At 55.9% G+C, this 69402-nt stretch overlaps 1 protein-coding gene across 1 annotated transcript; it reads left to right on the top strand.

Annotated features, from left to right (window-relative positions):
- Positions 1 to 32946: 32946 nt before the first annotated feature.
- Positions 32947 to 58872, top strand: chp2 (calcineurin-like EF-hand protein 2). The gene is made up of 7 exons (XM_072490309.1): positions 32947 to 33315; positions 39003 to 39075; positions 48648 to 48728; positions 49600 to 49724; positions 50488 to 50549; positions 54562 to 54684; positions 58238 to 58872. The coding sequence occupies exons 1-7, from the start codon at positions 33249 to 33251 to the stop codon at positions 58289 to 58291; spliced, it is 585 nt and encodes a 194-aa protein (XP_072346410.1). The 5' UTR covers positions 32947 to 33248; the 3' UTR covers positions 58292 to 58872.
- The last annotated feature ends 10530 nt before the right edge of the window (positions 58873 to 69402 follow it).

The following is a 69402-nucleotide window of genomic DNA, read 5'->3' as shown; positions in this document are numbered from 1 at the left end:
CTTGTCCTCCCCTCTCCTCGTCCTCTCCTCTCCGCGTCCTCCCCTCTTCGCGTCCTTCCCGCTCCCCGTCCTCCCCTCTCCGCGTCCTCCCCGCTCCGCGTCCTCCCCTCTTCGCGTCCTCCCCTCTTTGCGTCCTCCCCTCCCCGTGTCCTCCCCTCTCCGCTTCCTCCCCTCTCCGTGTCCTCCCCTCTTCGCGTCCTCCCCGCTCCGCGTCCTTCCCTCTTCGCGTCCTCCCCTCTCCGCGTCCTCCCCTCTTCGCGTCCTCCCCGCTCCACGTCCTCCCCTCTCCGCGTCCTCCCCTCTTCGCGTCCTCCCCGCTCCGCGTCCTCCCCTCTTCGCGTCCTCCCCTCTCCGCGTCCTCCCCTCTTTGCGTCCTCCCCTCCCCGTGTCCTCCCCTCTTCGCATCCTCCCCGCTCCGCGTCCTCCCCTCTTCGCGTCCTCCCCTCTCCGCGTCCTCCCCGCTCCGTGTCCTCCCCTCTCCGCCTTCTCCCCTCCCCGTGTCCTCCCCTCCCCGTGTCCTCCCCTCCACGCGTCCTCCCCTCTCTGTGTCCTCCCCTCTCCACGTCCTCCCCTCTCCGTGTCCTCCCCTCCCCGTGTCCTCCCCTCTCCGTGTCCTCACCTCCCCGTGTCCTCCCCTCTCCGTGTCCTCCCCTCTCCGCGTCCTCCCCGCTCCGCGTCCTCCCCACTCCGCGTCCTCCCCTCTTCGCGTCCTCCCCTCTCCGTGTCGTCCCCTCCCCATGTCCTCCCCTCTCCGTGTCCTCCCCTCCCCGTGTCCTCCCCTCTCCGTGTCCTCCCCTCCCCATGTCCTCCCCTCTCCGTGTCCTCCCCTCTCCGTGTCCTCCCCTCCCCTTGTCCTCCCCTCTCCGCGTCCTCACCTCTCCGCGTCCTCCCCTCTTCGCGTCCTTCCCTCTCCGCGTCCTCCCCTCTCCGCGTCCTCCCCGCTCCGCGTCCTCCCATCTCCGCGACCTCCCCCCTCCGCGTCCTCCCCTCTCCGCGTCCTCCCCTCTTCGCGTCCTCCCCTCTCCGTGTCCTCCCCTCCCCATGTCCTCCCCTCTCCGTGTCCTCCCCTCCCCGTGTCCTCCCCTCTCCGTGTCCTCCCCTCCCCGTGTCCTCCCCTCTCCGTGTCCTCCCCTCTCCGTGTCCTCCCCTCCCCTTGTCCTCCCCTCTCCTCGTCCTCTCCTCTCCGCGTCCTCCCCTCTTCGCGTCCTTCCCGCTCCCCGTCCTCCCCTCTCCGCGTCCTCCCCGCTCCGCGTCCTCCCCTCTTCGCGTCCTCCCCTCTTTGCGTCCTCCCCTCCCCGTGTCCTCCCCTCTCCGCTTCCTCCCCTCTCCGTGTCCTCCCCTCTTCGCGTCCTCCCCGCTCCGCGTCCTTCCCTCTTCGCGTCCTCCCCTCTCCGCGTCCTCCCCTCTTCGCGTCCTCCCCGCTCCACGTCCTCCCCTCTCCGCGTCCTCCCCTCTTCGCGTCCTCCCCGCTCCGCGTCCTCCCCTCTTCGCGTCCTCCCCTCTCCGCGTCCTCCCCTCTTTGCGTCCTCCCCTCCCCGTGTCCTCCCCTCTTCGCATCCTCCCCGCTCCGCGTCCTCCCCTCTTCGCGTCCTCCCCTCTCCGCGTCCTCCCCGCTCCGCGTCCTCCCCTCTTCGCGTCCTCCCCTCTTTGCGTCCTCCCCTCCCCGTGTCCTCCCCTCTCCGCTTCCTCCCCTCTCCGTGTCCTCCCCTCTCCGCGTCCTCCCCTCTTCGCGTCCTCCCCTCTTCGCGTCCTCCCCGCTCCGCGTCCTCCCCTCTTCGCGTCCTCCCTGCTCCACGTCCTCCCCTCTCCGCGTCCTCCCCGCTCCGCGTCCTCCCCTCTTCGCGTCCTCCCCTCTCCGTGTCCTCCCCTCTTCGCGTCCTCCCCTCTCCGCGTCCTCCCCTCTTCGCGTCCTCCCCTCCCCGTGTCCTCCCCTCGCCGCGTCCTCCCCTCCCCGTGTCCTCCCCTCTCCGTGTCCTCCCCTCTCCGCGTCCTCCCCGCTTTGCGTCCTCCTCTCTTCGCGTCCTCCTCTCTTCGCGTCCTCCTCTCTTCGCGTCCTCCCCTCTCCGCGTCCTCCCCGCTCTGCGTCCTCCCCTCCCCGTGTCCTCCCCTCTCCGTGTCCTCCCCTCCCCGTGTCCTCCCCTCGCCGCGTCCTCCCCTCCCCGTGTCCTCCCCTCTCCGTGTCCTCCCCTCTCTGCGTCCTCCCCGCTCTGCGTCCTCCTCTCTTCGCGTCCTCCTCTCTTCGCGTCCTCCTCTCTTCGCGTCCTCCCCGCTCCACGTCCTCCCCTCTCCGCGTCCTCCCCGCTCCGCGTCCTCCCCTCTTCGCGTCCTCCCCTCTCCGTGTCCTCCCCTCTTCGCGTCCTCCCCTCTCCGCGTCCTCCCCTCTTCGCGTCCTCCCCTCCCCGTGTCCTCCCCTCGCCGCGTCCTCCCCTCCCCGTGTCCTCCCCTCTCCGTGTCCTCCCCTCTCCGCGTCCTCCCCTCTTCGCGTCCTCCACTCTCCGTGTCCTCCCCTCTCCGCGTCCTCCCCTCTCCGTGTCCTCCCCGCTCTGCGTCCTCCTCTCTTCGCGTCCTCCTCTCTTCGCGTCCTCCTCTCTTCGCGTCCTCCCCTACCCGTGTCCTCCCCTCTCCGCGTCGTGGAGGCGGAGAATCGCCGTCGGGAATTCCCCCCGGTGGAGGCGGAGAATGGCGGGGGCCCGGAGAATACCGGGTTGGACCTCCTGGTGATATACAAACGGCGTTTACCGTACGTGCGGAGTGGGACGCATTGACGCCGCTGTCGAGACGCCGGAGACTTGCGATTTGGCGCGAAACGGCTACTGCCACGATTTCAGCTTCAAGACTGATTCTCCGCCCAATCATCATTCCCAATTTCACCGTCGGTCGACGGAGAATCCCACCCACAATGTTTTGGCCTCAACTACTTCCTGTGGTGGTTAATTCCACGGGCCGACCACTCTCTGGGTGAAGACATTTCTCCTCATCTCTGTCCTAAATGGTCCACCCCGAATCCTCAGACTGTGACCCGCAGTTCTGGACACCCCCCACCATCGGGAACATCCTTCCTGCATCTACCCTGTCCAGTCCCCCCCACCATCGGGAACATCCTTCCTGCACCTACCCTGTCCAGTCCCCCCCACCATCGGGAACATCCTTCCTGCACCTACCCTGTCCAGTCCCCCCCACCATCGGGAACATCCTTCCTGCACCTACCCTGTCCAGTCCCCCCCACCATCGGGAACATCCTTCCTGCACCTACCCTGTCCAGTCCCCCCCACCATCGGGAACATCCTTCCTGCACCTACCGTGTCCAGTCCCCCCCACCATCGGGAACATCCTTCCTGCACCTACCCTGTCCAGTCCTGTTAGAATTTTCTATGAGATCCCACCCTCATTCCTCTGAACTCCAGCAAATACAATCCAAACCGACTCAATCTCTCCTCGTGCGTCAGTCCCTCTATCCCAGGAATCAGTCTGGTAAACCTTCGCTGCTCTCCCTCGAGGGCAGCGCGGTAGCATTGTGGATAGCACAATTGCTTCACAGCTGCAGGGTCCCAGGTTCGATTCCGGCTTGGGTCACTGTCTGTGCGGAGTCTGCACATCCTCCCCGTGTGTGCGTGGGTTTCCTCCGGGTGCTCCGGTTTCCTCCCACAGTCCAAAGATGTGTAGGTTAGGTGGATTGGCTATGATCAATTGCCCTTAGTTTCCAAAATAGGGGCTGTTTAGCACAGGGCTAAATCGCTGGCTTTGAAAGCAGACCAAGGCAGGCCTGCAGCACTGTTCAATTCCCGTAACAGCCTACCCGAACAGGCGCCGGAATGTGGCGACTAGGGACTTTTCACAGTAACTTCACTTGAAGCCTACTTGTGACAATAAGCGATTTTCATTTCAATTGCCCTTAGTGTTGGGTGGGGTTATGGGGTTATGGGGATAGGGTGGAGGTGTTGACCTTGGGTAGGGTGCTCTTTCCAAGAGCTGGTGCAGACTCGATGGGCCGAATGGCCTCCTTCTGCACTGTAAATTCTATGAATCTATGAACATCCTTCCTCAGGAAAGGAGACCAAAACTGCCCACAATACTCCAAGTGTGGCCTCACCAAGGCCCTGTACAATTACAGCAACACATCCCTGCTCCTGTACTCGAATCCTCTGGCAATGAAGGCCAACATACCATTTGCCTTCTTTACCACCTGGTGTACCTACAGGCTAACCTTCAGCGACTGGTGTACGAGGACACACAGATCTTGTTGCAAATTCCCTTCCCCTAATTTAAGGCCATTCAGATAATATTCCGCCTCCTCGTTTTTCCGACCGAAGTGGATAAGCATTTATCCAAATTATACTGCGTTTTCCCACTCACTCAACTTGTCCAAATCGCACTGAGGGATCTCTGCATCCTCCTCACAGCTCACCCTCCCACCCAACTTGGTGCCATCTTCAAATTTGGGGATCTTTCATTTTGTTTCCCTCATCTAAATCATTAATATGTATTGTGACTGGCTGGGGTCCCGGCACCGATCCCTGCCGTTCCCCGCTCGTCACTGCCTGCCATTTGGAACAAGGCCCGTTAGATTTACTAACTCATCTGCAAAGGGAACCTGAATATAGAAAATTCTAATTTTTTTTAGCCCAGTTTGGTTTCTTGTTTCTGGGCTCCCTTCGCGTGAAGGTCTGTTAGCCCGGTTACCGCTCACTCTGTGCGGGCTTATACTCGGGGGGCCGTTCGGCACTGTCCCATTGTTTTTGAGGAGGTTGCCGAGGTTTTCCTGGCATTGTAGGTTGGCATGGAAACAGTTCCGAAGCTTTGTGCAAATTCGCAGCGACGCTGACCGCCCCCCCCCCGCACTCCTTGGCAGAGGAACGTGGCATGTTGCTGTTTCTCGAATAGCCACCAGATGGCACCAGCTGCTCACGGTTTCTGAAGGCGAGTGGCAAAACCATTCCATGTCAGAGTAGCAGGGTCGGAGTTTCAGCTGCCAAGGGCAGTGAGTTGAATGCAACTTATCACGGCCAATCTACCCTAACCTGCACGTCTTTTGGACTGCGGGAGAAAACCGGAGCACCCGGAGGAAACCCACGCAGACACGGGGGAGAGCGTAAACACTCCGCACAGACAGTGACCCAGAGCCGGGATCGAACCCGGGACCCTGGCGCTGTGAGGCAGCAGCGCTAATCACCGTGCCGACATGAGTAGCTCTTTCCTGAGTGGCTGCACAGATGGTGCCCTTGCCTCGAGGACCCTTGCCCCCTGTACCATTCAGTCAGGTGAGGGTTCACCCACCCTGGCAGAGCGGGTAAGGGCATTAATCCGTTTTCACCCCATTTGCTGTGAATGGGCGGGCACGCTCGCGCAGTGGTTAGCACTGTGGCTTCACAGCTCCAGGGTCCCAGGTTCGATTCCCCGCTGGGTCACTGTCTGTGTGGAGTCTGCACGTCCTCCCCGTGTCTGCGTGGGTTTCCTCTGGGTGCTCCGGTTTCCTCCCACAGTCCAAAAACGTGCCGGTTAGGTGGATTGGCCGTGATAAATTGCACCTGAGTGACCAAAAAGGTTAGGAGGGGTTATTGGGTTACGGGGATAGGGTGGAAGTGAGGGCTTAAATGGGTCGGTGCAGACTCGATGGGCCAAATGGCCTCCTTCTGCACTGTATGTTCTCTGTTCTATGAATTCCCACCCTCGCCACGGGATTTGGGGCGGAGAATGGAATATTCCCTCTGATGTGTTGGGTACTCTGGATCTGTGGAGACTGCGTTTACCTTAGCAGTAACATAGACAGGCTACCAACACTTGTAATAGTACAACTCTGTTTTATTTAACTAAGAGCTGTGAAACATACTTGCACTGTGGGTCGACACTATGTTAGATTGACTGAAGCCCTATGCCTAACCTGACCAGCCTATACTGCTAGCACATGGTGGATGTTTGTGCTACTGACTGCGGGCTCTGTCTGTCTAAGAGGCTGCATCCCGAATGAGCGGGAAAACTAGTGCCCTCTGTCTTTATAGTGACCGTGCCCTAACTGGTGATTGGCTGCAGCTGCTGTGCCCTAACTGGTGATTGGCTGCTGTGTTGTGTGTGTTGATTGGTCTTGCAGTGTGTCAGTCAGTGTGTCTCTGCACCATCATGTATTTTATGACACCCTCCACAGAGTTACTGCGGCTCAGAATTCAGCCCATTCGGCCCATCGAATCCTTGCTAGCTCTCTGTAGAGCAAACAGCCAGTCCTGCTCCCCACCCCAACTCTCTCCGCTCAGCCTCACAGGTTTCCTCACGTGCAGCAGTAGGTCATTCGGCCCATCGAGTCTGCACCAGCCCTCTGAAAGAGCACCCTATCTAGGCCCACTCCCCCGTCCTATCCCCTAAAGCCTGTACATATTTGAGGGGTTTGTTTTCCTCAAGGTTGTTTTCCTTATGTAGATAGTCCAACTAGGGAAGGGGCTGTCGTGGGCCTGGCATTGGGGAATGAGCCTGGCCAGGTGGTAGAAGTTTCAGTAGGGGAGCATTTCGGGAACAGTGACCACAATTCAGTAAGTTTTAAAGTGCTGGTGGACAAGGATAAGAGTGGTCCGAGGATGAATGTGCTAAATTGGGGGAAGGCTAATTATAACAATATTAGGTGGGAACTGAAGAACCTAGATTGGGGGCGGATGTTTGAGGGCAAATCAACATCTGACATGTGGGAGGCTTTCAAGTGTCAGTTGAAAGGAATTCAGGACCGGCATGTTCCTGTGAGGCAGAAGGATAAGTACGGCAATTTTCGGGAACCTTGGATAACGAGACTTATTGTAGTCCTCGTCAAAAAGAAAATGGAGGCATTTGTCAGGGCTAGAAGGCTGGGAACAGACAAAACCTGTGTGGAATATAAGGAAAGTAGGAAGGAACTTAAGCAAGGAGTCAGGAGGGCTAGAAGGGGTCACGAAAAGTCATTGGCAAATAGGGTTAAGGAAAATCCCAAGGCTTTTTACACATACATAAAAAGCAAGAAGGTAGCCAGAGAAAGGGTTGGCCCACTGAAGGACAGGCAAGGGAATCTATGTGTGGATCCAGAGGAAATGGGCGAGGTACTAAATGAATACTTTGCATCAGTATTCACCAAAGAGAAGAAATTGGTAGATGTTGAGTCGGGAGAAGGGTGTGTAGGTAGCCTGTGTTGTACCCTCAATAACGACGCTCAGAGAGTAAAACAGTAAAGAAGGCTTGAATAAGCTAAGAACTAGCCTAGTGCCGAGACGGGTGCTTACTGGGTGCCGCCCACAAGGCGCCCCCTTATATACGGCTCCCAGGTGGGCGGTGCCGGAGGCGGAGTCCCCCAGGGTTCCAAGCCCGGTCTTAAAGGGGACATCACCTTACATGATGATAAGGGTACAGTAATACAGTAACCGTTCATCACAGCCTGGGTCACATTGAGATCCAAAAAGACAAGGCGTTGGGCGTCTTGAAAAATATTAAGGTAGATAAGTCCCCAGGGCCTGATGGGATCTACCCCAGAATTCTGAAGGAGGCAAGAGAGGAAATTGCTGAGGCCTTGTCAGAAATCTTTGGATCCTCGCTGTCTTCAGGGGATGTCCCGGAGGACTGGAGAATAGCCAATGTTGTTCCTCTGTTTAAGAAGGGTAGCAAGGATAATCCAGGGAACTACAGGCCGGTGAGCCTTACGTCAGTGGTCGGGGAATTACTGGAGAGAATTCTTTGAGACAGGATCTACTCCCATTTGGAAGCGAGAGGCAGCACGGTTTTGTAAAGGGGAGGTCGTGTCTCACTAACTTGATAGAGTTTTTCGAGGCGGTCACAAAGATGATTGATGCAGGTAGGGCAGTGGATGTTGTCTATATGGACTTCAGTAAGGCCTTTGACAAGGTCCCTCATGGCAGACTGGTACAAAAGGTGAAGTCACACGGGATCAGAGGTGAGCTGGCAAGATGGATACAGAACTGGTTAGGTCATAGAAGGCAGAGAGTAGCAATGGAAGGGTGCTTTTCTAATTGGAGGGCTGTGACTAGTGGTGTTCCGCAGGGATCAGTGCTGGGACCTTTGCTGTTCGTAGTTTATATAAATGATTTGGAGGAAAATGTAACTGGTCTGATTAGTAAGTTTGCAGACGACACAAAGGTTGGTGGAATTGCGGATAGCGATGAGGACTGTCAGAGGATACAGCAGGATTTAGATTGTTTGGAGACTTGGGTGGAGAGATTGGGCAGCACGGTAGCACAGTGGTTAGCACAATTGCTTCACAGCTCCAGGATCCCCGGTTCGATTCCGGCTTGGGTCACTGTCTGTGCGGAGTCTCCACATCCTCCCCGTGTGTGCGTGGGTTTCCTCCGGGTGCTCCAGTTTCCTCCCACAGTCCAAAGATGTGAAGGTTAGGTGGATTGGCCATGCTAAATTGCCCTTAGTGTCCAAAATTGCCCTTATTGTTGGGTGAGGTTACTGGGTTATGGGGATAGGGTGGAGGTGTTGACCTTGGGTAGGGTGCTCTTTCCAAGAGCCAGTGCAGACTCGATGGGCCGAATGGCCTCCTTCTGCACTGTAAATTCTATAAAATCTATGAGATGGCAGAAGGAGTTTAATCCGGACAAATGTGAGGTAATGCATTTTGGAAGGTCTAATGCAGGTAGGGAATATACAGTGAATGGTAGAACCCTCAGGAGTATTGAAAGTCAAAGAGATCTAGGAGTACAGGTCCACAGGTCATTGAAAGGGGCAACACAGGTGGAGAAGGTAGTCAAGAAGGCATACGGCATGCTTGCCTTCGTTGGCCGGGGCATTGAGTATAAAAATTGGCAAGTCATGTTGCAGCTGTATAGAACCTGAGTTAGGCCACACTTGGAGTATAGTGTTCAATTCTGGTCGCCACACTACCAGAAGGATGTGGAGGCTTTAGAGAGGGTGCAGAAGAGATTTACCAGAATGTTGCCTGGTATGGAGGGCATTAGCGATGAGGAGCGGTTGAATAAACTTGGAACGAAATAGGTTGAGGGGCGACCTGATAGAGGTCACAAAATTATGAGGGGCATAGACAGAGTGGATAGTCAGAGGCTTTTCCCCAGGGTAGAGGGGTCAATTACCAGGGTGATGCACAATCAATTACTCTCGAGACAAGGTGAGTCATAACTAATAGGCTTTAATCTGCTAGAACTCTTCCCCAGCAGCTTCGATACAGAAAGTGAAGGCTGCTGGGACGGCATTGGTTCTTATACCCCGCCTCTCAGGGTGGAGCTATGTACGTTAGCCAATGGTAGACTCCTAGATCTAGCCAATGGGCATCCACCTCTCAGGTACTGCAATACCTGGTATTACCACATTCACCCCCTGTTAAAAAGAACCCAGCGGGGCGATGGCCAGCGTTACTGTCGCCTTTTGCATGGTAGGACCAGGTATTGCAGGTACCGTGATGTCGAGGCTAACAGAGAAAGTTTTTTTTTCATGGTGCAGCAATCAGACGATCGGGTGGCCTGGTCGTCCTTCTGGAGCGTCTGGGCTTCGGCGATGATCCTGGTGGGGGCCCCGGCGGTTGTGGCTCTGGGAACGTGGTGTCCTCAACCCAAGGCAGCGATGTTGGGGCGAAAAGTGGGCAGGGGGAGGGGCACCTGTAGGGGGCGTCGGTGCCTGTTCGGCGCTGGGTAGGGGTTCCGGCGGCAATACTGATCCTCTGGTCGGGGGGGGGGGGGTGCTCCGGCGGGCGCCAGGTCCTGAAGGGAGACCGTGTCTTGGCGGCCGTCGGGGAACGCTACGTAGGCGTACTGGGGGTTGGCGTGCAGCAGGTGGACCCTCTCGACCAACGGGTCCGACTTGTGCGCCCTCACATGTTTCCGCATCAGGACGGGTCCGGGTGTCGCTAGCCAGGTTGGGAGCGAGATCCCGGAGGAGGACTTCCTGGGGAAAACAAGGAGACGTTCATGAGGTGTCTGATTTGTGGTTGTACAGAGCAGTGACCGGATGGAGTGGAGGGCCACCGGGAGGACTTCTTGCCAGCGGGAGACTGGGAGATTCCTGGACCGAAGGGCCAGCAGGACGGTTATCCAGACCGTTCCGTTCTCCCTTTCTAGCTGCCCGTTTCCCCGGGGGTTGTAACTGGTCGTCCTGCTCGAGGCGATGCCTTTGCTGAGCTGGAATTGACGCAGTTCGTCGCTCATAAAGGAGGACCCCCTATCGCTATGGATGTAGGCGGGGAAACCGAACAGTGTAAAAATAGCCTGGAGGGCCTTGATGACGGTGGTCGTGATCATGTCTGGGCAGGGGATGGCGAAGGGGAACCGGGAGTACTCGTCAATCACGTTAAGGAAGTACGTGTTGCGGTCGTGTTGCTGAGGCGTTCAAAGGGACGGGAAGCCTTTATCAGATGCGCTTTCTCTGGCCGGTAGAAGTGCGGTTTGCACTCCGCGCAGATTTGGCAGTCCCTGGTGACAGTCCTGACCTCCTCGATGGAGTAGGGCAGGTTGCGGGTCTTAATAAAATGAAAAAAACGTGTGACCCCCGGGTGGCAGAGGTCCTCGTGGAGGGCTCGGAGGCGGTCCACTTGCGCGGTGGCACAAGTGCCGTGGGACAGGGCATCAGGAGGCTCGTTCAGCTTCCCGGGACGGTACAAGATCTCGTAATTGTAGGTGGAGAGTTCGATCCTCCACTGCAAAATCTTGTCGTTCTTAATCTTGCCCCGCAGTGCATTATCGAACATTAAGGCAACCGACCGTTGGTCCGTGAGGAGAGTGAATCTCCTGCCAGCCAGGTAATGCCTCCAATGTCGCACAGCTTCTACTCTGGCCTGGGCCTCCTTTTCGACCGAGGAGTGGCGAATTTCGGAAGCATGGAGGGTACGGGAGAAGAAGGCTACGGGCCTGCCCGCTTGGTTGAGGGTGGCCGCCAGAGCTACGTCGGACGCGTCGCTCTCGACCTGGAAGGGGAGGGACTCGTTGATGGCGCGCATCGTAGCTTTTGCGATGTCCGCTTTGATGTGGCAGAAGGCCTGGCGGGCCTCCGTCGACAGGGGGAAAGTTGTGGACTGGATCAGGGGTCGAGCCTTGTCGGCGTAATTGGGGACCCACTGTGCATAATAGCTAAAGAAGCCGAGGCAGCGCTTTAGGGCCTTGGGGCAGTGAGGGAGGGGGAACTCCATGAGGGGGCGCATGCGCTCGGGGTCGGGGCCTATGACTCCACTTTGCACTACGTAGCCTAGGTCAGATTAAGGATATTCGCGGTCTGGAGAAATTTTCGGAGGTTGGTGTCGTGGTCCTGCTGGTCGTGGCCGCAGATGGTGACGTTATCAAGATACAGGAATGTTGTGCGTAAGCCGTACCTGTCAACCATTCGGTCCATCTCACGCTGGAAGACCGAGACCCCGTTCGTGACACTGAAGGGAACCCTTAAAAAGTGGTAGAGCCACCCACCTGCTTTGAAGGCAGTGTATTGGCGGTCGCTATTACGGAGGGGTAGCTGGTGGTAGGCGGACTTGAGATACACCGTGGAGAAGACCTTGTATTGCGCAAACCTGTTCACCAGGTCGGCTATACAGGGGAGAGGGTACGCGTCCAGTTGCGTAAACCGGTTGATGGTCTGGCTATAGTCGATGGCCATCCTATGTTTCTCCCCGGTCTTTACCACCACTACTTGAGCCCTCCAGGGGCTGTTGCTCACTTCGATGACCGCTTCCCGCAGCAGCCTTTGGACCTCTGACCTGATAAATGTCCGGTCCTGGGCACTGTACCGTCTGCTCCTGGTGGCGACGGGTTTGCAAACCGGGGTGAGGTTCGCAAACAGTGAAAGCGGGTCGACCTTAAGGGTCGCGAGGCCGCAGACAGTAAGGGGGAGGTATAGGGCCGCCAAATTTAAAAGTAAGGCTTTGTAGGTGGCACTAGAAATCCAACCCCAGGAGGGTAGCCGCGCAGAGGTGCGGCAGGACATATAGGGGGAAATTGTTGAATTCCCTGCCTTGGACAGTGAGGTTCGCTAGGCAGAACCCCTTTATCTCCACCGTGTGTGACCCGGAGGCCAGGGAGATCCTTTGATTTACGGGATGGGTGACAAGAGAACAGCGCCTTACCGTGTCGGGGTGAACAAAGCTCTCCGTGCTCCCAGAGTCAATCAAGCAAGACGTCTCGTGGCCGTTGATGGCGATCGCTGTGGTGGCCTTCGCTAGCGTCCGGGGCCGACTCTGGTCCAGGGTAACGGAGGCCAGCTGCAGCAAGGGGGAGTTCTGGTCAGGCAGAGTGGAGTCAGCTGTGCTGGGGGCTTGAGGCCCCATCCAAGATGGCGTCAGCCATGGGTCGCACATGGAGTCCGGGGATGCAGAAGATGGCGTCGGCGAGGGACAAGATGGCGGCGCCCACCCGTCCAGCGTGGTGGCCGGGAGGGCAAAATGGCCACGCCCGTGGGTTGCACGTTGCTTGGGGATAGAAGGGCGGCGGTGGGCCTTGGACGGCCGGGACCTGAAACAAAGGCTGCTGATAGTCGCTGGCGAACGCGGCCACGGCGTGGGCCTGGCAGATCGCGGCATAGTGGCCTTTCTTGCCGCACCCTTTGCAGGTGACGGTGCGGGCCGTGCAGCACGCGCGGGGGTGATTCGCTTGGCCGCAGAAGAAGCAGCGTTGGCCGGCGGTGAAAACGGGCCGTCTAGCGGCGCAGGCCTGCGGGGTTAGCGGGAAAGTCTGGGGGGCCGCCGCGACAGGATGCCACGCAGCCCAGGGGGGGCGCCGTGCGTCGTCTGGGAGCAAAAGCCAGTGCGTTTTTGTACGCAACGTCCATGGACCCTGCCAGGGCCCGTGTCTCAGTGAGGCCCAGCGTGTCCATTTCAAGGAGCCTTCTGCGGATGTCAGGGGAAGTCATACCTGCCACGAAAGCGTCCCGAATTAAAGGTTCCGTGTGCTCGTTCCCCGTGACTGCTGGGCAGCCACAGTTCCGGCCCAGCACTAGTAGAGCCCGATAGAAGTCTTCCAGTGTTTCTTCAGGGCTCTGCCTTCTGGTTGCCAGCAGGTGACCGGCCTAGACCTGGTTCAAGGGACGGATGTAATGTCCTTCTAGCAGCTCGATAGCTGCAGCATAATTCTCCGCCTCCTCAATCAGAGGGTAGATTGCAGGGCTGACTCGGGAGCGTAGAAGGGGTATTTTCTGCGTTTCCATGGGGGTGTCGGCGGCAGGGTCGACGAAGCTCTTAAAACACGCCAGCCAGTGCTTGAAGATAGCAGCGCAGTTGTCTGCGTGGGGGCTGAGCTGAAGGCACGCCAGCTTGATGTGGAGGTCCATCTTTTCAGAAGTAATAGCTGATTAAATTGATGCACAATCAATTACTCTCGAGACAAGGAGAGTCATAACTAATCGGCTTTAATCAGCTAGAACTGTACCCAGCAGCTTTGATACAGGAAGTGAAGGCTGCTGGGACGGCATTGGTTCTTATACCCCGCCTCTCAGGGTGGAGCTATGTCCGTTAGCCAATGGTAGACTCCTAGGTCTAGCCAATGGGCATCCACCTCTCAGGTACTGCAATACCTGGTATTACCACAGGGGCATAGGTTTAAGGTGCGAGGGGCAAGGTTTAGAGTAGATGTACGAGGGAAGTTTTTTACACAGAGGGTAGTGGGTGCCTGGAACTCGCTGCCGGAGGAGGTGGTGGAAGCAGGGACGATAGTGACGTCTAAGAGGCATCTTGACAAATACATGAATAGGATGGGAATAGAGGGATACGGACCCAGGAAGTGTGGAAGATTTTAGTTTAGTCGGGCAGCATGGTCGGCGCGGGCTTGGAGGGCCAAAGGGCCTGTTCCTGTGCTGTACTTTTCTTTGTTCTTTGTAGGTGCCCATCCCAATCTCCCTTTTGTTGCCTCCATTTGAAGCACCCTCCCTACTCTCGCTACATACAAAGGATCTTCCACATGCTGTCCTATGTCTCTGGCCCCAAACCCAAATCGATGCCCCCTTGTCCTCTGTGGTGAACCACTGTAATAGGAGATGTAAGGTAGGACCTGCGCTACAGGTTCGCCGGTAGCTCCTGCCGGCTGGCTCCGCCCACGGAGAACTGTATAAATATGCATGACCTCCAGTGCCCTGCCATTTCGCCAGCTGCAGCAGGAGGCCACTCATCTGACTGTAATAAAGCCACAGTTGTACCCAATCTGCGTCTTTGTGCAATTGATCGTGCATCATCCTCATTCCATCAACTCCTGGGATTTGCTTTTCCTTGCCTAATTCCCCGTTCACCTCGTTCACCTCGATCAAACCTCCCCTCAATCCCCTTCACCCCAGCTTCTCTCCAACCCTAACCCTATAACCAACATCCCTCCTCCCTGTAGAACGTTCAAAAATCCCGCCCCCCCCCCCCCCCCCCCCCCCCCCCGAGTTATGGTTTATGAGTTTGCACTTTGGAACAGTTACAGAGTGGGGAAGGAAAAGCTGTTTTGGTAAATGGTCACGGAACAGCAGCCTGTGTGTGAATGACACCCCCCAGGAGACATTAACGTTTAAACAATAGCCAGAGAGTGACTTCAAGCATGTCCTTTCCCAGAAGCCCCCACAGTGGAGCCAACCGCAGATTGGGTGCAAGGACAGTGCACAAACCCCATTAACGCCTCCATCCATCCCAACAAAGGCCCAGGAATTGACAGTCCCATCAAACCATCTACATAGGTCACCCACGACATCAGGACAATGAACCAAACAATCAACACCCAATCAGATCACCCAGAAACAGTGACCACATAATGCAACATAGACACCGGCATCGGGTGAAGCATACAGGGGTGCAGTGTTAATGAGGTCAGTCCATAAGTGGGTCATTTAGGAGTCTGGTGACAGTGGGGAAGAAGCTGTTTTTGAGTCTGTCCGTGCGTGTTCTCAGACTTCTGTATCTCCTGCCCGATGGAAGAAGTTGGAAGAGTGAGTAAGCCGGGTGGGAGGGATCTTTGATTATGCTGCCCGCTTTCCCCAGGCAGCGGGAGGTGTAGATGGAGTCAATGGATGGGAGGCATGTTCGTGTGATGGACTGGGCGGTGTTCACGACTCTCTGAAGTTTCTTGCGGTCCTGGGCCGAGCAGTTGCCGTACCAGGCTGTGATGCAGCCCGATAGGATGCTTTCTATGGTGCATCTGTAAAAGTTGGTAAGAGTCAATGTGGAGGTGCCGAATTTCCTTAGTTTCCTGAGGAAGTGTCGGCGCTGTTGTGCTTTCTTGGTGGTAGCGTCGACGTGGGTGGACCAGGACAGATTGGTGATGTGCACACCTGGGATTTGAAACTGCTAACCATCTCCACCCAGGTGCGACACTATAGCCAGACAAAGCAATCCAGGTTGTATTTGCAGCCTGGATTAACTCCAGGTCAGGGAGGTGGTTCTAACACGTTATTACCACATCGCTGTTTGTGGCAACTTCTGTGCACAGATTGGCTGCTTGAGTTTCCTGCAATTTTGTCCCACCCCCGCCCCTACCCCCCGCCCGAGACCAGAACTTCCTGTCCGAGGTCAACCAAATGTTCAATGGTCCATCACCCGTCCCGCCTGCGATGGTTCCTGGGGCGGGTGGGCGGGACTGGGGGATTTACCCCCTGGAAGTTGCGATTTCTTCTATCGTTCTCTACCGGTTGAGTGTTTCCAATTTGGCTGGGGCGTTGTGGGAGGGGCTAGTCTGAGAGGAACGGAATGGCCAACCAGTTAATTATTCTGGGTTGCCCTTTTTAAAATTTAAACTAAAGGGTGTGTGACGCAGCAGTTCCCTGGCTCATTCTCCTTGGCAACCTCTCGACCAATCAGACTCAACTTGCCAGCCAACCAAGGGAGCAAAACCTGTTTTTAGGTCAGGCAAGCCCTCAGAACTTGGGCTGGATTCTCCCTTCCTGAGACTAAGTGTTGACGCTGCTGTAGCCATCTGGGATGGCCACTTCCAACTAGGTACAGAGAAACTCGCAAAGCCTAGTGGGTAAAATGGACAAGCCAAGACTCAGGCCGGCTCAGAGCCTGAAATGCAGATTTGTCAACACCATCGATCCGGCCGATGAATGGAGTGCCACCCTAACGGTCAACCGATCGCCGATCACTTTCCGCCTGGACACTGGCGCCTCCGCCAACCTCATAGCATGGTCAGCATTCTATGCCATGAAGGTCAGACCACCAATCCAGCCATCCCGGTGCAAGATGGTCGACTACAATGGGAACGTTATCCCGGCCATGGGATCCTGCCAGCTCCAGGTGACACACATGGCCACACTCTCGTTCGAGATAGTCGGCTCATCGAAGGACCCCCTGCTGGGCGCACAGGCATGCAAGGCTCTCCACCTCGTGCAACGAGTCCTCTCTCTCTCTCCAGGCCGCACATCTGACTTCCCGGATGCAGAGTTCTACGCACAGCTCCAATCGCTCCTCGTCCACAACCAGGAGGCATTCGAAGGCCTGGGAACACTGCCATACACCTACCGAATTTGCCTCAAACTGGACGCCATCCCGGTCGTTCACGCACCTCGCAGGGTTCCTGCGCCACTTAAAGACCGCCTCAAGCTGCAGCTGCAGGATCTCCAGGACCAAGGGGTCCTATCCAGGGTCACGGAGCCCACGCCATGGGTCAGCTCCATGGTGTGTGTCAAGAAGCCCTCTGGCGAGCTCCGCATCTGTATAGACCCCAAAGACCTCAATAATATCATTATGCGGGAACATTATCCCATACCCAAACGGGAGGAGAGCACCAGTGAAATGGCCCAAGCGAAGATATTCACGAAACTGGATGCTTCTAAAGGATTTTGGCAGATCCAACTGGACCCGTCCAGCCGAAAGCTGTGCACCTTCAACACCCCTTTCGGCAGATTCTGCTACAGCCGGATGCTATTTGGCATCATCTCGGCATCTGAGGTCTTCCACAGAATTATGGAGCAGATGATGGAAGGCATCAAAGTGGTGCGTGTCTTTGTGGACGATGTCATCATCTGGTCCACCACACCGCAGGAGCACATACATCGTCTCCAACGCGTTTTTGCCCGCATACGGGAAAACGGCCTGCACCTCAACCGAGCCAAGTGCGCCTTTGGCCAGACCAAATTGAAGTTCCTGGGGGACCATATCTCCCGGTCAGGAGTCCGTCCGGATGCAGACAAGGTGAGCGCCATCACAGCCATGCCGCAGCCGGCCGACAAGAAGGCTGTCCTACGCTTCCTTGGCATGGTCAACTTCCTGCGGAAATTCATTCCCAACCTTGCCTCCCACACAACGACTCCGCGCCACCTCGTCAAAAAATCTACAGAGTTCCAGTGGCAACACACACACCAGCTGGAATGGGAGGAGCTCAAACGCAAACTCACCACGGCACCAGTGTTGGCGTTCTTTGACACGTCTCGTCCCACCAAAATCTCAACTGATGCCAGCCAATCCGGCATTGGAGCAGTGCTCCTGCAGAGGGATGACACGTCGTCATGGGCCCCGGTTGCCTATGCATCACGGGCCATGACCCCCACAGAACAGCGCTACGCGCAAATTGAAAAAGAATGCCTGGGCTTGCTAACTGGTTTTGACAAGTTCCACGATTACGTCTATGGTCTTCCACGGTTCACGGTCGAAACTGACCACCGCCCTCTGGTCAGCATAATAAACAAGGACCTGAATGAGATGACCCCTCGCCTCCAGCGCATCCTACTTAAACTCAGGAGGTACGACTTCCAACTGGTCTACACTCCAGGGAAGGACCTCATCGTGACGGATGCCCTATCCAGAGCAGTGAGCACGCCGCCAGATGCGGAGGGGTTCGTATGTCAGGTCGAGGCACAGGTGGCCTTGACAGCGGCAAATCTGCCAGCTGACGACTCCAGTCTGGCCCGCATCCGCCGAGAGACTGCTGCTGACCCCCTTCTACAGCAAGTGATGCGCCACATGACGGGAGGGTGGCTCAAAGGGCAGTGCCCGTAGTTCTATAATGTACGAGACGACCTAGCCATCATTGATGGGATCCTTCTGAAGCTGGACCGGATTGTGATTCCGCACAGCATGCGCAAGCTGGTTCTCAATCAAATACACGAAGGCCACTTGGGGGTCGAGAAGTGCAGGCGGAGGGCCCGAGAGGCGGTATACTGGCCGGGCATCAGTGACGATATTGCCAACATGGTGATCAACTGTACAACCTGCCAAAGTTTTCAGCCGGCGCAACCTCCTGAGACGCTTCTGCCCCATGAGCTGATGACGTCCCCCTGGGCGAAGGTGGGTGTCGACCTCTTTCACGCACTTGGCATGGACTATGTCATCATAGTGGACTACTTCTCCAATTACCCAGAAGTCATACGCCTGCACGATCTGACGTTGTCTGCTGTCATCAGGGCCTGCAAAGACACCTTTGCTCGCCACGGCATTCCGAAGACTGTCATGTCGGACAATGGGCCCTGTGTTGCCAGCCAGGAATGGTCGTCCTTTGCTGCTTCGTATGGCATCACACACGTGATGTCCAGCCCTCTGCATCCCCAGTCCAATGGAAAGGCGGAGAAGGGCGTTCACATCGTCAAGCGGATCCTCTGCAAGGCTGCTGCTGCCGGGTCGGACTTCTACCTCACCCTGCTGGCCTATTGCTCGGCCCCACTAGCCACTGGTCTCTCACCAGCACAGCTGCTGATGGGTCGCGCCCTCAGAACCACTGTGCCTTCCATCCTGGCACCAACAATAGACCATGCTCCGGTACTGCATAGGATGCAACTGCAGCGCGATCGCCAGGAGAGATCGTACGACACAAGGGCAACTGATCTTCCCTCCCTGGCCCCTGGAGACAACGTCCGCATCCACCTACCAGACGGTGGCTGGTCAGCACCTGCCGAAGTTCTCCGACGCGTGGCTCCCGCTCGTTCCTGGTACGCATGCCGGATGGATCCGTGCGTAGGCGCAATCGCCGAGCCCTTCGCCTACTTCCACGCTCGCAACGGAACCATACACAGACGCCGTGTCCTCCACTGGTTCCTGATAGCGACTTCGAGGAGCTGCCATATACCATGCCCCTTCTGTCGCCGCCCGTGGCCAGGCTCGCACCTCAGCCGGTGCTTCTCGACCCACCCTTGAGGCGGTCAACCCGAATTCGTCGCCAACCTACTAGACTGGACTTATGAGACTGTTCACACGTCACATTTTAGCAACTACTGTATTGTAACATGTCTCTGTTTTATTCCAGGCCTCGTTTGATCGGTCCAAATTTCAACGTTCTTCTTCTTTTGTTATGGTACAACCTCGTTAGCATGTCACACCTGACATCGCCCCTTGTATATAGTTACGCCACATGTACCTGCTGTAAATATCACGCACACACACACCTTTAGCTGCACTCAGGACACATTATTTATAACCACGTAGTCACATAATCTTGTAAAAAAAGGGGGGATGTCATGATATTCAAACACACATCACAACACACACATCATGATAGACAGACCAACAGACCAATTAGCACACACAACACGACAGCCAATCACAGACAAGAGCAAACACAGTATAAGACAAGAAACACAACACCTGCTGGCCAGTCCATCTGGAGACAGGACAAGGCCAGGACCTCATTAATAAGACACTCACACAGTCACCACGTGCTGAGTACCAAGTCAGATGTGTAAATAACTAGTTGGAATAAAACTGCGTTGTACCAATCGCAACCGTGTTGGTTCGTCTGTACCTCAGAGCACCCAACACCACAGATTTGACCAGCCCTGAAGTGACGGCCCTCACACACGAGAACGCAGTCAATTAGTGGAAAATGTAAAAACGGCTCAGCTAGCAGCCACAGTGAAATTGGGCACAAGAAAGAAACAGAGCAAGGCCTGTTTCGACAAGACAGTGCATGCGACTGAGTTCAGTGTAGGACAGCAAGTCATGCTCTCCATATACAACCCCAGCACATTTCTGTCACCTAAATATTCGGGTCCGTACTCCACTGCGGACAAAGTCAGCCCTTCCGTCTACAATGGAAAGACTGCGTGGTTCCACATCAGCCAGCTTAAGGCATATGGAACAGTCAAACCACGCCCACCACATCATGCTCGACGCAGCAGACCACGCCCCGCCCACAGCCAACGTAACCCTACCCTCTCCCAACACGTCCAGCCCAGCCACGGACTCAACCCCGACTCCACCCCCGAACTCTAGACTCGGAACGCCCACAGACTGCAGCAGCAGAGACAGCGACTGTGACTCGGCCGATAGCCACAGCACGCCTCCCTACTATCCCCATGCACCCGGACCCACACCCAGCGAATCTGACCACGATTCGAGTGATCCCTTCATGATCACTTTCCTAAACAAACCCCACCACCGACCTACAATGACGACCCCGATTCCGTCCCCACAGAACTAGACACCACCTTTTGGCACCGAGATAATTCGTACAGACTCGTCCGGAATGACGAGAGTGATCCCAAATCACACCAAGCAGCCCTATCCGCCCTGATACACTCGAGAGTTTGGCATCCGGGAGAAGATGACGACCTTGAGTCTGACTCCCAAAACGAGAACCCCTTTGCGACCCTGTTCGCAACCGATAACTGAGGTGTCCAGATGATGTTTTAATAAGGAACCGCTTGGGAGAAAATGGTGTCCTTTCTGATGGAACCTGCAGCATGTTCAATGTTATTTGTTAGTGTTATTGTTAAATGTTGTTAAATGTTGTTTGTAAGACCGGAAATTTTTTTCACGGCCCCACGCCACCACCCTTCTGACGCCCACTGGCAGTCAGAGAAACTAGTTTGTCCCGGACGCTAGTTCAGAGGAACTAGTTTGTCCACAGAGACTTGTTAATGTCCCAGACGCCAGTTCAGAGGAACTCGTCTGTCGAAAGAAAAACAGACCCCCGTTCGTAACTGCCCTTCTGGTTCGAAGGTAGAACCAATACGGCAACCCCCCACGATGACTACATTTTTGCCCGTTCTTGCCGGTCGCTCAGTCAGTGGAGAAACAGCATTGGGACCCTCCCTGCCTGGGAACCCCCCCTCTGGTCAGCTACGCTCGGGTAGAGCACACACGGCATTGGTCGCCGTCCTACCCGGGGACTCCATCCAACTTTTACCTGTCACGGCCCATACGCACCTCATTTCGGCAATTTTCATTCAAAAAAGTTTTGTTTTGTTTTCAGGTAACCCTTAGGTTGCCGACCACATGCTATTTACATCCTCAAACATTTGGATGGTAAACCGCACAGTCTGCGAGACGGCTCGCACTGGTTCAGTATTTGTAAGTGTGTCTTGTCCTGAAATTCGGTTTTGGGGGAAAGAAAAATGAGGGAGTCACACATAGTGACCAATTATAAAGGGAGTAATTGGCACTAAAGGACTGACAGGCTATCATACGAGATATTAAACCAAGATAGTAACAGACACTATGTTTGATCCCACAGAACTCCAGAAGTTCCAGGACCAGCGAAGAGAAGAGAAAGAAGAAGAACCATGAGGACATCCTCCGTGTCGCTCATCACCCTCATGGACATTTGGTAGCGCACGAACCCCCTGACCCCAACCCTTCCCCAGCCGTTAATGATTCACTTCCCCACGGTACCCAGAGCCCAGTCACAAGCGACACCACACCATCTTGGTGTGACAGGTTTATAACCTGGTACTCCCTGTCCTACTTAATAGAATCCCTATTAGTATTGGTGATACTCTGCTGCATCGTGCAGACTATTCGTCTGAGGAAATGGCGAAGGAGAGCCTACCGCGCTCGCACCCCGGTATATAGGATAAGATTCCCTATTTTTGGTTACGACCAGACCCCCGACCCCCACGATCTACAATAAAGAACATTCGTTTGCGGGTTTTTTTGTGAATAAAGAAATGTGTTTGATGAGCGATTGTACAATCCTGGGCTTGACTGCCAAGCCAGGAAAATGTGAATAATGCTGCTATGATTTTGTTTGTATCATTAAGGAAGTTAGTATGATTGAATGTTTGAGTGAGTGTAGTTTACTAAGGACAGTTAGAGGTACCGTTTTTCTTATTTTATAAAGCATGTCCCTGTTTTGACATAGCGCCACTTAGAATTGTCAGTTAAAATTTTCTTGCATAGTTATGGTCAGTGTAGAGGCCATAGAAGAGTGCTCGCTGGGTCAGGGAATGAAGAACAACGCAGTTATGTGATCCTTCACGCTTCGCGTTAGGATCACAAGGAGGGTGTGTAGCCACCTGGGTTGGCCAATTCCTGACGTAAAATAGAGAACAGCAAAGGCTGAAGGGAAATTCAGCCAACACAGGCAAAAACTAGCAGGTGCAAGTTTACTGTGTATTAAACTCTGCAAAAGCCCAGACAGCATTGATACACGCAGCCATCTGCATAATAATGTAGCGGCCATCTACATACTAATGAGCGAATCCCGGGAACAATCGAAACATTTGAGATAAACAAGCCCAAGCCAGACTCCTCGGCGCCAGCAGGAGCCAACACAAAAGAGGTTAACGGACACCTCAAGACCGGCCATCGATCAGGGAACCGCTCCAGTATTGGAGAAATCGAACTAAGCGATTGGAACAAAGTCCAATCACCTGGAACCAGGTACGGGGTCCGCCCCGAAAGGCGGGAAGCCCCTGGGGACTATAAAGTAAAGCCCCCAAGTTCAAATCGTTCTCGTTGACCGGGTCACTCAGCAACGAGAACCAACCCTTGACAGTGACCTGTCCAAGCTGCCGCCGAAGAATGTAAATCTCAAGTCAACGCTCGCTACGAGATAGGCGCTCCCAGCTACCAATCCGTACCAGCTTCGAATCCCGCAGACTCAGAACCCAAACAAAAGGCCATTTGTTCCCCTGACCTGGTGGGCCAGTCCGAAGCTAAGTATAGGCCTGCTAGTGATAGAAATAGCTTAGAAAGTAGAGTTTATGCATGAGTAGTGATTTACTGTGTATAATAAATGTGCTTTGATTTGAATCTTACTAATTGGTGTGTTGAGTTATTGGTCATTACTTGAACTTGAACCTCGTGGCAGTATCATAAAGATACCTGGCGACTCGAGAGCAAAGGTTATAAAACAGAGCCAATTGAACCAACCAAAAGTTAGCAACAGGATCCCCACCCACTTATTGGTTAGGAATCGAACGGAGTGATCAGGGATCACCCAATTAGTGGGGCCCAAACCGGAGGACCGCCCAAAAGAGCGAGAAAACCCCCAAGTATAAGAAGAGTCCGCCACATGTTCCTCCTCTCTTGGCCCTGATACCCCGGTCACGACCATCTCCAATCGCAGCAACACCAGAAGGAAGTACAAGTTCAACGCCCGCTACCAGACGGATGAGCCCAGCTGAGCAGCAGTTACTCCTTCGGACTCGATAGATCCAGAATCAAACAGCGGCCACTGTTTCTCTGACCTAAGCCGGGTGCCCGAAGTTAAGTACAGGTTGTCTTAGTCGATAGGTGTAGTTAACTAGTCGTGTTTATGTTGCATAACTAATTGTGTGTAAATAAAGTACCCTTGACCTAACTAACTGGTGTTTGGCTTTGATCGATAGCCGGTCGAAACTTGTGGTGGTATCATTTAATACCTGGCGACTCTGAGCATTAGGACATAGATAACAAAGAAAGGGCGGCAAATTCACTGACTGCCATAATTGGAACAGAGTCACAGAAAGGACAGAGAAAAGAGTAAGAGAAGAAAAGGCAGCACTGGCGCAGGATCCGTGGAGTTTCCCGACAGCAAAGCTGGCGCCGAACCGGGACCGATTCAGCGACCGTGGGGGGGGGGCTCGCACCGCCGCCACGTGGAACGCAATCGATTCCGATGAAAAACGGTGCGGGATTCGCCGCGTCCGTGATTGACACTCGGGAGGCTGACGAGCTGCAGCTGCCTATACACACTTCACTCCCCGCACACACTCATCCCTGTCATCTCCCCGTGTCTCGTTTTTCTCCCGGGTGCTCCAGTTTCCTCCCACAGGTCCCAGAAGGCGTGCTGTCTAAACCTCCTGCCCCTGGTTATTGGCCCCTCTACCAAGGGGAAAAGGATCCTCCCTATCTAACCCGGCAATGTCCCTCGCACTTTTATACAGGTGAACAGGCACACAGGACACGCCTTTCTCAGGCGTGGCACAGATTGTAAGAGCAGCGGTGTCGGAGCTGCACAGGCCACAGCTGGAGTCCTGTGTTCAGTGCTGGTCACCGCACTATAGGATGTGATTGCACCGGAGGGAGTGTAGCGGAGGAGATTCACCAAGATGTTGCCCGGGATGGAGCATTTCAGCTCTGAAGAGAGGCTGGAGAACCTCGGGTTGTTTCCTCTGGAGCAGAGAGGGCAGAGAGGGGACCTGATCGAGGTGAACAAGATTGTGAGGGGCATGGGCAGGGTGGACAGGGAGCAGCTGCTCCCCTTAGTTGAAGGGTCAGTAACAAGCGGGGGGGGACGGGGGGCGGGGGGGGGGGGGACCTTTAAGGTGTAAGTCAGGAGGTTCAGAGGATTGTGGAGGGTGCTGGGGGTCTGGAATGGACAGTCGCAGAGGGTAGTGGGGGCACTGCCCTTGTGGATTCCAAGCCAAGCTCTGATCCTGACCTTCCTGGCTGCCGGGTAACGCACGGGCGGGGAAAGAGCCGCCAGCGGGAACAGACAATCCCAATAGCCGGAGAATTCCGGCTCCCATTTTCTTTTTGGCGAACTGAATTGCACGCCATGGCAACGGAGGCTCTGTGCGTTTTTAATTCAAACTGCCCCGCACTGTGGGAATCACAGGCAACTACAGGACAATACGTGTTGCCCTGATTTTTAGCATAGAATTTACAGTGCAGAAGGAGGCTTTTCGGCCCATCGAGTCTGCACCGGCTCTTGGAAAGAGCACCCTACCCAAGGTCAACACCTCCACCCTCTCCCCATAACCCTGTAACCCCACCCAACACTGAGGGCAATTTTGGACACTAAGGGCAATTTATCACGGCCAATCCACCTAACCTGCACACCTTTGGACTGCGGGAGGAAACCGGAGCACCCGGAGGAAACCCACGCAGACACGGGGAGGACGTGCAGACTCCGCACAGCCAGTGACCCAAGCCGGAATCGAACCTGGGACCCTGGAGCTGTGAAGCAATTGTGCTATCCACAATGCTACCGTGCTGCCCTATGAGTGGGTTGGTCTCAGAGGGGGGGACAGGGTGGCGGGGACGGGGGGGACGGGGGGTGCGGGGGGGGTGAATCATGTCCAGATATGTTTTGGACGTGTCCGAGAGTGGTGGGTTATTGGACCTCGGTTTTTGAGACGCCTGTCGGACTCCGCGGGTCCGTTGGTGGGGGTTTTCGGAGTGTCAGAGCTGCCGGGTGGGAAGGGAGGTGTGCGGGGGGTGGGGGGCGATGTTGTGGCCTTCGCCGCTCTGATTTCCCGCTGGCGAATCCTGCCGGGTGTGGGACCGTGGAGCCTCCGAGGGCGTCGGCATGGCTGGGGGATGTGGCGGAACGTTGGGGGGGAAAAAATCAAGTTTGCTGTGCGAGGGTCAGAGGAGGGGTTCTACATAAGATGGAGGATATTCCTGTCCCTATTTGAGGACGTGTTTATCGCCAGCAGAGAGGGACACAGGGTTTGGGAGGGAGTGTGGGAGTGTCAAGGGGAGAACGGTAGCATTGTGGATAGCACAAATGCTTCACAGCTCCAGGGACCCAGGTTCGATTCCGGCTTGGGTCACTGTCTGTGCGGAGTCTGCACATCCTCCCAGTGTGCGCGTGGGTTTCCTCCGGGTGCTCCGGTTTCCTCCCACAGTCAAAAGATGTTCAGGTTAGGTGGATTGGCCGTGATAAATTGCCCCTTAGTGTCCAAAATTGCCCTTAGTGTTGGGTGGGGTTGCTGGGTTATGGGGATAGGGTGGAGGTGTTGACCTTGGGTAGGGTGCTCTTTCCAAGAGCCGGTGCAGACTCGATGGGCCGATTGGCCTCCTTCTGCACTGTAAATTCTATGATTCTATGAAAAAGCGGGAGAAAAGTCAAACTCTTTGGACTGTGTTCTGTTTTGCAATTTGTGCGCTTTGGTTTGGAATAAAAGTATTGTTCGAAAAAAGGGGGGGGGGAAGGGCGGGGGGGGGGGGGGATCTGACCCCGGGGGGGGGGGGGCCCCACGGTGGCCTGGCCCGTGATCGGGGTCCACCGGGCCCCCGAGACAGGTGAGAACTCCTCACCTTGTGGGTCCGTTGGCGCCGGATTTCCCGCTGGCCTGGGGACTTAGTCCCCGGAAAGGAGAATCCCCGCCTTTCCTTCTGTAAAGTCACAGGATGGAAGCTTCCTGGGGAGGTGAATTTGATTTGTTCTTTGTCCCATTCAGGAGCGAAGGCAATTGGAGCCATGAATCCTGACCTCCAACTCGAGGTGATTTGCCGCCATCTCTATGAGGGTCCCTGCCCCTGACCGTCCACCCAGCGATCAACCCAGGGGTTGAGCGTACAGGGGGAAGAGGCGATGGAGTAAGAACAGAAAGTGCTGGAAAAACGCAGCCGGTCAGACCGCGCCTGTGGAGAGAGGAACAGAGTTAATTTCCCAACTCCGACGGGACTCGAAACACTCGCTCTGTGTCTGACGCTGCCAGATTGGCCCGGTCCTTCCGGCACTTTCCGTTTTGTATTGCGGATTTGCAGTATTTTGCTTTTAGAGAGGACGGAATCCTGCTTCACTGTGACGCCACAGGTGGTCGAAAAGCTGGACAACATTTTGTGGCAATGTTTGCACGTAGGCTTCGTGGGGACAGTTGAGGGAGTGGGGGGGGGGTGGGGGGCAGGGACGAAGGGGGTTCCTGGTGGTTCTGCCAAGCTGCGCACAGCACAATCCCATCGACAGCAAGCTGATAATGACCAGCTACTCTGCAGCGGTGATGTTGGCTGTGGGCTAAACGTTGACCAGGACACCGAGGGGAGCTCGCCTACTCTTCCAAATGGCTACAGGGAATCTATTGCACCCACCTGAGAGGGCAGGGTCCCACAGTGTCTTTCTGTCTGAATGTGTGTTTGCGCATCCGAAGGATGGCACCATCAATAGAATGGCCTCCTTCAGTGTGTCTCTGAGTGTGTGTGTCTGTGACTGTGTGTGTGATTGTGTGTCTCCGTGTCTGTGAGTCTGTGACTGTGTGTGTGTCTAATGTGTATGTGTGTGTGAGTGTGTGTGAGAGTGTGTATGTGTGTGTGTGTGGGTGTGTGTGTGTGAGTGTGTGTGGGAGTGGGAGTGGGAGCGTGTGTGTGTGTGTGTGTGTGTGTGTGAGTGTGTGAGTGAGTGAGTGAGTGTATCTGTGAGTGTGTGTGGGAGTGTGTCTGCTTGTGTGAATGTGTATGTGAGTGTGTGTGGGAGTGTGTGTGTGAGTGTGTGTGGGAGTGGGAGTGGGAGTGTGTGTGTGTGTGTGTGTGTCTGTGAGTGTGTGTGTATGAGTGTGTCTGTGTAGGAGTGAGTGTGTGTGGGAGTGTGGGAGTGTGTGAGTGTGTGTGTGAATGCGGGAGTGTGTGTGAGTGTGTGGGTGTGTGTGTGAGTGTATGTGCGAGTGTGTGAGTGTATGCGAGTGTGGGAGTGTGAGTGTGTGTGGGAGTGTGTATGAGTGTGTGTTTGTGTGTGAGTATCTCTGTGTGAGTGTGTATGGGAGTGTGAGTGTGTGTGGGAGTGTGTGTGAGTGTGTGTGTGAGTGTGTGTCTGTGTAGGAGTGTGTGTGTGAGTGTGTGGTTGTGTGTGTTTGTGTGTGCATGTGTGGGTGTATGTGTGAGTGTGGGAGTGTGTGTTTGTGTGAGTGTGCTGTGAGGCACTGTGTATGAGATTGTGTGTGTGTGTGTGAGTCACTGTGTGTGTGTTTGTGTGAGTGTGTGTGGGAGTGTGTGTGTGAATGTGGGAGTGTGTGTGGGACTGTGTGTGTGTGTTTGTGTGCGAGTGTATCTGTGTGTGTGTGAGTGTGTGTGGGAGTGGGAGTGTGTGTGGGAGTGGGAGTGTGTGTGGGAGTGTGTGTGGGAGTGTATGCGAGTGTGTGAGTGTTTGTGTGTGAGTGTGTGTGTGTGGGAGTGTGGGAGTGTGTGTGTGAGTGTCTGTGTGTGAGTGTGTGTGTGAGTATGTGTGAGTGTGGGAGTGTGTGTGTGTGTGAGTGTATGTGGGAGTATGTGAGTGTATGCGAGTGTGTGAGTGTTTGTGTGTGAGTGTGTGTGTGTCTGAATGTGGGAGTGTGCATGTGAGTGTGTGTGAGTGTGTGGGTGTGAGTGTGGGTGTGTGTGAGTGTGTTTGTGTGTGTGTGAATGTGGGAGTGTGTGTGCGAGCGTCTGTGGGAGTGTTTGTGGGAGTGTGTGTGTGTCTGAATGTGGGACTGTGTGTGGGAGTGTGTGTGGGAGTGTGTGTGCGTGTGTGTGTGAGTGTGTTTGTGTGAATGTATGTGGGAGTGGGCAGCAGGCAGCGGGGAGTGGGCAGCAGGCAGTGGGCAACAGGCAGTGGGCAGCAGGCAGTGGGCAGTAGTGAGCAGGCAGTGGGCAGTGGGCAGCGGGCAGTGGGCAGTGGGCAGCAGGCAGTGGGCAGCAGGGAGCAGGCAGTGGGCAGCGGGCAGTAGTGAGCAGTCAGTGGGCAGCAGGCAGTGGGCAGCAGGGAGCAGGCAGTGGGCAGCAGGCAATGGGCAATGGGCAGTAGTGAGCAGGCAGTGGGCAGTGGGCAGCAGGGAGCAGGCAGTGGGCAGCGGGCAGTAGTGAACAGGCAGTGGGCAGCAGGGAGCAGGCAGTGGGCAGCAGGCAGCGGGCAGCAGGGAGCAGGCAGCGGGCAGCAGGGAGCAGGCAATGGGCAGCAGGCAGTGGGCAGCAGGCAGCGGACAGCAGGCAGCAGGCAGCAGGGAGTAGGCAACAGGGAGTAGGCAGCAGGCAGCGGGCAGCAGGCAGCGGGCAGCAGGCAGCGGGCAGCGGGCAGCAGGGAGTAGGCAGCAGACAGGGGGCAGTGGGCAGCAGGCAGTGGGCAGCAGGCAGTGGGCAGCAGGGAGCAGGCAGCGGGCAGCGGGCAGCAGGCAGCGGGCAGCGGGGAGCTGCCAGCGGGCAGTGGGCAGCGGGGAGCTGGCAGCGGGCAGCAGGGAGCAGGCAGCGGGCAGTGGACAGTGTGGAGCGTGGAGCGAGCAGTGGGCAGCGGGCAGTGGGCAGCAGGGAGTAGGCAGCGGGCAGCGGGGAGAGTGCAGCAGGCAGTGGGGAGCTGGCAGTGGGGAGTGGGCAGCGGGCAGTGGGCAGTGGGCAGTGGTCAACGGGCAGCGGGGAACGGGCAGTGGGGAGTGGTCAAGAGGTAGTGGGGAGAGGGCAGTGGGGAGAGGGCAGTGGGGAGCGGGCAGTGGGAAGCGGGCAGTGGGCAGCAGGCAGTGGGCAGCGGGGAGCGGGCAGTGGGCAGCGGGGAGCAGGTAGCAGGCAGCAGGCAGTGGGCAGCAGTCAGTGGGCCGTGGGCAGCGGGCAGTGGGAAGTGGGCAGCAGTCAGTGGGCAGCAGTCAGTGGGCAGTGGGCAGCAGGCAGTGGGCAGCGGGGAGCGGGCAGTGGGCAGCGGGGAGCGGGCAGCAGGCAGCAGTCAGTGGGCCGTGGGCAGCGGGCAGTGGGAAGTGGGCAGCAGTCAGTGAGCAGCAGTCAGTGGGCAGTGGGCAGCGGGCAGCAGTCAGTGGGCAGTGGGCAGCAGTCAGTGGGCAGTGGGCAGCAGTCAGTGGGCAGCGGGCAGCAGTCAGTGGGCAGTGGGCAGCAGTCAGTGGGCAGTGGGCAGCAGTCAGTGGGCAGTGGGCAGCATTCAGTGGGCAGCAGTCAGTGGGCAGCAGTCAGTGGGCAGTGGGCAGCAGTCAGTGGGCAGCAGTCAGTGGGCAGCGGGCAGCAGTCAGTGGGCAGTGGGCAGCAGTCAGTGGGCAGTGGGCAGCAGTCAGTGGGCAGCGGGCAGCAGTCAGTGGGCAGTGGGAAGCAGTCAGTGGGCAGTGGGCAGCAGTCAGTGGGCAGCAGTCAGTGGGTAGTGGGCAGCAGTCAGTGGGCAGCAGTCAGTGGGCAGCAGTCAGTGGGCAGCAGTCAGTGGGCAGCAGTCAGTGGGCAGCAGGCAGCAGTCAGTGGGCAGCGGGCAGCAGTCAGTGGGCAGCAGTCAGTGGGCAGTGGGCAGCAGTCAGTGGGCAGTGGGCAGCAGTCAGTGGGCAGTAGGCAGCAGTCAGTGGGCAGTGGGCAGCAGTCAGTGGGCAGCGGGCAGCAGTCAGTGGGCAGCAGTCAGTGGGCAGCAGTCAGTGGGCAGCAGTCAGTGGGCAGTGGGCAGCAGTCAGTGGACAGTGGGGAGCGGGCAGCAGTCAGTGGGCAGTGGGCAGCAGGCAGCAGTCATTGGGCAGTGGGCAGCAGTCAGTGGGCAGCGGGCAGCAGGCAGTGGGCAGCAGTCAGTGGGCAGTGGGCAGCAGGCAGCAGTCAGTGGGCAGTGGGGAGCGGGCAGTGGGCAGTGGGGAGCAGGCAGTGGTCAGTGGGGAGCAGGCAGCAGTCAGTGGGCAGCAGGGAGCAGGCAGCAGGGAGCGGGCAGTGGGGAGCGGGCAGTGGGGAGCGGGCAGTGGGCAGCAGGGAGCAGGCAGCGGGCAGTGGGCAGCAGGGAGCAGGCAGCGGGCAGTGGGCAGTAGGGAGCAGGCAGCGGGCAGTGGGCAGCAGGGAGCGGGCAGTGGGCAGCAGGAGCGGGCAGCGGGCAGTGGGCAGCAGGGAGCGGGCAGTGGGCAGCAGGCAGTGGGCAGCAGTCAGTGGGCAGTGGGCAGCAGGCAGCAGTCAGTGGGCAGTGGAGAGCGGGGAGCGGGCAGTGGGGAGCAGGGAGCAGGCAGCGGGGAGCGGGCAGTGGGGAGTGGGCAGTGGGCAGCAGGGAGCAGGCAGCGGGCAGTGGGCAGCAGGGAGCGGGCAGAGGGCAGTGGGCAGCAGGGTGCAGGCAGCGGGCAGTGGGCAGCAGGGAGCGCGCAGTGGGCAGTGGGCAGCAGGGAGCGGGCAGTGAAGATGAGCAGCAGGAAGCGGACAGCGGGCAGTGGGCAGCAGGGAGCGGGTAGCGGGCAGTGGGCAGCAGGGAGCGGGCAGCAGTCAGTGGGCAGCAGGGAGCGGGCAGCGGGCAGTGGGCAGCAGGGAGCGGGCAGCAGTCAGTGGGCAGCAGGTAGCGGGCAGCAGTCAGTGGGAAGCAGTCAGTGGGCAGCGGGGAGCGGGCAGTGGGGAGCGGGCAGCAGTCTGTGGGCCGTGGGGAGCGGGCAGTGGACAACAGGGAGCGGGCAGCAGTCAGTGGGCAGCGGGCAGTGGGAAGCAGGTAGCAGTCAGTGGGCAGCGGGGAGCGGGCAGTGGGGAGCGGGCAGCAGTCTGTGGGCCGTGGGAAGCGGGCAGTGGACAGCAGGGAGCGGGCAGCAGTCAGTGGGCAGTGGGGAGCGGGCAGTGGGCAGCAGGGAGCGGGCAGCAGTCAGTGGGCAGCGGGGAGCGGGCAGCAGTCAGTGGGCAGCGGGGAGCGGGCAGCAGTCAGTGGGCAGCAGGGAGCAGTCAGTGGGCAGCAGGGAGCGGGCAGTGGGCAGCAGGGAGCGGGCAGTGAAGATGGGCAGCAGGAAGCGGGCAGCAGGGAGCGGGCAGCGGGCAGTGGGGAGCAGGCAGCAGTCAGTGGGCAGCAGGGAGCGGGCAGCGGGCAGTGGGCAGCAGGGAGCGGGCAGCAGTCAGTGGGCAGTGGGGAGCAGGCAGTGGACAGCAGGGAGCGGGCAGCAGTCAGTGGGCAGCGTGGAGCGGGCAGTGGGCAGCAGGGAGCAGTCAGTGGGCAGTGGGAAGCGGGCAGTGGGCCATGGGCAGCAGGGAGCAGTCAGTGGGCAGCAGGGAGCGGGCAGCAGTCAGTGGGCAGCAGTCAGTGGGCAGCAGGCAGCAGTCAGTGGGCAGTGGGGTGTGGGCAGCAGTCAGTGGGCAGTCAGTGGGCAGCAGGGAGCGGGCAGCCGTCAGTGGGCAGTGGGCAGCAGGGAGCAGGCAGCAGTCAGTGGGCAGCAGGGAGCGGACAGCAGTCAGTGGGCAGCAGGGAGTGGGCAGCAGTCAGTGGGCAGTGGGCAGCAGGGAGTGGGCAGCAGTCAGCGGGCAGTGGGGAGCAGGCAGCGGGGAGCGGGCAGTGGGGGGTGGGCAGCAGGCAGCAGTCAGTGGGCAGTGGGCCGTGGGCAGCAGGCAGCAGTCAGTGGGCAGTGGGCAGCAGGGAGCGGGCAGCAGTCAGTGGGCAGTGGGGAGCGGGCAGTGGGGAGCGAGCAGTGGGGAGCAGGCAGTGGGCAGTGGGGAGCAGGCAGTGGGGAGCGGGCAGCAGTCAGTGGGCAGTGGGGAACGGGCAGCAGTCAGTGGGCAGTGGGGAGCGGGCTGCAGTCAGTGGGCTGTGGGGAGCGGGCAGCAGTCAGTGGGCAGTGGGCAGCGGGGAGCAGGCAGCAGTCAGTGGGCAGCGGGGAGCAGGCAGTGGGCAGCGGGCAGCAGGGAGCGGGCAGCAGTCAGTGGGGAGCGGGCAGCAGTCAGTGGGCAGTGGGGAGTGGGCAGTGGGGAGCGGGCAGTGGGCAGCAGTCAGTGGGCAGTGGGCAGCAGTCAGTGGGCAGTGGAGTGGGCAGTGAGGAGTGGGCAGCAGTCAGTGGGCAGTGGGGAGCGGGCAGTGGGGAGCGGGCAGTGGGCAGTGGGCAGCAGTCAGTGGGGAGCGGGCAGTGGGCAGCAGTCAGTGGGCAGTGGGCAGCAGTCAGTGGGGAGCGGGCAGTGGGCAGCAGTCAGTGGGGAGCGGGCAGTGGGCAGCAGTCAGTGGGCAGCGGGCAGTGGGCAGTGGGCAGCCAGCACCGGGCCAACGTTGGCACTGGTAACGGCAGAAACCTTGCAGTGTAAATGTGGGAAAGTGGTGAAACAGTCTGACCCTCTCCCATCTGGAACTGTCTCCCTGGAACTCCAGTCTGGCTGCTGCCGGCTCTGCTGTCCCTGACTGGGAGCTGACTGTCTGTTACTGGGGTGACAGAGGGAGCTGAGGCTGTGCTGGGACCTGGCGCAGACCCAGTCTCTGAATGAACACAGCTGCATTGTGTTTGCCAGATGTGTGAGTGACTCTCTCTGACTCGAGGGGGCGTGAGGGGAGGGCGGGGAACGGGCTGACTGTGCAGCAGGCAGAGAGGAGCCCTGGGAGCAGTCACTCTTCAAAGACGGGCCAAAGTCCCCCGCGGGTACAACCAGGGACCCGGCTACCGGCCGCGGGGTGCCTGCCGGACCTGCTCCCTCCCCCGAAGCAAACAGCTTTGATCAGCTGCTCGGGGAGGGCTGTCATTGGCCGGCAGAACGTCAATCCCAGCAGAGCTGTCGGGCAGCTGGGGCTCTGCAAAGTTGTGCACGAACTCTGCACTGCTGCTAGAGTGCTGAAGAAGGGAAGGAGGGGGGGGGAGCAGGGCTCTGAGTGAGTGCCAGTCTGAAAATGGGTTCCTATTCGTCCCACCTTTCCAAGATTGAGGATCTGCACGGAATTATCCAGGAGACAGGCTGTGAGTAACCCGGGAGCGTTTGGGTCGATCGAGCTGTTTACTCGACCTCCCTTTTTCGCTCGGTCAGCTGGAGCTGCTCCAGATTTCCTGCCCTGTCCTGCCCGCCTTGCAAAGTCAGAAATGTGTTCGGGGGGGAATGCATCCCCGCTGCAGAACCAGGGCTGCAATGCTGTCCCCCTCTCACCCCCAACTAGTCCTTGCTGTCTCTCCCCTTCAGCAGCTGGGCCCGGGAGGGGCTTCCCACTTCAGTGGGGTCTCCAAGTGTGAAGCTTGGACTATCCCAGCGGGATGGGCTCTGTCGATGTGGCTTTGCTCCACAGGTGGAGCCCAGCGGGGCGGGGGGTGGGGGCATGTTAAACTTCAGCCAGAGACCATGCCACTGTGGCGAAATCAGGACCTGCATTCCAGTAGCACCTTTCCAGGTAGAATCATAGAATTTGGGGGGCGGCGCGCGGTGGGTTAGCACTGCTGCCTCACGGCGCCGAGGTCCCAGGTTCGATCCCGGCTCTGGGTCACTGTCCGTGTGGAGTTTGCACATTCTCCCCCGTGTCTGCGTGGGTTTCGCCCCCACAAACCAAAAAGATGTAGGGGGATTGGCCGCGCTAAATTGCCCCTTAATTGGGAAAAAAATGAATCGGGTACTCTAAATTTATTTATTTTTAATCATAGAATTTACAGTGCAGAAGGAGGCCATTCGGCCCATCGGGTCTGCACCGGCCCTTACAAAGAGCAACCCACTCAAGCCCATGTATCTACCCTATCCCCGCAACCCAGCAACCCCCACTTAACCTTTTTGGACACCAAGGGCAATTTATCACGGCCAATCCACCTAACAGCACATCTTTGGACTGTGGGAGGAAACCGGAGCACCCGGAGGAAACCCACGCACACTCGGGGAGAACGTGCAGACTCCGCACAGACAGTGACCCAGCCGGGAGTCGAACCTGGGACCCTGGAGCTGCGAAGCAACAGTGCTAACCAATGTGCGACCGTGCCACCCGACTCACCCCCACAACCCAAAGGTGTGCCACGCTAATTTGCCCCTTAATTGGAAAAAAATAACTGGGAACTCACAAGTTGCAATGAGGTGATGACCACATTATCGGTTTATTTTACATGACGTTGGTTGAGGTTTTGTGTGTGATGCTAATTAACATTGTCCAGGATACGGTGAGGTGGGGTAGGGGGAGTTAGATCCACCTCCTCCCCCACTCTTCCAAATAGTGGCCGTGGGATCTTCCTCACCCCGCCCAGACGGAAAAGCCTGTTTAAAATTTTGAAATCCCGGCGAAAATCGGTATCCTGGAGTTCCATTTTAAGGTTCGGACAAACTTTGTTGGTGCCCTCACCCTGGTTTTTATTGGGGGTTTTCAGCCCCCCCCTCCTGGGCACTGCCGGTACTGCTGCACTGTGTGTGTCACTTTGGATCTTGTGACCAAGTCGCTGGAGTGGGACGTTGAACCCACAGGCACCAGAGTCCAGGACAGTGAAGGGTTTACACTGGAGACACCATTAGAAATAGGAACAGGATGAGACCATTCGGCCCTTCGAGCCTGCTCCACTCTTTAATAAGCTCATAGCTGATCCAACACTCACTAAGTCCTCTTTCCTGCCTTATCTCCGCACCCCTTAATTCTCCGACTGATTAAAAACCCAGCGATCGCAGCCTTGAAAATGTTCAATGGCGGGTCTTCCACAGCTTCCTGGGGAAAATAATTCCGAAGATTCACTTGTCTTTGAGGGAAGAAATCCCCCTTATTCTGCAACTCTGTCCCCTGGTCCTACACTCTCACATGAGTGGAAACATCCTCCCAACATTTACCCTGTCTGAACCCCGAAGAATCTTAGATATTTCAAGGACAGACCCAAAGGTGGCACAGCGGCCAGCACTGCGGCCTCACAGCGCCAGGGACCCAGGTTCAATTCTGGCCTTGGGTGACTGCCCGCGTGGAGTTTTCATGTTCTCCCCGTGGGTTCACTCCCACGGTCCAAAGATGTGCAGGTTAGGTGGGTTGGCCGTGCTAAAATTGCCCCTCTGTGGGAGTTTCCTTTAATGAGGGGGTACCTGTTGGGGGCCCCTGGGGGTCCCTTTAGTTAGGGAGCATCTGTGGGGAGGGTGTCCCTCGGATAGACTTTGGGGGCAACTCCCTTAAGGAGTTACCCCCTTGAGGACTTCCGGTGACGGCGGACGGGAGGCAGCCGCACATTGGAGGGCTCCCGTTCGGGAACGGCATTTTCGGGGAGTAACGCCCTGCCCTAGGGCCAGCGACGGTAGTAAAAGTCGGGAGACAGCGCAAGGAGAAGAAGGATGTTGAAGAACACCAAAAAAACGTCCGGGGATAAAAGCGGCTGAAAGTCCATCGGGGAGTGGAAAGGTCACCGCGGGGTCACCAAGAAAATGGAGGCTGGAGCACCAGGGGAGGCCGCAGTGCTTACGGCTGAAGAAATAACTACGGTGACGGCTGCGGAATTCCAAAAGCAGTTGCCGCAGATTGAGAAATGCATGGAGACGGTGAGGAAGGAGATGAGGGAGGTTTTGAGTGCGCTGGTGGAGGAGGCGGTTTCCCCGGTGAGGACGGAGGTGGCGAGCGCAGTGGCGGAGGTGCGAGAGCAAGGGGAGGCGCTGAAGGAAGTGAAGGAGACGTTATTGCAGCACGGTGATCAACTTGCCTCGATGGGGAAGGAGATGCGGAAGGTGATGGACACGAACAAGAATCTGCGAGGAAAAATGGAAGACCTGGAAAACAGATCCAGGCGACAGAATTTGAGGGTACAGGCAAATTCCCGAAGGAGTTGAAAGACCGAGGCCGACTGAGTATTTTGCCACGATGCTGGCAAAACTATTGGGGGAGGGGGAGGATCCCTCCCGATATGAACTGGATCGGGCTCATCGGTCGTGGAGGCCTGTACCAAAGGCGAGTGAGCCGCCAAGGGCAGTGATTCTGTGCTTCCGTAGGTACAGGGTGAAGGAGAAGGTCCTGAGCTGGGCCAAGCAGAAGCGGGTGGTGCAGTGGGCTGGAGCTGGTATACGTGTATACCAGGACTTTACGGTGGAGCTGGCGAGGAGGCGGGCTGCCTTCAGCAGTGCGACATTGTATATCCAGCGAAGCTGAGGGTGACTTACAAGCTCAGGGACTTTTATTTTGGAACGGCGGAAGCAGCGGAGGAGTTTGCGAAGGCAGAAGGACTGGGGCAGAACTGAGAAATTGAGGAATGGCCATGTGCTGATGTAACCTCATGACTGTATTTTCTTCTTTTTTTGTATCTGCGCGCGGGTGTAGGGGCTAAAGGAGCCAATGTGGTATATATTTGGACAAGGGAAGGGACAGGACTTTCACTCGAAAGGAGGGCTCTTTGGGGTGTAGGTGGATAGGCGGGGTTTGTGTGCTAAAAGGGGATCTTTGGGCTTTCCTAGGGCCGGGCAAGGGGGAAAGGGACCTGGGCGGGGGCCTCCACGCTGGCCGGTTTAAGCCGGCCAGTGAATGGGAGTGAGGTGGGGGGAGGGGCTGCGGCCATCGGAGCCTGGCAGAACAGGGTCCGAGTGTTCTAGCCGGGGTGGAAAGTTGGGGGGAAGGAACCGAGGTTGGGAGGAGGAGTTTTACAAGAGGCAGTGGACAGGAGGAGCTGGAGACTTGGGGGGGGGGGGGGGGGGGGGGGTACAACTTTGGGGTATCATGTACGGTACTCTCTTCGAGGCTGGAAGGCGTTGCTTGGGGGGGGGGAGCGGTATAAGATTCAGGGTGACTACGGGTAATCCCTGATTCCTTTTTGTCATTTGTTTATGTAAACATGCGGGTTGGGGTTTGGGGGTTGGTGGGTAGATGGGATCGTTGTTGTTATTATGGGGACTGACATATCTTGCTGATTATTGTTTATTGTTGATGGATGTAAATGTGGGAGAAAATGGAGAATACCCCCTTGTCCAAAAGGAGTTACCCCCTTGTCCAAACACGAGGACCACCACGTCAGGCTCACGTTCGGTGGGACCTGTAGTAAATCCCCGTTCACGTGATTCCCAGCCCAGGGGACTGGAGAGTCGCGGAGGGTTGGAGAATACAGTGTGGGGCCCGCTAAATGGACACAAATGGGTCGTTAAGACCCATGGGCGTTCATTTACCTCCCGCTAACTCGCGGGCGTGAACCCCAATCCCACCGCCAGTGTATTGCGACTGGAACAGAGCCCACCAATGCCGGTCCGGATTTTTTGATTCTCCGTCCCATTGGGAGACAGGGGTGGGATTCTCTGCGGACCGGCGGGGAGGCCACTCCGATGCCGAGGAGTGGCGTGAACCACTCCGGCGTCGGGCCGCCCCGAATCCTCCGCAACTCCGGGGGCTGGGCCGGCGCTGGAGTATTTGGCGGCGTGCCAGCTGGCGCGGAAGGGCTTGGCGCCGCGCCAACCAGTGCCGAAGGGCCTCCGCCGGCCGGCGCGAGTTGGCGCATGCGCGGGAACGCCAGCGCGTGCTGGCGTCATCCCAGCGAATGCGCAGGGGGGTTCTTCTCTGCACCGGCCATGGCGGAGGTTGACAGCAGCTGGTTCAGAGGGAAAGAGTGTCTCCACGCGGGCCAGGCCACCGTGGGGACACCCCCCGGGGGCAGAGCCACCCGTGCCCCCCCCCCCCCCCCGAGAACTCTGCAGGCCGCCCGTGGGGCCAGGTCCCGCCGGTAAGGACCTGTTGTGATTTACGCCGGCGGGACCCGCCGAAAACGGGCGGCCACTCGTCCCATCGCGGGCCGGAGAATCGCCGGGTTGGCCGCTGCCAGCGACCGCAGACCGGCCCGCCGCGATTCCCGCCACCGCCAAAACCCCGGCGGGGGGTTAGAGAATCCCGCCCCATGTTTCGGGTGTCCTGAACATCTCTTTACGGCAAGTATTCCTGAGTCTGCTTTGTGTATTTATAAAAGTGGATTTTGACCTGAGATGGATGCTGTTTGAGTGGAGATAAAGAGAGCAGTTAAGGGTTATTGTGTCAGTGTATTGTTAAACATTGCTTACTGGTAATTGTAAACTATTTGTCTTTATGATTTTAAAGTTAGTAATACTGAATTAGTAAAGTAATAAAGATTGTTTTAATATACCATATCCTATTTGTGCGCGGAATCACTCCTTGAGCGAAATATCCTTTCCTCACAGTCTTACAAATTAAATAAATACTGGGGGCTGGATTCGCCGCCCCGCCACATTTCAGCCTCGACCCGCCGGCGGGCTGCTCCGTTACTCCGGCCGGTCAATGGGGTTTCCCATTGTGGGGCAGCCCCACGCCGTCGGGGAAACCCCCCCCCCCCCCGGGCTGCCGGCAAAGTGGAGCATCCCGCCGGCAGAGAATCCAGCCCAGGGTGGCTGTCCAGTATCCTAGCAACTGTTGGGGTCTGGTCCGGGATAGTAATAGGCACAACCTTATTGAATGGCGCAGCAGGCTCGAGGGGCCAAATGGCCTCCGCCTGTTCCTGACGATCTTACGTTCCGGGGAATGGGCGGTGGTGTAATTCGCTGGGGTTCCACAGGAAGAGGTGGGGTTCGGTCCCGCGATGTTCTATATTTTGGGGAATGGGTTGTGTATTGCACTGGGATTTAAAGCGTCAATCACTTTCTCGGTAAGATTTCAGGGAGGGATGTATCTTTTTTAAAACAGGGGGCATGCAAACCACTCGCAAACTGCTCACTGACAACGGCCCATTTGTTTCAGTTTCCAAGGCTCACATCTGCCGCCTGTACGATCGGTTTGCAGATTTGGACAAGAGCGAGACTGGAAAGTTGAGGTAGGTGTAAGTAACGGATTGGTTATTAATTACGGAAACCGAGCAGACCGCTCTGCCCCTCAGCACGAGGAGTTAATGGCAACGGGGTGGAGTTTGGGGATAAATACGTCAATGATTTGGGATGAGGCTGCTGGTGCCTGCCTGGCACCCTGGCACTGGCTGCCTGGCACCCTGGCACTGGCTGCCTGGCACCCTGGGACTGCCTGCCTGGCACCCTGGCACTGGCTGCCTGGCACCCTGGCACTGGCTGCCTGGCACCCTGGCACTGCCTGCCTGGCACCCTGGCACTGGCTGCCTGGCACCCTGGGGTCCGGCGAGTGGAGCTCTGCAGTGCAGGAAACGGGAACAAATGGGGCATCGGCCGCGTGCTGCCCACTCAGGCCGCCAATCGACCCACACAGCCGATCGATGGCGTGGTGTTTCTCGCCGCTCCGAGGATCGGGAATGCAGCTGGTAGATCACGGCAAATATTTCCATGTTTGCTGACGACAGGAAGCTGGATGGGAAGGTAGGAGGTGAGAAGGTGATTTACACAGGCTGCCTGGCAGTTGTAGTAAAATGTGGATAAACATGCCGCCGTCCACCTCGGACGGAGAAACAGAATGGCTGGGTATCATTTAAATGGTGATAGGTGAGCTGCTCATTCAGTGACCAGTATCGGCATAGTGGGGCTGAATGGCCTTCGTTCCGCTCTGTGAATTCTGTTAAACATGTCCCTGTCTTCCTCACCTATTGCCAAAGCCCTCAGCTCCAGCCCTTATTACCCTCCCTATCTATGTACCCTCCTCCAGCCCCCACAACCCTCCCTATCTCTGTAACCTCTTCCAACCACTACAACCCTCCCTATCTCTGTAACTTCCTCCAGCCCATTACAACCCTCCCTATCTCTGTAACCTCCTCCAGCCGCTACAACCCTCCCTATCTCTGTAACTTCCTCCAGCCCATTACACCCCTCCCTATCTCTGTAACCTCCTCCAGCCCCCTACAACCCTCCCTATCTATGTAACCTCCTCCAGCCCACTACAACCCTCCCTATCTATGTAACCTCCTCCAGCCCACTACAACCCTCCCTATCTCTGTAACCTCCTCCAGCCCCCTACAACCCTCCCTATCTCTGTAACCTCTTCCAACCACTACAACCCTCTCTATCTCTGTAATGTCCTCCATCCCTACAACCCTTCCAATCCCTGTAACCTCCTCGAGCCCCTACAACCCTCCCTATCTCTGTAACCTCTTCCAACCACTACAACCCTCTCTATCTCTGTAACTTCCTCCAGCCCACTACAACCCTCCCTATCTCTGTAACCTCCTCCAGCCCCCTACAACCCTCCCTATCTATGTAACCTCCTCCAGCCCCCTACAACCCTCCCTATCTCTGTAACCTCCTCCAGCCCCCTACAACCCTCCCTATCTATGTAACCTCCTCCAGCCCACTACAACCCTCCCTATCTCTGTAACCTCCTCCAGCCCCCTACAACCCTCCCTATCTATGTAACCTCCCCAGCCCCTACAATCCTCCCTATCTCTGTAACCTCCTCCAACCACTACAACCCTCCCTATCGCTGTAACTTCCTCCAGCCCACTACAACCCTCCCTATTTCAGTAATCTCCTCCAGCCCCTACAACCCTCCCTATCTCTGTAACCTCCTCCAGCACCTACAACCCTCCCTATCTCTGTAACTTCCTCCAGCACCTACAACCCTCCCTATCTCTGTAACCTCCTCCAGCACCTACAACACTCCCTATCCCTGTAACCCCTAGAACTCTCCCTATCTCTGTGGGAGTGTTGTGTTGCGGGGAGAGTGTTGTGTTGCGGGGAGAGTGTTGTGTTGCGGGGGGAGTGTTGTGTTGCGGGGGGAGTGTTGTGTTGCGGGGGGAGTGTTGTGTTGCGGAGGGAGTGTTGTTTTGCGGAGGGAGTGTTGTGTTGCGGAGGGAGTGTTGTTTTGCGGGGGCAGTGTTGTGTTGCGGGGGCAGTGTTGTGTTGCGGGGGCAGTGTTGTGTTGCGGGGGGAGTGTTGTGTTGCGGGGGGAGAGTTGTGTTGCGGGGGGAGTGTTGTGTTGCGGGGGGAGTGTTGTGTTGCGGAGGGAGTGTTGTTTTGCGGGGGGAGTGTTGTGTTGCGGAGGGAGTGTTGTGTTGCGGAGGGAGTGTTGTGTTGCGGAGGGAGTGTTGTGTTGCGGAGGGAGTGTTGTGTTGCGGGGGAGGGTTGTGTTGCGGAGGGAGTGTTGTTTTGCGGGGGCAGTGTTGTGTTGCGGAGGGAGTGTTGTGTTGCGGGGGGAGTGTTGTGTTGCGGGGGGAGTGTTGTGTTGCGGGGGGAGTGTTGTGTTGCGGAGGGAGTGTTGTGTTGCGGAGGGAGTGTTGTGTTGCGGAGGGAGTGTTGTGTTGCGGGGGGAGTGTTGTGTTGCGGGGGGAGTGTTGTGTTGCGGGGGGAGTGTTGTGTTGCGGAGGGAGTGTTGTTTTGCGGAGGGAGTGTTGTGTTGCGGGGGGAGAGTTGTGTTGCGGAGGGAGTGTTGTGTTGCGGGGGGAGTGTTGTGTTGCGGAGGGAGTGTTGTGTTGCGGGGGGAGAGTTGTGTTGCGTTGCGGGGGGAGTGTTGCGTTGCGGGGGGAGTGTTGCGTTGCGGGGGGAGTGTTGCGTTGCGGGGGGAGTGTTGGTTTGCGGAGGGAGTGTTGTGTTGCGGAGGGAGTGTTGTGTTGCGGAGGGAGTGTTGTGTTGCGGGGGGAGTGTTGTGTTGCGGAGGGAGTGTTGTGTTGCGGAGGGAGTGTTGTGTTGCGGAGGGAGTGTTGTGTTGCGGGGGGAGTGTTGTGTTGCGGGGGGAGTGTTGTGTTGCGGAGGGAGTGTTGTTTTGCGGAGGGAGTGTTGTTTTGCGGGGGCAGTGTTGTGTTGCGGGGGGAGTGTTGCATTGCGGAGGGAGTGTTGCGTTGCGGGGGGAGAGTTGTGTTGCGTTGCGGGGGGAGTGTTGCATTGCGGGGGGAGTGTTGCGTTGCGGGGGGAGTGTTGTGTTGCGGGGGGAGTGTTGTGTTGCGGGGGGAGTGTTGTGTTGCGGAGGGAGTGTTGTTTTGCGGAGGGAGTGTTGTTTTGCGGGGGGAGAGTTGTGTTGCGTTGCGGGGGGAGTGTTGCATTGCGGAGGGAGTGTTGTGTTGCGGAGGGAGTGTTGTGTTGCGGGGGGAGAGTTGTGTTGCGGAGGGAGTGTTGTGTTGCGGGGGGAGTGTTGTGTTGCGGGGGGAGTGTTGTGTTGCGGGGGGAGAGTTGTGTTGCGGGAGGAGTGTTGTGTTGCTGAGAGAGTGTTGTGTTGCTGAGAGAGTGTTGTGTTGCGGGGGGAGTGTTGTGTTGCGGGGGGAGTGTTGTGTTGCGGGGGGAGTGTTGTGTTGCGGGGGGAGTGTTGTGTTGCGGGGGGAGTGTTGTGTTGCGGGGGGAGTGTTGTGTTGCGGAGGGAGTGTTGTTTTGCGGAGGGAGTGTTGTGTTGCGGGGGCAGTGTTGTGTTGCGGGGGGAGTGTTGTGTTGCGGGGGGAGTGTTGTGTTGCGGAGGGAGTGTTGTTTTGCGGAGGGAGTGTTGTGTTGCGGAGGGAGTGTTGTGTTGCGGAGGGAGTGTTGTGTTGCGGGGGGAGTGTTGTGTTGCGGAGGGAGTGTTGTTTTGCGGGGGCAGTGTTGTGTTGCAGAGGGAGTGTTGTGTTGCGGGGGGAGTGTTGTGTTGCGGAGGGAGTGTTGTGTTGCGGGGGGAGTGTTGTGTTGCGGGGGAGTGTTGTGTTGCGGAGGGAGTGTTGTGTTGCGGAGGGAGTGTTGTGTTGCGGGGGGAGTGTTGTGTTGCGGGGGGAGTGTTGTGTTGCGGGGGGAGTGTTGTGTTGCGGAGGGAGTGTTGTGTTGCGGAGGGAGTGTTGTGTTGCGGGGGGAGAGTTGTGTTGCGGGGGGAGAGTTGTGTTGCGGAGGGAGTGTTGTGTTGCGGGGGGAGTGTTGTGTTGCGGGGGGAGTGTTGTGTTGCGGAGGGAGTGTTGTTTTGCGGGGGCAGTGTTGTGTTGCGGAGGGAGTGTTGTGTTGCGGAGGGAGTGTTGTGTTGCGGGGGGAGAGTTGTGTTGCGTTGCGGGGGGAGTGTTGCGTTGCGGGGGGAGTGTTGCGTTGCGGGGGGAGTGTTGCGTTGCGGGGGGAGTGTTGCGTTGCGGGGGGAGTGTTGGTTTGCGGGGGGAGTGTTGTGTTGCGGAGGGAGTGTTGTGTTGCGGAGGGAGTGTTGTGTTGCGGGGGGAGTGTTGTGTTGCGGGGGGAGTGTTGTGTTGCGGAGGGAGTGTTGTTTTGCGGAGGGAGTGTTGTTTTGCGGGGGCAGTGTTGTGTTGCGGAGGGAGTGTTGTGTTGCGGGGGGAGAGTTGTGTTGCGTTGCGGGGGGAGTGTTGCATTGCGGGGGGAGTGTTGGTTTGCGGGGGGAGTGTTGTGTTGCGGAGGGAGAGTTGTGTTGCGGAGGGAGTGTTGTGTTGCGGGGGGAGTGTTGTGTTGCGGAGGGAGTGTTGTTTTGCGGAGGGAGTGTTGTTTTGCGGGGGCAGTGTTGTGTTGCGGAGGGAGTGTTGTGTTGCGGAGGGAGTGTTGTGTTGCGGGGGGAGAGTTGTGTTGCGTTGCGGGGGGAGTGTTGCGTTGCGGGGGGAGTGTTGCGTTGCGGGGGGAGTGTTGCTTTGCGGGGGGAGTGTTGTGTTGCGGGGGGAGTGTTGTGTTGCGGGGGGAGTGTTGTGTTGCGGAGGGAGTGTTGTGTTGCGGAGGGAGTGTTGTTTTGCGGAGGGAGTGTTGTTTTGCGGAGGGAGTGTTGTGTTGCAGGGGGAGTGTTGTGTTGCGGAGGGAGTGTTGTGTTGCGGGGGGAGTGTTGTGTTGCGGAGGGAGTGTTGTTTTGCGGAGGGAGTGTTGTGTTGCGGAGGGAGTGTTGTGTTGCGGAGGGAGTGTTGTTTTGCGGAGGGAGTGTTGTGTTGCGGAGGGAGTGTTGTTTTGCGGGGGAGTGTTGTGTTGCGGGGGGAGTGTTGTTTTGCGGGGGGAGTGTTGTTTTGCGGGGGGAGTGTTTTGCGGGGGCAGTGTTGTGTTGCGGAGGGAGTGTTGTTTTGCGGGGGCAGTGTTGTGTTGCGGAGGGAGTGTTGTGTTGCGGGGGGAGTGTTGTGTTGCGGAGGGAGTGTTGTGTTGCGGAGGGAGTGTTGCGTTGCGGAGGGAGTGTTGCGTTGCGGAGGGAGAGTTGCGTTGCGGGGGGAGTGTTGCGTTGCGGGGGGAGTGTTGCGTTGCGGGGGGAGTGTTGCGTTGCGGGGGGAGTGTTGCGTTGCGGGGGGAGTGTTGCGTTGCGGGGGGAGTGTTGCGTTGCGGGGGGAGTGTTGCGTTGCGGGGGGGAGTGTTGCGTTGCAGGGGGGAGTGTTGCGTTGCGGGGGGAGTGTTGCGTTGCGGGGGGAGTGTTGCGTTGCGGGGGGAGTGTTGCGTTACGGGGGGAGTGTTGCGTTGCGGGGGGAGTGTTGCGTTGCGGGGGGAGTGTTGCGTTGCGGGAGGAGTGTTGCGTTGCGGGGGGAGTGTTGCGTTGCGGAGGGAGTGTTGCTTTGCGGAGGGAGTGTTGTGTTGCGGAGGGAGTGTTGTTTTGCGGGGGCAGTGTTGTGTTGCGGAGGGAGTGTTGTGTTGCGGAGGGAGTGTTGTGTTGCGGGGGGAGAGTTGTGTTGCGGAGGGAGTGTTGTGTTGCGGAGGGAGTGTTGTGTTGCGGAGGGAGTGTTGTGTTGCGGAGGGAGTGTTGTGTTGCGGGGGGAGTGTTGTGTTGCGGGGGGAGTGTTGTGTTGCGGAGGGAGTGTTGTGTTGCGGAGGGAGTGTTGTGTTGCGGAGGGAGTGTTGTGTTGCGGGGGGAGAGTTGTGTTGCGGGGGGAGAGTTGTGTTGCGGAGGGAGTGTTGTGTTGCGGGGGGAGTGTTGCGTTGCGGGGGGAGTGTTGCGTTGCGGAGGGAGTGTTGTGTTGCGGGGGGAGTGTTGCGTTGCGGGAGGAGTGTTGCGTTGCGGGGGGAGTGTTGCGTTGCGGAGGGAGTGTTGCTTTGCGGAGGGAGTGTTGTGTTGCGGAGGGAGTGTTGTTTTGCGGGGGCAGTGTTGTGTTGCGGAGGGAGTGTTGTGTTGCGGAGGGAGTGTTGTGTTGCGGGGGGAGAGTTGTGTTGCGGAGGGAGTGTTGTGTTGCGGAGGGAGTGTTGTGTTGCGGAGGGAGTGTTGTGTTGCGGGGGGAGTGTTGTGTTGCGGGGGGAGTGTTGTGTTGCGGGGGGAGTGTTGTGTTGCGGAGGGAGTGTTGTGTTGCGGGGGGAGAGTTGTGTTGCGGGGGGAGAGTTGTGTTGCGGAGGGAGTGTTGTGTTGCGGGGGGAGTGTTGTGTTGCGGGGGGAGTGTTGTGTTGCGGAGGGAGTGTTGTTTTGCGGGGGCAGTGTTGTGTTGCGGAGGGAGTGTTGTGTTGCGGGGGGAGAGTTGTGTTGCGTTGCGGGGGGAGTGTTGCGTTGCGGGGGGAGTGTTGCGTTGCGGGGGGAGTGTTGCGTTGCGGGGGGAGTGTTGGTTTGCGGGGGGAGTGTTGTGTTGCGGAGGGAGTGTTGTGTTGCGGAGGGAGTGTTGTGTTGCGGGGGGAGTGTTGTGTTGCGGAGTGTTGTTTTGCGGAGGGAGTGTTGTTTTGCGGGGGCAGTGTTGTGTTGCGGAGGGAGTGTTGTGTTGCGGAGGGAGTGTTGTGTTGCGGGGGGAGAGTTGTGTTGCGTTGCGGGGGGAGTGTTGCATTGCGGGGGGAGTGTTGCGTTGCGGGGGGAGTGTTGCTTTGCGAGGGGAGTGTTGTGTTGCGGGGGGAGTGTTGTGTTGCGGGGGGAGTGTTGTGTTGCGGAGGGAGTGTTGTTTTGCGGAGGGTGTGTTGTTTTGCGGAGGGAGTGTTGTGTTGCAGGGGGAGTGTTGTGTTGCGGAGGGAGTGTTGTGTTGCGGGGGGAGTGTTGTGTTGCGGAGGGAGTGTTGTTTTGCGGAGGGAGTGTTGTGTTGCGGAGGGAGTGTTGTTTTGCGGAGGGAGTTTTGTTTTGCGGAGGGAGTGTTGTGTTGCGGAGGGAGTGTTGTGTTGCGGGGGGAGAGTTGTGTTGCGGAGGGAGTGTTGTGTTGCGGGGGGAGTGTTGTGTTGCGGGGGGAGTGTTGTGTTGCGGGGGGAGTGTTGTGTTGCGGAGGGAGTGTTGTTTTGCGGAGGGAGTGTTGTGTTGCGGAGGGAGTGTTGTGTTGCGGGGGGAGAGTTGTGTTGCGGGGGGAGAGTTGTGTTGCGGAGGGAGTGTTGTGTTGCGGGGGGAGTGTTGTGTTGCGGGGGGAGTGTTGTGTTGCGGAGGGAGTGTTGTTTTGCGGAGGGAGTGTTGTTTTGCGGGGGCAGTGTTGTGTTGCGGAGGGAGTGTTGTGTTGCGGGGGGAGAGTTGTGTTGCGTTGCGGGGGGAGTGTTGCATTGCGGGGGGAGTGTTGGTTTGCGGGGGGAGTGTTGTGTTGCGGAGGGAGAGTTGTGTTGCGGAGGGAGTGTTGTGTTGCGGGGGGAGTGTTGTGTTGCGGAGGGAGTGTTGTTTTGCGGAGGGAGTGTTGTTTTGCGGGGGCAGTGTTGTGTTGCGGAGGGAGTGTTGTGTTGCGGAGGGAGTGTTGTGTTGCGGGGGGAGAGTTGTGTTGCGTTGCGGGGGGAGTGTTGCGTTGCGGGGGGAGTGTTGCGTTGCGGGGGGAGTGTTGCGTTGCGGGGGGAGTGTTGCTTTGCGGGGGGAGTGTTGTGTTGCGGGGGGAGTGTTGTGTTGCGGGGGGAGTGTTGTGTTGCGGAGGGAGTGTTGTTTTGCGGAGGGAGTGTTGTTTTGCGGAGTGAGTGTTGTGTTGCAGGGGGAGTGTTGTGTTGCGGAGGGAGTGTTGTGTTGCGGGGGGAGTGTTGTGTTGCGGAGGGAGTGTTGTTTTGCGGAGGGAGTGTTGTGTTGCGGAGGGAGTGTTGTGTTGCGGAGGGAGTGTTGTTTTGCGGAGGGAGTGTTGTGTTGCGGAGGGTGTGTTGTTTTGCGGGGGGAGTGTTGTGTTGCGGGGGGAGTGTTGTTTTGCGGGGGGAGTGTTGTTTTGCGGGGGGAGTGTTGTTTTGCGGGGGCAGTGTTGTGTTGCGGGGGCAGTGTTGTGTTGCGGAGGGAGTGTTGTTTTGCGGGGGCAGTGTTGTGTTGCGGAGGGAGTGTTGTGTTGCGGGGGGAGTGTTGTGTTGCGGAGGGAGTGTTGTGTTGCGGAGGGAGTGTTGCGTTGCGGAGGGAGTGTTGCGTTGCGGAGGGAGAGTTGCGTTGCGGGGGGAGTGTTGCGTTGCGGGGGGAGTGTTGCGTTGCGGGGGGTGTGTTGCATTGCGGGGGGAGTGTTGCGTTGCGGGGGGAGTGTTGCGTTGCGGGGGGAGTGTTGCGTTGCGGGGGGAGTGTTGCGTTGCGGGGGGAGTGTTGCGTTGCGGGGGGAGTGTTGCGTTGCGGGGGGGAGTGTTGCGTTGCAGGGGGGAGTGTTGCGTTGCGGGGGGAGTGTTGCGTTGCGGGGGGAGTGTTGCGTTGCGGGGGGAGTGTTGCGTTGCGGGGGGAGTGTTGCGTTGCGGGGGGAGTGTTGCGTTGCGGGGGGTGTGTTGCGTTGCGGGAGGAGTGTTGCGTTGCGGGGGGAGTGTTGCGTTGCGGAGGGAGTGTTGCTTTGCGGAGGGAGTGTTGTGTTGCGGAGGGAGTGTTGTTTTGCGGGGGCAGTGTTGTGTTGCGGAGGGAGTGTTGTGTTGCGGAGGGAGTGTTGTGTTGCGGGGGGAGAGTTGTGTTGCGGAGGGAGTGTTGTGTTGCGGAGGGAGTGTTGTGTTGCGGAGGGAGTGTTGTGTTGCGGAGGGAGTGTTGTTTTGCGGGGGAGTGTTGTGTTGCGGGGGCAGTGTTGTGTTGCGGAGGGAGTGTTGTGTTGCGGGGGGAGTGTTGTGTTGCGGGGGGAGTGTTGTGTTGCGGAGGGAGTGTTGTGTTGCGGAGGGAGTGTTGTGTTGCGGAGGGAGTGTTGTGTTGCGGAGGGAGTGTTGTGTTGCCGGGGGAGTGTTGTGTTGCGGAGGGAGAGTTGTGTTGCGGGGGGAGTGTTGCGTTGCGGGGGGAGTGTTGCGTTGCGGGGGGAGTGTTGCGTTGCGGGGGGAGTGTTGCGTTGCGGGGGGAGTGTTGCGTTGCGGGGGGAGTGTTGCGTTGCGGGGGGAGTGTTGCGTTGCGGGGGGAGTGTTGTGTTGCTGTTTTGTCCTGTGGTTGGACATTGGAGATGGGTTCTGTTGGTTTACATAAACTCTGATTCTCCCAGTTTAACATTTCCCTCTTTACAAACAGCCCGGGTGTTGTAAGTTACTGTGTGGAGAATTGTCAGTGTGATTGTGTGTGTGTGTGTGTGTGAGCGTGCGTGTGTGCGTGTGTGTGTGTGAGAGCGTGTGTGAGCGTGCGTGTGTGCGAGAGCGTGTGTGTGTGTGTGTGAGTGTGTGTGTGTGTGTGTGTGTGTGTGAGCGTGTGTGTGTGTGTGAGCGTGTGTGTGAGCGTGCGTGTGTGTGGGTGTAGATGTGGACCCTTTGCCCCGCTCTCTACAATACAGGATAAACTCTCTCGTCTGGCCTTGTTTTTCAGCCGCGAAGATTTCCAGCGAATCGGAGAGCTCGCCGTGAATCCTCTCGGGGACCGAATCATCAATGCTTTCTTCCCCGATGAGTAAGTGAGCAGGGGTTTGATATTTGGGCAGCCGCTGTCCGTATGTGAGAGCAGGGGGTCGCGGTGCGGGGAGGTGAGTGTGCCCACCCTTCAGCCAGGGGTGTGGCGCGGGTGTTCGTGCTCGATCTAATGAAGGGAGTGCTGTGAGTAAATAGAGAGGAATTGCTCCCCGTGATAAGAGGGATGGTGAGCGAATGCCAGATTTACAACAATTGGTCAAAGAGTCCGACCAGGGTGAAGAGAACGTTTTTACACAGTGAGTTTATGATGATCGTTAAGATTATCGCCTGAAGGTGAATTGTGTAAATAATTCAAGGTTAAGTTTTTTGAGGTAAAAATTTCCCCTGGATGGCAGTGGTTAGCACTGCTGCCTCACAGCGCCAGGGACCCGGGTTCGATTCCGGCCTCGGGTGACCGTCAGTGTGGAGTTGCCACGTTCTCCCCGTGGTGTGCGTGGGTTTCCTCCGGGTGCTCCGGTTTCCTCCCGCCGTCCAAAGGTGTGCAGGCTGGGTGGATTGGCCAGGCTAAATTGTCCTTTAGTGTCCAAAGATGCGCAGGTTAGGAGGGGTTACGGGGATAGGGAGGGAGAGAGGGCCGAGGGTGATTGCTCTTTCAGAGGGTCGGTGCAGACTCGATGGGCCGAATGGCCTCCTCCTACACCGGGAGAGGACAGGGTAGTGGGCTGGTGATGTGGCGCCTACCCCAGCGTGGCCCAGTTTCCCCGGATGGTCTGTCCCTGTGCTGCCCATACTTGGTAATAATTGAAGAGTCCTTTGACCGAGCTGGCACACACCTGGCCTGCCCCCCGAGTTGTAATCGCGCGACGGTTATCGCACTTTTGACCTTCTCGCTCTCTTGGAATTGTTTGCAGCAAGCAGTCTTTGGATTTCCGATCGTTCATCCGGATCTTGGCCTGTTTCCGGCCCACGGTGAAGGACAAGTATGCGGATCCCAATGCAGCAGAGCCAATTAATAGCCGGAGCAACAAACTGCGATGTACGTACCGATCTATTTGACCTGTCAACGGCGCAGTGGCACATGGCATAGGTGGGGTTACTGGGTTACAGGGTTAAGGCGAGGGAATGGGCCTAGGTAGGCTGGTCTTTCAGAGGGTCGGTGCGAAACCCAATGAGCCGAATAGGCTCCTTCTGCACCGTCGGGATTCTGTGAAGCTTCGTGCAGAGGTGAGTATTCCAGCTTGATCATTGACCCTCAACCTGGCCCAGGTCAAGCTCTAGCAGTGGGCTGCTTGGCGAACTCCGACCCTTGGCCTTTCCGTCTCACAGTGGCCTCGCTCCTCCCATCGTATCAATCACAGGTCACCTCTGATCACCTCCTTGACTCGCTCTCCATCCAGGTCGCCTTGGCCCACCCGATCCTGTCTCGGATCCCCGAAGGAAACCTCTCTGCCAATTTACTCACAGCCATCATTTGAAAATCCTCCCGGTCGAGGCTTTGGCCCTCCACCACAGTGTTCCCGCAGCTACAGACTAGCCCGGTCCACCCCTTCCATTGATACCCAAATCCCCATTGAAACCACGATCCGCTCTCACCCTGGCCAATCCCCGCTGTGTGGGCCTCACCTCCACTTCCTAAAATCCAAGCGACGCAGACTTGGGTGGGGATAACAGAGAGCTGCGGGGGTGGGGGGGATGGTCGTGGGGTTAGTGTGTTGTCTTCCAGTGACGCAAAGCCTCATTCACCAATCAGATCTGGACAATGTGCACCAGCCTTAACCGAACCTCTCTCCTCGTTTCAGTTGCATTCCAGTTGTACGACCAGGACAGAGATGGAATAATCTCCAGAGGCGAACTTATTCAGGTAATGAATGTGTCCGGGTAGTAAACGCATCCGGGTGAACATATCCAGGTAAACTTATTCATTCCCTATTTCCCCTGTCGTTTGTTTTCGCCATTACATTTTTGATCCAGGGATGGTTTATAAACCTGTGTCTTTAAGGAAGCCTGTATCGGGCGTGAGCACGGTGGCGCAGTGGGTTAGCACTGCTGCCTCACGGCGCCGAGGACCCGGGTTCGATCCCGGCTCTGGGTCACTGTCCGTGTGGAGTTTGCACATTCTCCCCGTGTCTGCGTGGGTTTCGCCCCCACAACCCAAAGATGTGCAGGGTAGGTGGATTGGCCGCGCTAAATTGCCCCTTAATTGGAAAAATGAATTGGGTACTCTACATTTTTTTAAAAAGGGAGCCTGCATCTTTAACTCAAACGGAAGAATCTGGAAGCCTGTGCTGATTTAGGCTGGTGATTGCAGGCTGGCCAGCACTAGTGGCGAAGAGGTTTGATTTATTTGGCCAATGAATGGACCGAAAAGACTGTTCTTTGCCCAGTAACAGGTAGCGATTGGATCTGACCCCGCCGATGGGGTTTTCGGAGTCCCGAGGTTCCCGTTTGGTTTCAGTTTTGATTCTGGCGGCCTGGAGGGACAGATCTAACTCGCCCTCTCCAAAAAAGATCAAACTCATTCTGTCGAAAAGGGCAGTGCCAGGGCTGACTCTCTCGCCAGCAGGTCTGAGTGCCGTTCACGGGAGATCGCGGCGGCCTGAAGTCAAACCAGCGAGCTGAAAGCAGGGTTTGATGTGAAATAAAGTGTCTCGACAGAAAGACGCAGGCCTCAAGGCAAAGCTCGCGGGGACCCTGAATGAATCACTTTACCAGCTGTAAACCAGAGACTTTAACCAGCAAGTGTGCTGTGGAGAAAGTGTGCTGAAAAAACACCATCTACAGCAAAGACTCTTTTAACCTTCACTCTTATTATTTGACTCCTTTCCACCCCCTCTGTGTTTCATAGAAATCCCTCCAGTGCAGAAGGAGGCCATTTGGCCCATTGAGACCGCCCCGGCCATTCCTCTGAGCACACTGCCCATGTCCACTCCGCCCTATCTCTACGACCCCATAACCTAACCTGGACATCTCTGGACACTCTAGGGAAATTTATCATGGCCAATCCACCTAACCTGCACATCTCTGGATGAATTGCTCAACCGAGAGGTATTCGGAGATTCAGCTCTTTTCCTGATGGACTTGGTGGTTCTGGGTGTTGAGTGTTAGTCATGCTCCCGTGGGCATGGCGAGCCAGCTGGGTATCTTTGGGCCTGATGGTTTGATTGTCTTGTGTGTGTGTGTGTGTGTGTGTGTGTGTGTGGCTAGAGGGTGGGGCAGATAAAGGCGGTAGTAGATATTAGTTTGTTGTCGTCCAGTTGCATATTCCGTGGTAGTTCTTGGTATCAATAAACACTAATCGTGCTTACATTTACGAACCCGGTGACTGTAATAATTGGGCAGCCAAGAGCCAAAGACTTTGGGTATTTTAATTCAGTTGTGTTGTGACTCTGGGGCATGCGGGGTTGGAATAGCCATAACATTTGAATGGTGTCTAGATGTCATTGGCTGGAGGAGGCCAAAATGGCCTGCCCTGCCGTGCATGTGACATGGACCAATAGAGGCACTGTGAGATTAACCTTCTCCGTACCATCAAACAATGTTTGCATTGTGTTAAGTCCAGGGTTGGGTTGTTTATTTGACGCTATCTGCTTCAATGTAAATTTGGGTTCATGGCGTTTGCAAATATCAGTCTTGGCTGAGCTATTTGGCTGACGGCAGTGTACGCACCACCTCTGGAATGGAGAGGAGGATCCCATGTGATTTCTGGTGCATTAGTGTAGCGCGTTGAGATGTAACCTCAGGAAACGAAGGAAATTCGGCACGTCCACATTAACTCTCAGCAACTTTTACAGATGCACCATAGAAAGCAGCCTGGGCAGCACGGTGGCGCAGTGGTTAGCACTGCAGTCTCACGGCGCCGAGGTCCCAGGTTCAATCCCGGCTCTGGGTCACTGTCCGTGTGGAGTTTGCACATTCTCCCCGTGTCTGCGTGGGTTTCGCCCCCACAACCCAAAGATGTGCAGGGTAGGGGGATTGGCCACGCTAAATTGCCTCTTAATTGGAAAAAATGAATTGGGCACTCTAAATTTTTTTTAAAAAAAGAAAGCATCCTATCGGGCTGCATCACAGCCTGGTACGGCAACTGCTTGGCCCAGGACCGCAAGAAACTTCAGAGAGTCGTGAACACCGCCCAGTCCATCACACGAACCTGCCTCCCATCCATTGACTCCATCTACACCTCCCGCTGCCTGGGGAAAGCGGGCAGCATAATCAAAGACCCCCCTCCCACCCGGCTTACTCACTCTTCCAACTTCTTCCATCGGGCAGGAGATACAGAAGTCTGAGAACAGACTCAAAAACAGCTTCTTCCCCGCTGTTACCAGACTCCTAAACGCCCCTCTTATGGACTGACCTGATTAACACTACACCCCTGTATGCTTCACCCGATGCCGGTGTCTATGTAGTTACATTGTGTACCTTGTGTTGCCCTATTATGTATTTTCTTTTATTCCCTTTTCTTTTCATGGACTTAATGATCTGTTTGAGCTGCTCACAGAAAAATACTTTTCAGTGTACCTCGGTACACGTGACAATAAACAAATCCAATCCAAACAGTGCGGAAGGATGTTACAAGTTACAGAGGGACATAGTTAAGCTGCAGAGCTGGGCTGAGAGGCGGCAAATGGAGTTTAATGCAGAAAAGTGTGAGGTAATTCATTTTGGAAGGAATAACAGGAAGACAGAGTACTGGGCTAATGGTAAGATTCTTGGCAGTGTGGATGAGCAGAGAGATCTCGGTGTCCATGTTCATAGATCCCTGAAAGTTGCCACCCAGGTTGAGAGGGTTGTTAAGAAGGTATACGGTGTGTTCGCTTTTATTGGTAGAGGGATTGAATTTCGGAGCCTTGAGGTCATGTTGCAGCTGTACAAAACTCTGGTGTGGCCGCATTTGGAGTATTGCGTGCAGTTCTGGTCGCCGCATTATAGGAAGGATGTGGAAGCATTGGAAAGGGTGCAGAGGAGATTTACCAGAATGTTGCCTGGTATGGAGGGAAGATCTTATGAGGAAAGGTTGAGGGACTTGAGGCTGTTTTCGTTACAGAGAAGAAGGTTAAGAGGTGACTTAATTGAGGTATACAAGATGACCAGAGGATTAGTTAGGGTGGACAGTGAGAGCCTTTTTCCTCGGATCGTGATGTCTAGCACGAGGGTACATAGCTTTAAATTGAGGGGAGATAGATCTCAGACAGATGTCAGAGGTAGGTTCTTTACTCCGAGAGTAGTAAGGGCGTGGAATGCCCTGCCTGCAACAGTAGTGGACTCGCCAACACTAAGGGCATTCAAATGGTCATTGGATAGACATATGGACGACAAGGGAATAGTGTAGATGGGCTTTAGAGTGGTTTCACAGGTCGGCGTAACATTGAGGGCCAAAGGGACTGTACTGCGCTGTAATGTTCTATGTTCTAAACTGCACACTAATGCACAGTAATGGCACATTGGTCAATGCAGATTCCAATTCCAAGGAGAATCCACCTGGGAATTTCACCGGAGCTGCTGCCATTCCGCACCGTAACTTGGCCAGAGGTGGAGTGCATCCCCGATTTGCGAGCGATTGGGATTTCAGCCTGAAGGGTGCAGCACTGGGGCAGGAGACGCTCCGAGATTATTCACTTTTCTAGCCTTGTGAGCTGTAACGAAAGACAAAACTCTAAAATAAACTTGAATAGCAAAATTAAAATGTTGCTGATGAATCATCCAACCCCGCCGGCCACGGGGCAGTCTCTCTTTATAAGTACTCCAGTTACTTAATTGAACCATGTCCTTCACAGGTGCATCATGTCAGCCTAATTAACGTACCATTAACGCTATCATCCGTTAATAGAGGTGACACTTTCTCGGTGAACATCAAATGCACGTCTTTCTTTGAACAGGTGCTTCGTATGATGTTGGAGGCCCAAGTTACAGAGGACCAATTGGAGAGTATCACTGATCGGACAATTCAGGAGGCTGACCTGGATGGAGATGGCGCTATCTCATTCGAGGAGTTCAGAAAGGTACTTGCGCCAACGGAATAACGGAGTCCAGTCTATTGATGGGGGGCGGGTAACCCACTGGTCAGACAGCAAACATGTCGGTTCATCCATTCACTGCACAGCGAGAAGCCACACAGCTCAGGCGAGGTCAGAGGGTCAATGCGCAACCTTGATGAAACCCCCCTTGATGGGGGTTGGGATCAGACCTGCCCTGATGCTCTCTAACTGCTTGACGAGGCCTGACATGTCTAAGCTGGGGCCTGCAAAATCTGAGGACCTCAGATCTGTACCTGGATGTCGATCAGATGTAGTCAGATTATCATAAAATTTACAGTGCAGAAGGCCATTCGGCCCATCGAGTCTGCACCAGCTCTTGGAAAGAGCACCCTACCCTAGGTCAACACCTCCACCCTATCCCCATACCCCAGTAACCCCACCCAACACTAAGGGCAATTTTGGACACTAATGGCAATTTATCATGGCCAATCCACCTAACCTGCACATCTTTGGACTGTGGGAGGAAACCGGAGCACCCGGAGGAAACCCACGCAGACACGGGGAGAACGTGCAGACTCCGCACTGACAGTGACCCAAACCGGGAATCAAACCTGGGACCCTGGAGCTGTGAAGCAATTGTGCTATCCACAATGCTACCGCGCTTCCCCCAAATTGAATTTAAATCCCAGATAATTCAAATCTGATTCACCAGCTACCCCGCGATGGGTTTTGAACCCAGGTCCCCAGATCTTGCTCTGGATTACTAGCCCAGTGACTTCACCACTAGGCCCCCGCCTCCCCGTATTCTTATGCGGGCGGCACAGTGGTTAGCACTGCTGCCTCACAGCGCCAGAGACCTGGGTTCCATTCCGGCCTTGGGTGACTGTGTGGAGTCTGTACGTCCTCCCCGTGTCTGTGCGTGGGTTTCCTCCGGGGGCTCCGGTTTCCTCCCACAGTCCAAAAATGTGCTGTAAACAAAAGTGCAATTACAATGGGATTGCGTGACACACTTCCTTCCAGGGACGCCATGCTGCAATCCCTCAAAGGTTTATTAAAGGCGTAGGTGGCATAGTGTACAACCATCGTATAGATGAATAGTCCATTGATGTGCAGGTTAGGTGGATTGTCCGTGATAAATTGTCCCTTAGTGTCCAAAGATCAGGTGGGGTTACTGGGTTACGGGGATAGGGTCCTCCCAGGGAACCGTACCCAAGCACGGGGTCCACATTGTCACCAGAGGCTTTTAAAGGAGAAGAGAAGGAAGATTGGCTTGGAATCTCTGACGTCCCTCGGCTTCACCCTCTGTCCAGCAGTGTTAGATTTGGTCGGTTGGTAGAGCTCTCACCTCACAAGGTGCAAGGTTCAAGTCCCACCCCAGAATCTTCAGGGCCAAAACCTAGGCCGACACTCCAGAGCAACACTGAAGGGAGTGTTGTAGTGTCCGAGGTGCCATCAGATGTTAAACTGAGGACCCACCTGCCTGTCGGACAGGTGAAAAGATCCCAAGGCACTATTGAGAAGAAAATAACATTTAAGAAGTGGGATCTATTAACTTCCCGTGAACCTTGGTGAATACAAGTTCCCCCATTAAGTGGGCAGCGGGGCCTCTAAACAATGTGTAGAACATAGAACATTACAGCGCAGTACAGGCCCTTCGACCCTCGATGTTGCGCCGACCTGTGAAACCACTCTAAAGCCCATCTACACTATTCCCTTATCGTCCATATGTCTATCCAATGACCATTTGAATGCCCTTAGTGTTGGCGAGTCCACTAGTTGTAGGGTATATAAAACCGGCCAGTCAGACATCCCCCAGTTGGGGTCTCATCGGTGTGGACTTCGTGGCCTTATAAAAACTTGCGATGCCAAGGCATACAAGGCTATGGGTCAAAAGCTGGAAACTGGGATTAGAATACTTGTTTTTGACCGGTGTAGATGTAATGGACCAAAGGAAGTTTTCCCTGGTGTACTGAGACTTGGGCAGAGAGATGGCAGATGGAGTTTAATCCGGACAAATGTGAGGTAATGCATTTTGGAAGGTCTAATACAGGTAGTGAATATACAGTAAATGGTAGAACCCTCCAGAGTATTGACAGGCAGAGATGTCTGGGTGTACAGGTCACTGAAAGGGGCAACACCTGTGGAGAAGGTGAGGCACGATCAACTACACAGAGACGAGAGTTGGATGCAATCGAGGCTTTATTACACTAAAGTTTTCAGAAGATGGACCTCCGCATCAAGCCGGATCGCCTGCAGCCGGATCCGCAATCAGGCAACGCCAAAAAGGACCTTGATCATCGGCGAGCCTGTTTCGAAGCTCACATCAGGTCTGCACCAGACCCAATTCCGGAAGCTCAGGAGATTCAGATCCTCTACACGCGGCTGAGCTCCAACTTCTTTCCGCTTATCCAGGACGCGCCGACCTACGAAGACGCCATGGCGCTACTGAAGGAAAACTACGATCAGCGGACTAACACGCTCTACGCCAGACACATCCTCTGGATGCAATCGAGGCTTTATTGCACTAAGGTGTGTGGCCTCCTACGGCAGCTGGCGAAATGGCTGCTGTACAAGGAGCACACATATTTATACTCCGCCTACTGGGCGGAGCCAGCAGGCAGGGAACTACCCCCGTACCTGTAGTACAGGGCCTTACCACAAAGCACCTAATATATACATCAGTGGTGACTACCACAGAAGGTAGTCAAGAAGGCACACGGCATGCTTGCCTTCATTGGCCGGGGCATTGAGTATAAAAATTGGCAAGTCATGTTGCAGCTGTACAGAACCTTAGTTAGGCCACACGTGGAATATAGTGTTCAATTCTGGTCGCCACACTACCAGAAGGATGTGGAGACTTTGGAGAGGGTACAGCAGAGATTTACCAGGATGTTGCCTGGTATGGAGGGCATTAGCTATGAGGAGCAGTTGGATAAACTCGGTTTGTTCTTACTGGAAAGACGGAGGTTGAGGGGCGACCTGACAGAAGACTACAAAATTATGAGGGATGTGGACAGAGTGGATAGTCAGAGGCTTTTCCCCAGGGTGCAAGAGTCAATTACTAGGGGGATATAGGTTCAAGTTGAGAGGGGAAAAGTTTAGAGGAGATGTGCGAGAGAAGTTTTTTTACACAGAGGGTAGTGGGTGCCTGGAACTCGCTGCCGGAGGAGGTGGTGGAAGCAGGGACGATAGTGACTTTTAAGGGGCATCTTGACAAATACATGAATAGGATGGGAATAGAGGGATACTGACCCCGGAAGTGGAGAAGGTTTTAGGTTAGACGGGCAGCATGGTCGGCGCAGGCTTGGAGGGCCGAAGGGCCTGTTCCTGTGCTGCACTGTTCTTTGTTCTTTGTATTAGGCAATATTTATCCCTCATCCAGCATGACTAAAACAGATTATCTGGTCATTATAATATGGCTATTTCAGGCTGTAGCTGTGTGTAAATTGGCTGCCGAATTGCCTATTTTACAAACACTTCAGAAAGTACCTCATGGGCTATTAAACACTTTGAGTCACCCGATCACCACGTAATGCTCTGTATAAATAAGTCTGTTTGTTTATCTTGCCTCTGGCAGTCACTCGAAAACATTAACCTGGAACACAAGATGAGCATTCGATTTCTTCAGTAAAGGCCCTGTCAGGAATGAAGCTAATCCTTGACGGGAATTCCAGGGAAGAATAAATAGACGGAGATGTGAATTGTGAGCTGCTCAACCTGCCGTTTGGAGATTTGTACCTTGTGATTTCGAGCTGCCTTTAGCCTGATGCCACCATCACAGTTGCTGAGTTTCTTCTGTGGTCTTCGGCCTCAACAGGAACTGGGGGATGGCGGGCGCCTTTCCCAGTGTTGGGTCCTCCGTTCCTCTGCCAGATTGGAAATTCAGGAATTGTAACTCTCTCCAGGGTTCTGGGATCAAGGAAGCGGAAAGATCAGCCAGTGTGCCAACCCTAGGCCCAAGTCACCCCGGGATCGCCATCGGGCCCATGGGGCAGAAATCCCGCCCACCTTCACTGCCATCCCTCCCCCTCCCCCCGCCGCCACCACGCCTGCCCCCGAGAGCTGTGGGCCAATCAGAGGCCGGCAGCTGTGCATCGCAGACAGTGCCACTGGGGTAACCATGGCTTTGCCAGCAAGGTACCAAGCAGAGGCCCAGGATCATTGGGGGACCCAGGCCACAGGTCAATGAGGGTGGGAATGGATCCATGGGAGGGGGGGTGGGCGGGAAGGGGGGGGGGGGCGGGGTGTGACTCTGAGCAGTCTCCACCCTCGCGGGTGTCGGGTCCCTCTCCGGATTTCCACGACTGAAAGTGGAAAACGGAACCGCCTGGGTAGAAAAGTCAACGTTCGCTCTGCGGGGCACAGTCAACGTGCGCTCTTGTCAGCCCCATCGCTCCACGTCAGAGGCTGTCACAATGGCGACTGGGACAGAGGCGGCCTGTATTGAAGACCGATCACTGAGGTCTGAGGCTTGACCCAGTTTGTTTGTTCATCTTTTAGTCCCTCTTGCTCTCACCCCCAGCATCCATCACACCCCCCCGCCCATCCCTACGCCCCATCCATGCCACCCCCAGTGGCCCTTCATACCATCCCCATGCCAACTCCTGGTCCTGCCACGCTGATTCGCCCAGAGTACAATGAAACTAATATTGCTTCATTACCTGAGGAGTCGCGAATGATGCTGAACATTGTGCAGTCATCAGCAAACATCCCCACTTCTGACCTTATGATGGAAGGAAGGCCATTGATGAAGCATCTGACTGGGCCTAGGACCATCCACTGAGGGCCTCCTGCAGTGATGTTCCGGGACTGATATCGGCCAATCAGATTGGCCGACAGCTCTCCAAGGCAGGACTTCCGTCCTGTTGCCAATCAACGTTCAACATGAGCGTAAAATGGCAGCGGGAGCTGTCAGATTCCGCAGGGTTGCGTTCCCCACCAACTCTCAGGATGGAGGGCGGCCAGCGCTTGCCATCCTGAAAGTTCGGCCCATGGAGAATCCTTTCTGATCACAGTAACCATAGCAATACAAAGCCTCCATCGCCGAGGAACTGCCAACACTGGGGTAGAGTTGAATTGATCTTCAAACTGCCAAATTGGATTTTGTTTTCACTGTCGTGGAGCCTGATCGATCTGTAATCAATAAAATAATTCTGCAAATAAAATGCTGTCTTGGGATTTTGTCTGCTACAAACACGTCCTGCGCAGCAGTGGTCAGCTGGGCCTCAGTAGACGCACTCTGACCTCTGGGTCAGGGGTCGTTGGTTCAAGCCCCAAGCCGGGGGAACTCTTTGCCGCAGAAGGCTGTGGAGGCCAAGTCACTGAGTGTCTTTCAGACAGAGAGAGTTAGGTTCTTGATAGGGGATCAGGGGTTATGGGGAGAAGGTAGGAGAATGGGGATGAGAAAATATCAGCCATGATTGAATGGCGGAGCAGACTCGATGGGCCGAGTGGCCTAATTCTGCTCCTATGTCTTATGGTCTTACGGACCTGAGCATAAAACCCAGGTGGACACTCGCAGTGCAGCACCGAGGGAGTGCCGCACTGTTGGACAATTTGCCGGAGGCACTAAACCGTGGGCCCGCTGCCCTCTCAGGCGGATTCCATTATTCAAAGACGACTGCTCCATGTCGATTGGAAAATGACAACTCCTCAATAGCCATCTTCCTTTGTGCCGGGTATGACTCCAACCAGCGGAGAGTTTCCCCCCTGATTCCCATTGACTCCAGTTTAGCTCGGGCTCCTTGATGACACACTCGGTCAAACGCTGCCTTGATGTTGAGTGCAGTCACTCCCACCTCACCTCTGGCATTCAGCTCTTTTGTCCATGTTTGAACCAAGGCTGTAATGAGGTCAGGAGCTGAGTGACCCTGGCGGAACCAAAACTGAGTGCCCGTGAGCAGGTTATTGCTGAGTAAGTGCCGCTTGATAGCACTGTTCATGGCTCCTTCCATCACTTTGCTGATGATGGAGAGTGGACTGATCGGGCGGTAATTGGCTGGGTTGGATTTGTCCTGTTTCTTGTGTACAGGACACACCTGGGTAATTTTCCACATTGGCAGGTAGATGCCAGTGTTGTAGCTGTACTGGAACCGCTTGGCTAGGGACGCGGCAAGTTCTGGAGCACAAGTCCTCAATGCTATTGCCAGGATATAGTCAGGGCCCACAGCCTTTGCAGTATGCAGTGCTTTAAGTCATTTCTTGCTATCATGTGGAGTGAACCATATTGTCTGAAGATTGAGACCTGTGATGCTGGGGACCTCCGGAGGACACCGAGATCGATCCAAACATCCACTTCCCAAAAAAAAAAGGAAAGAATTGCATGGGAGCAACTTACTCCACACACGTTGTCCCCATAAAGAACATGATCTCGAATGAACCGCGTGTTTGCTTTTGCTCGTCTATTCCAGTTTTCGATGTCCCGACCCACCCACTGCACACATTTCGCTGGTTCCTGTATTTGTGGGTGTGTGAATTTGTCTTTTTTAATATATTTTTTTAATTTAGGGTACCCAATTATTTTTTCCAATTGAGGGACAATCCACCGAACCTGCACATCTTTGGGTTGTGGGGGTGAAACCCTCGCAAACACGGGCGGAATGTGCAAACTCCACACGGACAGTGACCCAGAGCCGGGATCAAGCCTGGGACCTCGGCGCCGTAGCAATCCAACCACTGTGCCACCGTGCTGCTCGTGTGTGTGAATTGGTGATTGTGTATTTGTGTCTGTGTGTGTGTGTGGCCATATGTGTGTGTGTGTGTGTGTGTGTATGTATTTGTGTGTGTATGTATTTGTGTGTGTCTATTTGTGTGTGTGTGTCTGTGTGTGTGTATGTATTTGTGTGTGTATGTATTTGTGTGTGTCTATTTGTGTGTGTGTGTCTGTGTGTGTGTATGTATTTGTGTGTGTATGTATTTGTGTGTGTCTATTTGTGTGTGTGTCTGTGTGTGTGTGTCTGTGTGTGTGTGTCTCTGTGTGTGTGTGTCTCTGTGTGTGTGTGTCTCTGTGTGTGTGTGTGTGTCTGTGTGTGTCTCTATGTGTGTGTGTGTCTATGTGTGTGTGTGTCTCTATGTGTGTGTGTGTGTGAGACATAGAACATTACAGCGCAGTACAGGCCCTTCGGCCCTCGATGTTGCGCCGACCTGTGAAACCACTCTGAAGTCCATCTACACTATTCCCTTATTGTCCATATGTCTAGCCAATGACCATTTGAATGCCCTTGGTGTTGGCGAGTCCACTACTGTTGCAGGCAGGGCATTCCACGCCCTTACTACTCTCTGAGTAAAGAACCTACCTCTGACATCTGTCTTATATCTATCTCCCCTCAATTTAAAGCTATGTCCCCTCGTGCTAGACATCACCATCCGAGGAAAAAGGCTCTCACTGTCCACCCTATCCAATCCTCTGATCATCTTGTATGCCTCACTTAAGTCACCTCTTAACCTTCTTCTCTCTAACGAAAACAGCCTCAAGTCCCTCAGCCTTCCCTCATAAGATCTTCCCTCCATACCAGGCAACATCCTGGTAAATCTCCTCTGCACCCTTTCCAATGCTTCCACATCCTTCCTATAACGCGGCGACCAGAATTGCACGCAATACTCCAAATGCAACCCCACCAGAGTTTTGTACAGCTGCAACATGACCTCACGGCTCCGAAACTCAATCCTTCTGCCAATAAAAGATAACACACCGTACGCCTTCTTTTTTTAAAAAAATATGTTTATTCAGAATTTTTCAACAAAAATTTTCAACCATTCAAACCGCCCCCCCCCCCGTAACAGAAAAGAAAAGAAAAGTAACAGAACAGGCCATAAAAACATCAATCCCACATAATACAGAACTTGTACAGTGGGTTCCTCCCGCACATATTGACTTTCCCATATGTTTATGTTTTTCCTTTTTCAAGTGCCCCTAGGAAAGCCCCCCTCCCCGCCCACCCATATACCCCCCCGAAAGAGACCCCCCCTCCCTGTGTTGCTGCTGCTGCTGACCAACCTCATTCTAGCGCTCCGCGAGATAGTCTAGGAACGGTTGCCACCGCCTGAAGAACCCCTGCGCAGACCCTCTCAAGGCAAACTTTATCCTCTCCAGCTTGCTGAACCCTGCCATGTCATTGATCCAAGCTTCCACGCTGGGGGGGGCTTCGCGTCTTTCCACATTAGCAAGATCCTTCGCCGGGCTACCAGGGACGCAAAGGCCAGAATACCGGCCTCTTTCATCTCCTGCACTCCCGGTTCGTCCGCAACCCCAAATATTGCCAGCCCCTAACTCGGCTTGACCTGGACTTTCACCACCTTAGGCATAGTCCTCGCGAAACCCCTCCAGAACCCATCCAGTGCCGGGCACGACCAGAACATATGGGCATGGTTCGCCGGACTTCCTGAGCACCTCCCACATCTGTCCTCCACCCCAAAGAACCTACTCAGCCTCGCCCCTGTCATATGCGCTCTGTGAATAACCTTAAACTGTATCAGGCTGAGCCTGGCACACGAGGAAGAGGAATTAACCCTACTCAGGGCATCAGCCCACAGACCCTCTGCAATCTCCTCCCCCAACTCCTCCTCCCATTTACCTTTCAGCTCCTCTACCAAAGCCTCCCCCTCTTCTTTCATCTCCTGGTATATCGCCGACACCTTGCCCTCTCCGACCCATACACCCGAAATCACCCTGTCCTGAATCCCCTGTGCCGGGAGCAACGGGAATTCCCTCACCTGTCGCCTCACAAACGCCCTCACTTGCATGTACCTGAAAGCGTTTCCTGGGGGTAACCCAAACTTCTCATCCAGTGCCCCTAAGCTCGCAAACGTCCCATCGATGAACAGGTCCCCCATTCCTCTAATCCCTGCCCGATGCCAGCTCTGAAACCCCCCGTCCATCCTTCCTGGGACAAACCGATGGTTGTCTCTGATCGGGGACCACACCGAGGCTCCCGTTGCACCCCTGTGCCATCTCCACTGCCCCCAGATCTTTAGCGTTGCCGCCACCACCGGACTCGTGGCGTACCTTGTCGGCGAGAGCGGCAGCGGTGCCGTCACCAGCGCCCCCAGGCTCCTTTGCAGGATGCCATCTCCAACCTCTTCCATGCCGCCCCCTCTCCCTCCATCACCCACTTACGGATCATCGCCACGTTGGCTGCCCAATAGTAGCCACCCAGATTCGGCAACGCCAACCCTCCTCTGTCCCTACTACGCTCCAGAAACCCCCTCCTTACCCTCGGGGTCTTGTTTGCCCACACAAAACCCATGATGCTCCTGCCTACCCTCTTAAAAAAGGCCTTGGTGACCATAATAGGAAGGCACTGGAACACAAAAAGAAACCTCGGGAGGACCATCATTTTAATCGACTGTACCCTGCCCCTTAGCGAGAGTGGCAACATATCCCATCGTTTGAAGTCCTCCTCCATCTGCTCCACCAGCCGCGTCAAGTTAAGATTATGCAGGCCCCCCCAACTCCTAGCTACCTGGATCCCCAAGTACCGAAAGTTCCGGTCCGCCCTCTTCAATGGTAGGTCGTCCAACCCTCTTCCCTGGTCCCCTGGATGCACCACGAAGAGCTCACTTTTCCCCACATTGAGCTTATAGCCCGAGAAGTCCCCAAACTCCCTGAGGATCCGCATGACCTCCACCATCCTCTCCACTGGATCCGCCACATACAGCAACAGGTCGTCTGCATACAGCGACACTCGATGCTCCTCTCCCCCTCGGACCACCCCCTTCATTTCCTGGACTCCCTTAATGCCATGGCCAAAGGTTCAATTGCTAATGCAAACAACAGGGGCCACCCCTGCCTCGTCCCTCGATACAGCCGAAAATACTCCGACCTCCGCCGATTCGTAGCCACACTCGCCACCGGGGCTCTATATAGAAGCTTAACCCAACTGATAAACCCCTCCCCAAACCCAAACCTCCGCAACACTTCCCAGAGATACTCCCACTCTACTCGGTCAAAGGCCTTATCCGCGTCCATAGCCGCCACTATCTTCGCCTCTCCCTCACGATGGCATCATAATCACGTTTAGGAGCCTCCGCACATTGGTGTTTAGGGCTGCCTGCCCTTTACAAATCCCGTCTGGTCCTCGTGAATCACCCCCGGGACACAGTCCTCAATCCTCGCAGCCAGCACTTTTGCCAGCAACTTAGCATCCACATTAAGGAGCGAAATCGGCCTATACGACCCACATTTCAGTGGGTCCTTATCCCGCTTCAGAATCAAAGAGATCATCGCCCCAGACATTGTCGGGGGCAGGGTCGCCCCTCCCTTGCCTCATTGAAAGTCCTCACCAGCAACGGGGCTAACGGGTCTGCATACTTCCTGTAAAACTCAACCGGGAACCCATCCGGCCCCGGGGCCTTCCCTGCCTGCATGCCCCCCAGTCCTTTAACCAGCTCCTCCAACCCAATTGGCGCCCCCAAACCAGCCACCTCCTGCTCCTCCACCCTCGGGAACCTCAGTTGGTCCAGAAATCGTCGCATCCCCTCTTCCTCCGTTGTGGGCTGAGATCTGTACAGCTCCTCATAGAAGGCCTTAAATGCCTCATTTACTTTCACCGCACTCCGCACCGTAGTTCCCCTGCCATCCTTGATTCCGCCTATCTCCCTCGCTGCCATCCTCTTACGGAGCTGATGTGCCAGCATCCGGCTCGCCTTCTCCCCATACTCATACGTTGCCCCCTGCGCTTTCCTCCACTGTGCCTCTGCCTTCCCTGTGGTCAACAGGTCGGATTCCGTCTGGAGACTTCGCCTCTCCCTGAGTAGTCCCTCATCAGGGGCCTCTGCATATCTCCTGTCCACCCTTAAAATCTCCCCCACTATCCTCTCCCTTTCCCTGCCCTCTCTCTTCTCCCTGTGAGCCCTGATGGAGATTAACTCTGCCCTGACCACCACCTTCAGCGCCTCCCATACCACTCCCACCTGCACCTCCCCGTTGTCGTTGGCCTCCAAATACCTTTCAATGCACCCCCGCACCCTCCCACACACTTCCTCATCTGCCAGCAGTCCCACATCCAACCGCCACAGCGGGCGCTGGTCCCTCTCCTCCCCCAGCTCTAGCTCCACCCAGTGCGGGGCATGGTCTGAAATGGCTATGGCCGAATACTCCGTTCCCTCCACCTTCGGGATCAGCGCCCTGACCAGAACAAAAAAATCTACCCGGGAGTAGGCTTTGTGTACGTGGGAGAAAAAAGAAAATTCTCTGGCCAGAGGCCTGGCAAATCTCCACAGATCCACTCCCCCCATCTGGTCCATAAACCCCCTAAGCACCTTGGCAGCAGCCGGCCTCTTCCCCGTCCTAGATCTGGAACGATCTAATGCTGGGTCCAACACCGTGTTGAAATCCTCCCCCCATTATCAAGCTTCCTGCCTCCAGATCCGGAATCCGCCCCAACATGGGCTTCATAATTCCGGCATCATCCCAGTTCGGGGCGTATACATTTACCAATACCACCCACGCCCCCTGCAGCCTACCGCTGACCATCACATATCGACCTCCATTGTCCACTGCTATATTCCTGGCCTCAAACGACACCCGCTTCCCCACCAGTATTGCCACCCCTCTGTTCTTCGCATCCAGCCCCGAATGGAATACCTGCCCTACCCATCCCTTTCTTAACCTGACCTGGTCCGCCACCTTCAAATGTGTCTCCTGGAGCATGACCACGTCTGCCTTCAGTCCCTTTAAGTGCACGAACACTCGGGCCCTCTTAACCGGCCCATTCAGGCCCCTCACATTCCACGTTATCAGCCGGATTGGGGGGCTTCCCACCCCCCTCCCCTGCCGACTAGCCACCTCCTGTATTAGGCCAGTCCCGTGCCCGCGCCTCCCGCACCCTTTAGTCCCCCTGACGGGGGACCCCCGCCCCGACCACCTCATCTGTTTTCAGTTCCCCCTCGGCCAATGCAGCAGCAACCCCATTTCCGCCCCACCCCCCTACCCCCCCTCTCCCCCCTCCCCCCTTCCCCCGCTAGATCCGTATCTAGCTCTTTTGCTCCCCCCCATAACACTCCCGTAAGTCAGCTGACACCTGCTGACCCCGGCTTCCCCCGCCTTCCCATTGACCCTCCCCGTGTGGAAATCCCCCCTCCTCCTCCTCCCCAGCAATCGGTGTGCGCTCCTCCATCCCCTGCTGCTATGCCTTATGGTCTTACGGACCTGAACATAAAACCCAGGTGGACACTCGCAGTGCAGCACCGAGGGAGTGCCGCACTGTTGGACAATTTGTCGGAGGCACTAAACCATGGGCCCGCTGCCCTCTCAGGCGAATACCACTATTCAAAGACGACTGCTCCATGTCGATTGGAAAATGACAACTCCTCAATAGCCATCTTCCTTTGTGCCGGGTATGACTCCAACCAGCGGAGAGCTTTCCCCCTGATTCCCATTGACTCCAGTTTAGCTCGGGCTCCTTGATGACACACTCGGTCAAACGCTGCCTTGATGTCGAGGGCAGTCACTCTCCCCTCACCTCTGGCATTCAGCTCTTTTGTCCATGTTTGAACCAAGGCTGGAGTGAGGTCAGGAGCTGAGTGACCCTGGAGGAACCCAAACTGAGCGTCCGTGAGCAGGTTATTGCTAAGTAAGTGCCGCTTGATAGCACTGTTGATGACTCCTTCCATCACTATTCTGATGATGGAGAGTGGACTGATCGGGCGGTAATTGGCTGGGTTGGATTTATCCTGTTTGTTGTGTACAGGACACACCTGGGTAATTTTCCACATTGGCGGGTAGATGCCAGTGTTGTAGCTGTACTGGAACCGCTTGGCTAGGGACGCGGCAAGTTCTGGAGCACAAGTCCTCAATGCTATTGCCAGGATATAGTCAGGGCCCATAGCCTTTGCAGTATGCAGTGCTTTTAGTCATTTCTTGCTATCATGTGGAGTGAACCATATTGTCTGAAGATTGAGACCTGTGATGCTGGGGACCTCCGGAGGACACCGAGATCGATCCAAACATCCACTTCCCAAAAAAATAAAGGAAAGAATTGCATGGGAGCAACTTACTCCACACACGTTGTCCCCATAAAGAACATGATCTCGAATGAACCGCGTGTTTGCTTTTGCTCGTCTATTCCAGTTTTCGATGTCCCGACCCACCCACTGCACACATTTCGCTGGTTCCTGTATTTGTGGGTGTGTGAATTTGTCTTTTTTAATATATTTTTTTAATTTAGGGTACCCAATTATTTTTTCCAATTGAGGGACAATCCACCGAACCTGCACATCTTTGGGTTGTGGGGGTGAAACCCTCGCAAACACGGGCGGAATGTGCAACTCCACACGGACAGTGACCCAGAGCCGGGATCAAGCCTGGGACCTCGGCGCCGTAGCAATCCAACCACTGTGCCACCGTGCTGCTCGTGTGTGAATTGGTGATTGTGTATTTGTGTGTGTGTGTGTGGCCATATGTGTGTGTGTATTTGTGTGTGTGTATTTGTGCGTGTGTATTTGTGTGTGTATGTATTTGTGTGTGTGTCTGTGTGTGTGTGTCTATGTGTGTGTGTGTCTATTTGTGTGTGTCTATATGTGTGTGTGTGTGTCTATATGTGTGTGTGTCTATGTGTGTGTGTGTCTATTTGTGTGTGTGTGTGTCTCTATGTGTGTGTGTGTGTGTCTCTATGTGTGTGTGTGTGTGTGTGTGTGAGACATAGAACATTACAGCGCAGTACAGGCCCTTCGGCCCTCGATGTTGCGCCGACCTGTGAAACCACTTTAAAGCCCATCTACACTATTCCCTTATTGTCCATTTGTCTATCCAATGACCATTTGAATGCCCTTAGTGTTGGCGAGTCCACTACTGTTGCAGGCAGGGCATTCCACGCCCTTACTACTGTCTGAGTAGAGAACCTACCTCTGACATCTGTCTTATATCTATCTCCCCTCAATTTAAAGCTATGTCCCCTCGTGCTAGACATCACCATCCGAGGAAAAAGGCTCTCACTGTCCACCCTATCCAATCCTCTGATCATCTTGTATGCCTCACTTAAGTCACCTCTTAACCTTCTTTTCTCTAACGAAAACAGCCTCAAGTCCCTCAGCCTTTCCTCATAAGATCTTCCCTCCATACCAGGCAACATTCTGGTAAATCTCCTCTGCACCCTTTCCAATGCTTCCACATCCTTCCTATAATACGGCGACCAGAATTGCACGCAATACTCCAAATGCGGCCACACCAGAGCTTTGTACAACTGCAACATGACCTCATGGCTCCAAAACTCAATCCTTCTGCCAATAAAAGATAACACACCGTACGCCTTTTTAAAAAAAAAATGTTTATTCAGAATTTTTCAACAAAAATTTTCAACCATTCAAACCCCTCCTCCCCCCCCCCCCCCCCCCCCGTAACAGAAAAGAAAAGAAAAGTAACAGAACAGGCCATAAACACATCAATCCCACATAATACAGAACTTGTACAGTGGGTTCCTCCCGCACATATTGACTTTCCCATATGTTTATGTTTTTCCTTTTTCAAGTGCCCCTAGGAAAGCCCCCCTCCCCGCCCACCCATATACCCCCCCGAAAGAGACCCCCCCTCCCTGTGTTGCTGTTGCTGCTGTCCGACCTTCCTCTAACGCTCCGCGAGATAGTCTAGGAACGGTTGCCACCGCCTGAGGAACCCCTGCGCAGACCCTCTCAAGGCAAACTTTATCCTCTCCAGCTTGATGAACCCTGCCATGTCATTGATCCAAGCTTCCACGCTGGGGGGCTTCGCGTCTTTCCACATTAGCTAGATCCTCCCCCGGGCTACCA

This window comes from Scyliorhinus torazame, chromosome 25 (assembly GCF_047496885.1).
Source record: "Scyliorhinus torazame isolate Kashiwa2021f chromosome 25, sScyTor2.1, whole genome shotgun sequence".
NCBI classification, from domain to species: Eukaryota; Metazoa; Chordata; class Chondrichthyes; order Carcharhiniformes; family Scyliorhinidae; genus Scyliorhinus; species Scyliorhinus torazame.
The sequence above is the reverse complement of the archived record's forward strand: the minus strand, read 5'-3'. Positions and strand labels throughout refer to the sequence as shown.

Bases quoted from the DNA above. Each gene is read 5' to 3' on its own strand.
- chp2 (XM_072490309.1), top strand. From the start codon at position 33,249: ATGGGTTCCTATTCGTCCCACCTTTCCAAGATTGAGGATCTGCACGGA. The intron at 48,729-49,599 runs GTAAGTGAGCAG...AATTGTTTGCAG, and splicing joins AATGCTTTCTTCCCCGATGA to CAAGCAGTCTTTGGATTTCC. The intron at 50,550-54,561 runs GTAATGAATGTG...TTCTTTGAACAG, and splicing joins CCAGAGGCGAACTTATTCAG to GTGCTTCGTATGATGTTGGA.